This window comes from Amblyomma maculatum, chromosome 3 (genome assembly GCF_055883805.1).
Source record: "Amblyomma maculatum isolate TAMU_Amacu chromosome 3, ASM5588380v1, whole genome shotgun sequence".
Classification (NCBI taxonomy): Eukaryota; Metazoa; Arthropoda; class Arachnida; order Ixodida; family Ixodidae; genus Amblyomma; species Amblyomma maculatum.
In genome coordinates, this window is record NC_139346.1 from 103118440 (window position 1) to 103190528 (window position 72089).

The following is a 72089-nucleotide window of genomic DNA, read 5'->3' on the forward strand; positions in this document are numbered from 1 at the left end:
CTGAGAGCACCCGAGTGCACTCCCGCTGCTCCCTCGACTGCCCCACATTGATCGTCTCAGCCATGCTCCAGATGGTGCCTCACTCCTAGCACGGCTGCACAGCAAATCCCATTCTCGTATGGGTAAGCTGTATACAGCGTACAGAGAAATCATTGGTCCCGTCCCAGGTTTCTCAGTCTTACCCCCTCCACCCAATCGACCCCCAATTCCTGTCTTTTTGGATACGGACGGCCACACAAAACGTCACACCCCTGCAGCTGCCTTCTAGCAGACAACTGCAGCCCTCCTAGAGGAGTGTAGAGGATCTACACTCCTCTTTACGGATGGCTCGGTTCGTCCCGCTACCTTGCAAGAAGCTGCTGCCATGACAGCACCGCAGCTAGACCAGTCTAGGTCCTGCCGCCTGTCATTCCCTGCCAGTTCAACAGCTGCTGAGCTAGCCGGTCTTCATCTAGCCGCACAGTTAATCGCTTCCAGTGTCCCTCCTGGACCTGTGAATGTTCTGTGTGACTCCAGGTCCGCTATGCAGCTGCTGACTATCCACCACGGCACCAACCTGTAGGTGAATATTCTCCGAGCCCGTCTCCTAGCCCTTCAGCACTCTGGGTATCAACTGGCCCTACATTGGGTTCCAGGACATATTGGAGTCCAGGGCAATGAAGAGGCGGATGCCCTGGCCAAAGCGGAGCACGACAACGGTGCCCCAGTCACTGAGGATGTCACACCTTCCGACTTTCCAAGACCCCTTTTGAGAAGGTCGATAACGTCATTCCATCCTGACCGTCGTATCGCCGCTGGTGAACACCTCCAACGGCTCTCTGACAAACTTTCACGGAAGGACAAATCCCTCCTCCTACGACTTCGAATAGGCTGCACGTGGACTCCGTTGTGTCGGCTCCTGTTCCTTTTAGTCCTGTGTTTTCGCGCTGCTTTAAGATGAATCCAACCCAACTCGCCCAGTTTTCTATACTTGCGTCCCATATGTATGCCTGTAGCCGAGCTCCCAGCCCAGGCTGTCCCTCTTGCGGCAACAATGGCACACTGGGACACTTGCTCCTTGTCTGTCCAGCCTCCACTGGCCATCGCCAGAAACTTCTGGCTGGCTACCGGAATCTTGGTCTCCCTGCTGATACGGAAGGGCAATTGCTCTTCCCAGCTCGGAACCAACTCTCTGCTCACCGGCTCCTCTTGATTTATCCGGAGGAGACTGGCCTCAGCTCTATTCTGTAGGCCTGCATGGGCCTATAGTGCTCCGTGCGGAAATGGAGGCGTCATCTGCGGCATCAGCAACCTCCCCCTCCCCTACCTTCCCCTAATTTCAACTTCCCCTTCCCCTGGTCACCAAGAGTGATGCCACAAAGATGGCTAACATAAGACGTGACCAGTCTCCCCACCCCCAAAATAAACCATAGTCACCACCACCATCACCACTAAAGCGAGAATAGAGGAAGTGACATGACATAAAGCGTCATATCCAGGCCATCTTTTGTTCTCTTGAGTCGGCGACGCTCAAAATGGCGGCTTCAAAGCGTCGTCGCCCGGCGAGCGGGAATCATTGCTCAGATGCTGTATGCATGTTTGAGAGTCGCTGCTGGCGTCGAAAGGGTCAAAGGAGGCAGATCGCCACGCTGTGAGAACAATGACATACAAAACAAGCAGTTCTACACGGAGCGTTGACCTCTCCTCGGGTTGCAACTACCGCCACTGCGGGCAGGCGGAGAATGTTGGGGAGAGAAGTGCGGTCAAGTGGTCGTGGCGCTCTGCTTTCGACACGCAGAGAGCGTTCCCGTGGGAGGACAGTTAAACCCTTGCTCGGCGTGCTCCTGTACTTCTCTGTACTGTTCGGTGCCTCTGCTCTCGTCCCTCCAACTGAATGCGCCCACATACTTGAAGTGCTATGGTGGTGAGACTACTAAAGTGGCGATCATCGGGGACGTCCTCAAGTGCGTTGGGAAGTCGTACAAGGCCTATCGCCAGGGTATTGATATTTGAAGATGCTTGAGCATCGCTGAAGCGAAAATCTGAGGAACTACTGGCAGAAAGCAGCGAAGAAAAAAGGCTGAATGAGGAAAAGGCCACCCTTCTGTGCCGTCTATTCTCTATGAAGGCACTACTAACCAGTGCTCTGGAACTGATCAATATAGGTGTTGGGTCAAATGACATGCATAGGGTACAGAGCAACGTTTATATCTATAAACGTTGGTACAGAGCGGTAATGTGCTGTTTGTTGATGTGAACGCCAAACTGCCGACAGTGGTTGAGCGCTTCAAAGGATAGATTAATAATAATAATAATAATAATAATAATAATAATAATAATAATAATAATAATAATAATAATAATAATAATAATAATAATAATAATAATAATAATAATAATAATTATAATAATAATAATAATAATAATAATAATAATAATAATAATAATAATAATAATAATAATAATAATAATAATAATAATAATAATGCAAAATAGGTAGCGCCATCTAGTTATAGCAAAAGTAACCATGTCAGCCATGTTTGTTGGGTCAAGGAACGTAGCCGACGGCAGCCGCCAGCCAGCAGTCGCCGTCGACGCAGTGTATCTTGGTACAGCGTGCTGCTTGTTCGGAGCATATTTGTGTTCTACACGATTTTTAATTCTCTTTGCTCGCTCGACGATGCCGTCGCACTGCTGTGTTCCGCTATGTAAACCGCGAGGAATCACCGATAGCGACGGAAGAAAGGTACGTGCTGCTCGATGTTGCGTTTGTTGCTCCGTGATGAAATGGCCGCGTCTGAAGAGCTACCGCAATTGCTCTTGGCGCATGAGCCAAGTTGTGTAAACTAAGCTAGTTTTATGCTAGCCGGTGTTTGTAGCGAAACTCAATGACTGCGCCGTTTGATAACCTCCTCGGCGCTTAGTTATCGCGCAGGATGCAGAGTGCGTCCATCTCGCGTTTCCCACGGTGCCGCGATAGCTCTCAGGCTTGATGCAACAAGCAACTTAGCAGGGCTTAGCTGTATAAACGGCTGATTTGTGCCGCATGCAGAACCAAACGCTAGCGATTATTTCTGCACCCGGTCGCGTCGAAGATTGTTGGCGGCTCCGATGCGCGATGTGGCCGCGAATGAACTTCATACGTCCAGAAATCTTCCGTGGCGAAAGCTGGTAACACGCATAAATAAAAGCTTACGTTCATTTTGTATGTTCTTATTTGTGTATGGACATTATCGAAAATAATTGTGCAACGAACCTTGCCTAAGCGACGTGAACATGCAGGCTTGTCTAGAGCGTTCCGTTCCGCTGGTTAGCTGTAGAAGAAGCGCCTCTGGTTTTAGAAACAGCTGCAAGAGCCGCACACGGAACCAAACGCTAGGGCTCGATTATTTCTGCACCCGGTCGCGTTGAAGATTGTGGGCTGCTTCGAACTGCTGTGTGCCCGCGATCGCGCTTAAATACGTCCAGCATTACTTCGTGGCGAAAGCTGGTAATACACGCAAATAAGCTTACATTCATTTGTGTACGTTCTGCACAGGTGCAGACATCATTGTAAAATCGTGCCACGAATATTGCCTAAGCGGCGTGAGCAGGCTTGTCTATAGCGTTCGAGCGGTCCACTGAGGAGCAAAGGCTACTAGTTTTGAAGCTCGGGCTCTGCTCTAGCGAGGCTGTACAAGACAGGCAAGAAAGGCGCAAACACAGTGCCTTTAGCACTGCAGCTATGCTATGATTTCACTTTGCTGGTAACTGCAGGGCTTTAGACAAGTCTGCTCATGACTTTATATTAATGACGAGTTGATATCACTCAGGCCGCAGTCACCTGAGACTCTATGCCACTGACCGGGAGTGCGTGTCCGATGTTAGCATCAATACACAGTTGTTCACAGGTGCTCCCTGACTTTTTCAAAGTAAGCAAGTTTCATGTGGTGACTGGAATCAAAGCAGCTGCTAACAAGTTATTTGTTATTCATTGTAGCTAAAGGACCTTTAGGTCATCATGTTACCTCAAGATTTAGGTTAAGTAACAGTTGTTCGTGTTTTTTTTATAGGTGTCTTTTCACCGTTTCCCCAAGGATATCGCGCTTCGCAAGAAATGGATCATCGCGATCAAGAGAGATGAAGGCCCGAATTTTAAAGTGTCTTAGTATACGAAAGTATGCTCGAAACACTTTCGAGTGTGTGACTACATTCCTGGAGTGGCTAGTGGTCACAACATCCTCAGAGACACAGCAGTACCTTCTGTGTTTAACTTTGCCAAACAGCGGAAGCAGCGGAAGCTCCCGAAGCAGCGTGCAGCACTGCCAGCCAGGCAAGCCGCCAAGCAGCAGGATCAACTGCTACCGGTGCAAGATTTAACGCCAAATGCACCACAGCAGACTCCACCTGATTCTAGCGACGGCAACATGGATGTGCAGACTGAAGATATGTCTGAGCATGCTGGTGCAGATCATGCGCACCATGAAAAAGTTGAAGATCTGGTCGCTGTGATTGACAGACAAGACAAGGATATCAGAAAACTTCGTGATGAATGCAGCCATCTGAGAGAGCAGCTGCAATCAGCAAGGGCTGAAATTCAAGAGCTGCGATCAGAAAAAGATAGCATGACTCAGCAGCTCAATGTAGAAAAAGAAAGAACATCTTTTTGTATCGACCGGTTCAAGCAATCAGATGAAACCCTTCAGTTCTATACCGGGCTGCCGAGCTATGAGCACTTCACATCCCTCCTTGTGTTCCTGGAGGCTGGCGATGGTGGCTGCAATGTGTTGCGTGCCGAGGGATCCTCTGCAACAAGGGGCCGCAAGAGAAAGCTCAGCACTGAGAACCAGCTTTTCTTGGTTTTGGTTAGGTTGCGCCTGGGATTGTTTGAGACTGACCTTGCACATAGGTTTGGCGTTACGCAGTCAACAGTGTCTAGGATATGCACATCATGGCTGAATTTCCTTTATGGTAAATTGGGCACTTTGCCATTGTGGGCATCTAGGAAAGTGGTCAATGACTACATGCCAATTGTATTTGTTGGGGATTATGCATCAACAAGCGTAATCTTGGATGCTACTGAGATCCGTTGTGAGGTGCCATCATCTCTCTCACTTCAGTCAAGCACCTACTCCTCATACAAGTCCTCAAACACATTTAAAGGGCTTATAGGCGTTTCTCCTAATGGACTTGTAACATTTGTTTCTGAGCTTTTCACAGGGTCCGCTTCAGACAGGGAGTGTGTCGTAAGGAGTGGGTTTCTAGAGCTGGACTTTGAAGAGAATGAGGGTGTGATGGCAGACAAGGGATTCGTTATTGAGAATCTCTTAGAAAGCAAGGGTGTGAAACTAAACATACCCCCATTTCTAAGAGGTGGAACATTCTCAAAAGGCCAGGTGCAAGAAACGAAAGAGATTGCTTCACTCAGGATACATGTGGAGCGGAGAATACAGCGGATCAAAGGGTACCATATTTTTGACCGACCGATTCCACTTACTCTGGCACCAGTTATTAATCAGATTTGGACAGTAGCAGCTATCCTCACGAATTTCCAAACTGCTCTAATTCAGCGTCAAAGCAATACAGATGTTTCGTGGGCGTTTGATGACTCCACATGAGGTTATATGATGCACCGCTGCATATCCAGCAGTGTCATCTACTTGGTGTTTGTTGTGTTTGCAGCCACATGCCCAGAATGACACCAACTCGTGCAAAGTTCCATTCCTGCACCGTGTCATTCAGAGGATGATGAATTCTTTATATAGTTGATTGGATGACAAAACCATTAAATGTTGCATGAGTGCCATGCTTGATGGAGCATTTATTATGAAACTAGAGGCAGTGCTCCACCCTGTCTTTTGTATTGCTTTATTTCTTTTTTACGAGCTTTTGTACAACCAGAGTTCATTCTATGCAGCTCGTGGTGTTGTATGCTCGACTGTCCTGTTCATTAATCTCGATAACAAAATAGAATATGAAGAACGAAATATCAGGATTAACATGCAACTGCACCCATTATCATGAAAGTTTGTGCACTTCGTCTAGATTAGCTATTGTCTTCCACTGGACTGCATATCAGAAATTGTGATTAACATTGCATTTAACTGCATAGAGGTCATGTATGGAAGGTAATAGGTCACGCTGAAACGCTACTTATATTTTCATGTTTTGTATGTAATGGTGAGAAGATTCATTTCTGTTAATGTGCGTTGCTATAGTTTTTTGCTCTATTGTTGTGTTCATATTTCTGGCGTTGCAAAGACTAGTGATATGGGCTTTTTTTCTCATAATTTTTTCATTGTGATATTGTGGTCTGTACTGTGGATTTTCACTGCACGTTTTGTATTCTCATATTCAGAGCATTTGAATAAGGAGGCAAAACATCTCTAAGTATTATGTATATTTACATTTGAGATCAGGCAGGATTTCGTAAACGCTACTGTACAATGAATTATACCCACACTATCAATCAGGTGATAGAAAATTGCTTGTAATATAATCAATCTTTATACATAGATTACAAAAAAGCACTTGACATCGTTTAAACCTTGGCAGGCATTGTGCAATCGTGGTTTAGAGGAGCCATATGTGAAATTATCGGAAAATATTTATATTTCCACGTCTTACGAGACATTCCTATTGTGCTGTCGCAACCTGCCATTCACACACTTGCCAGTCTGACCCACATAGGCCTTACCGCAAGAGAGTGGAATCTTGTAAACCACTCCTTCAGCACAGGCCACCAACTTGTTTTGGTGCCTGACACAACATGATCATTGTTTTTATCGGATCAGAAAAGGAGGGTTAGGTGTTTTAGCTTTTGGTTGTACTTTCGTTCCCAGTTTCTTGTCTCATCCTCATTCATGTAGGTGAAGATGAAAATGCAGCAAGTTTGCGCTTGTGTTTTGTGCTGTCTTTTTGTATTCTGTTAGCACACCGCTACTTTAAAGTGTAACATTAAGAGACGGCTGTCTCTTAATGTTAGCGTGCAGAATGGTTCAGAAAAAGACAGGAAGCGTGCCGAATGGTTCAGAAAATAAACGCGAAGAAAGAGGCCTTTGCCCTGTGTGGCTACAGTCCGGCTGATAACTTCTGTTTAGCCTGCATGCGAAAATTAAAGGCTCCTCCTACTTACAACATATTGCAGTATATGACTGAAAAAGAAGCTATCCAGCTTTGCCTTCATGCGTGTCCACTCTGCTTCATCAAAGCAAATGCGCTCTATGACAATCCACTTTTCCGAACAGACAACAAAGTCCCCCCACTTGCATTCTGTCAGAGCCATTTGGCCAAGTACTTGGGCGTAGTATTCATGGTCTCTTTTTAGACTTGGTACATCATTTTCAGTAAATGTCATGCAGAACTCTGCCGACCTAGCTTGCTCTGGCTCGCTGTCCTTTAAAAAGTATGGACACTTGACCTCAAGGCCCCGTATGTTTGTTCTTCTGGGTCATACACAAGCCTGTCGGGGCTAGCGCCTAGCCATGGGCATTCTGGGTGTACTACCAAGCCGCAGTGCTGCAGTGTAACATGATGTCCTAGGTTCCACATGGTGACACAATACCGGTCTGAGGCCGCACTTTCATTCCTTTGTCCATACTGAATAGCACGTACACGGGACAAGTCCTTCGGTTCAATAAGATTCCGCAGGCCCTTGTCCGTCCACTCGTCCCTTTTAAGTACTCTCCCAAAGCACGACGCAGTTAACCTGTTCAACCGGCCCTCCTTCCAGCATTCACTTCGTGCTTGTTGCCTTGAATTGAGCTCTAGTCGCCTGGCATCCTCAGGGGATACTTGGATTTCCTGCAATAAACAAATAGAACAAAGCATAAAGCGACAAGTTCCAGCAGCTGGCTGTTGAGAGGCACATTTTGGTGTGAAAACTACACGCGGGCAAACTCAACCAAGAATGTTATGGTTTTCATCTGTCAAGCTCGGGAAAAAAAAAAAAAAAAACTTGTCAAAGCAGAACATTTCGATCCCAGGAATTTCTCATGGGAAGCAATTATTCAACGTCGTAGCTATCACTACGGCTGATCAGCCCGCATGTTAAACTGAAACACACACTCACTCTGTGCATTCTACATTGTCTCCATCAACTTCCATCGATGTGCAAACAGCTTTCGCACGTCCTACTCTAACTATATTTAAATGATTAAAATCATACCATATTTTGTTACCGCATCAAGTTGAAATAAGTTCCATGATATATGTCCTTAGTGTTCTCACTGTGGCTGAGTACACTGTCTTCATGCAGGATTAAACCGTGCTGTTTCTACAGGGTTGCATCTCTACAAGTAAACTATACAGCTATTAAAGAGTGCAGTGCTGTGAATGCTTGCAGTATATATGCCTGCCATATTACAGGGTTACAGTTAACAATACTGCACTAGGGGGAAGTAAGGTGAGATACTTTAAGCTCCACTCACCCTCAATATACTCAATTCATCTGCACTGAATCTGTCGACAAATGTATGCGGCACAGCTTGGTCGAACAGGAATAATTCTAGGACTAATAGGAATACTCCACTTCCATCTGGAATATTTTTCCATGTCTTGAAGCCTGCAGGCAGCTTTTTTTGCTGGTAGGACAATGCTGAGCCAGGAGGTGCCATCCCTAGTTTGGTATCCTTAAAAGGTCCCTTTGCGGTGCACAGGGCAGCTGCAAATTCATCATTTCCAAGTCGACGGAGACTTTCACCCAACTTGTGAAAACTGTCCAGTTGCTGCTGCTCCTCTAACTTCTTAGCTCGTGCATCATACACTTTTGCAGGTGTTGGTAGAAGGGTGCCATCTTCACGAGGGCTCCTCCAATCGACGTCGAGCACACTCATTGGCCTGATGTTATGTTGTCGAGGGCGCCTCCATTGCTGAGGGAACTCCGTGCATGACAGCTCTGGTGGTGCTTCTTTAAATCCTTTTTTTTTTAACAAAATCATGAGCCGCAGGGCAGCAAGAATATGGCTGCACGATTCGCTTGTCCCAGCAGCACATTCACATGTTGTGTCAGTGACTGTAGAACTGTTCAACTGAAACGCCAGATGAACCTTGTAAGGCCGGCCTGTTATTTTCTGGCTTCTAAAGCATGTCGCTCTCGCGTAGACGATGCCAAGTCTGTAAAAAAAATATTTTAAGTACACAGAATGACTTGCCTCTTATGTCCACTGGACAACAACTTAAAATCCCTCTGTAACCTTTGTGTAATGAACATTTTATCAATAAATAAGATATCAGTTAATAAACATGAACTGCATGATAACCCTGCTTCGTGCTATGTCCGCCATACGATTCGTGCAAATTATTGTCCCTCCTACTACAGCTCAGCCACAGTCCTACTCTTGTATGTGTCCGCTATAAGTATGCAGGTGACGTAAAAAAAGTCCGTGCAAGCCACGGCGAAGCAACGCATTGCTTTTACATCTGCGGCACAAGGCATGCGTTAATGAATGGGAAGAATGCCAACGAGAAGCTGGTGTATCGCCATACACATTGCAGAGCAGACACAAAGATAGTACGAACGCTCATCCGAGGAAAGAATAATGGGTGAAGTCTGGCGTACAAAGTATTGTTTCCCGTGCTTTTTACACTCGCGTATAATACTGACTGCAGCATGTCAGCTGAGCCGCGGCCACGACGCGATGTCCCACCAAGTTTGGTGTGTAGCTGCGAGCACGACGCGCAGCTTGCTTAAGGAACTATGGAATACATTGTTTGCCTTTTTTTTTGCCGTTCTTGCCGCTTAAACTCAGACTAAACTGGCGTACGTCTATCTCGAAACGCGGAGCACACGGTCGTACGGGGGTGTCACTAGGGCGTCAGAAGTAGCCCACATTCGCGCAAATGGCTTCTGGCTAGGAGCAATGCTGGCTAAAAATTGTAGCTCATATCATGCATACATACCTTGAGTCGCAAATGTTAGTCGACACCGATGAAGGCAATGTATAGGCTTCGACGGCAAAGATGTACGACTTGTTTTGCTGCCGACTCGACGGACCTGCCGACGCACATAAGCCTGCTAACGTGCCCTCAGACAAATGTGGAAGGGCTTCCAAGTCGTTTTTCCACATCGCATGGTCAGAATTTGGGAAACGCCGTTGTTCTGCCATGTCAACGTCGCACGCTACTCAGGGACTGTCCGGCTGCAAGGTGATACGTGCGGCAATGCAATATGCTCCGTACTAGCCGGCGCTTGACATAACAAAGATGGCGGCCCGACTTTTGCACCCAGTGTTGGCCGACGTCGAAGTAATTTTGCATATCCTACGAGCACCACGACGAGACAGTCGCGATGGATGGATGGACTAAACTTTAATGTCCAACAGATAAGGTGATCTACCCACCCCCCGACACGCAGGTCAAGGGGCGGGTGCCGCCGCCTCAGAGGCAGGCCGGGAGGTCTTGGGTCCCAGCAGCCTCTTCAGCCAGTTGGACGAGTAGGAGCTGGAGCTCAGGGTCCGAGCTGCACAGCAGGGTCTCCCAGGTGTCTCTACAGCCTATATTGTTCGTCCTCCTGGGAGAATACGGGCATTCCCATATTATGTGGTCGAGGGTCCCTCTCGCCCCACAAAGATTGCACTTATCACTCCTAGCCTCAGGGAACATGTGGTTCGCCATAACCGGGTGCGGATATGTATAAGTTTGCAGTCGCCTCCACGCCACTGCTTGTCTGCTGTTTAATTTCGGGTCTGGTGGGGGTACCAGTCTACGATCCAATCTGTAGTGCTGCGTGATCTCCCCATATTTTAGCAAGCGCTCTCCGCTTCCTCGGTCATCAAGTGGCCCTGTAGCGGCTCGGCGGTAGAGATCTCGAGCCAGCTTGTGGGCCGCCTCGTTGCCGGGGACGGCTTCGTGCGCAGGAGTCCAAATTATTTGAATTTTCCTATCCAACTTTTTCTGGCCTAGGATTCTGGCTGCTAAGGGCGAGATCCTGCCCTTGCTAAAATTTTGTATGGCAGTTTTGCTGTCACTTATGACAAACTTCGCTTCCGTTCCGACGCAAGCTAACGCGATCGCAGTTTCCTCGGCTATTTCTATGCTCCGCCCGCGCAAAGTGGCAGCTGTCACGGGATTGCCCCGGCCGCTGACGACCGTTGCTACCGTGAAACTGCCACCACCTCCCGCCGCGTCTACATAGGCCACTTCATGTTCCGAAATTTCGCCGAATCTAATTTCTAATGCTTCGGCTCGTTTTTTCCTCCTGTCTTTGTTATATTCCGGGTGCATGTTTTTTGGCAGCGGGGGAATCACCAAATTTTGTCTGACTTCTCCAGCTACCTCCACCTTGACCGTGGGACCCCTATCCGGATTTATTCCAACTTTCGTCAAAATGACTCTTCCTGTCTTCGTGGTGTTAAGTCTCTCAATTTGAGAGGTTCGCACCGCTTCCACAAGTTCTGCCCATGTGTTGTGTACCCCTAGAGCCATCAGTCTCTCTGTGGATGTGCATATGGGCAGTCCCAGCGCTCTTTTTACGCATTTTCTCATTAGAGACTCAATTTTTTCTTTTTCCACCGCTTTCAAATCTAGATACGGCGTTGCGTAGCTCACTCGGCTGAAGATGTAGGCCTGTATCAGTTTCATCAAATTTTTTTCCTTTAACCCTCGGCCTCTGTTGGCCACCCGCCTAATTAGGCTCAGGGTCTGCATCGCGTGATTCTCCAGCCTCTTGATGGTCTCGCCATTATGTCCGTGTGACTGGAGAATCAAGCCCAAGATTCTGATTTGCTCGACTATTGGTACCTCGTTACCAGCCACTTTAATTTTGATCTCCGACGGTGCCTTGCACCTTAAGTGCTTCGGATTGTATATAAACAATTCTGATTTCTGCGGCGAGCACGCTAGGCCTCTCTCTGCCGCGTAATCGACTATAATGTCGGTGGCGGCTTGGAGCAGGTTTTCGACGTACGAATTACTTCCCCGGTTGACCCAAAGGGTGATATCATCCGCATATATACTAAATTTTAATCCTTCGAGCTTTGCCAATTGCTCGGGGAGTTCCCTCATAGCCACGTTGAAGAGTAGGGGGGACAGCACTGATCCCTGGGGCGTACCCTTACTCCCTAGCTCTATTGCGGGGGATTCCAGCGTCTGGAACTTCATGCAGGCCGTTCTACCCGTCAGAAAGTCCCTGATGTACCGATATGTCCTGGTACCTACATTAATCTTGTTCAGCCCTTCCAGGACCGCCTCATGTTTTACGTTGTCGAAAGCCTTCGTGAGATCGAGCCCCAAAATTGCTTTCGCATCTTTAGACTGAGTCTATTATGTCATGTTTGATTTGGAGCATGACGTCCTGCGTACACAAGTGAGGACGGAACCCGACCATCTCATGTGGCCACAGATCATCCTGCTCCATGAAATTCATCAGTCTGGTCTGGACGACGTGCTCCATCAATTTCCCCACGCATGAGGTTAAGGAAATTGGTCGTAAATTTGCTAGTTGAGGAGGCTTCCCTGGTTTCGGTATTAAAATAATGCTTGCCGTCTTCCACTGTTGTGGGAGCTCGCCTTTTTCCCAACATTCCTGCATATACTCCGTTAGATACCTAATGGAGTCATCATCTAGGTTCCTGAGCATTTTGTTCGTTACTCCGTCAGGGCCTGGAGCCGACTTCGTTTTAAGTCTTACAATCTCCGCCCTCACTTCCGCTTCTGTGATGGGGGCCTCCAGCGCCTCGTTAGGCGCTCCACCATAGTCAGGAAGTGGGGTTCGTGAAGTTTCCCCCACATACGTCTCAATTAAGTTGTTCATGAAATCGTCATCGTTCCCTTCGAAAGCGTGCCTCACTTTTGCCAACCTTATACCAGATTGCGTCTTCGAGTTGTCTGGGTCCAACAAGTGCCGGAGGAAGCTCCAAGTCTTGGAGAGGTTCATGCTCCCCTCCATTTCGTCACACTTGTTGTCCCAATTTTGTTCGCATAATTTGAAAGTATAGTCTTCGATTTCCTTATTATGTCGCGCAATCCTTCTTCTGAGGTTGCGGTTCCATTTCTGCTTTTTGAGACGACGCTCCATGCTCTGCTTAGCTTCCCACATATGCAGAAGACGGCTGTCCGCAACCTCCGGGGCGTTATCACCTTCGAGCAATTTTGTTGCCTCTCTAACGTCCGATTTGAGCGCCGTCGCCCATTCCTCGATGCTTCTGATGGGTTCTAGTTCCTGAGCCCTCCTCATATCTCTAAATTCATCCCACTCAACGACGGCCGGTGCGCGAGCCCGGCGTGTTTTAACGCCTTTCCTCAGTGTGGAGACAATTATGTAGTGGTCGCTGCCAAAATTTTGATCCGAATTATGCCATTCTAGACCTTTTACGTTTTTCGAGAATGTTAGGTCTGGGGATGTATCCTTACTGACGCTATTGCCCACCCTCGTTGGGCTCTCGGGGTCCGTGTGCAAAGTGAGCCATAGGTCATGCGTATCCTCCCACAGCTGTCTACCTTTTGGGCACTGGTGCGGGTACCCCCATTCCTGGTGATGTGCATTAAAGTCCCCCACTATCAACAGTGGCTGGTTGTTTGAAATTTTGAGGGCCTTGCGAAGCAGAGCTCTGAACCTCACCTTCCTTTGCCTGGGTGAGCTGTATAAATTTAGAATGAATAGACTAGGGTCTTTCTGTTTTCCAGTTAAAACTTCTACAAACACGTTCTCGATCTCTCTCGACTCTAGATCGTGTTCAATGGCTGCAATGTTTCTTTTCACGAGTGTTGTGACCGAGGATTTCTCTCCCCTGCCACTATGAAATGACTGATATCCCGACAATTTTGCGGGCCCCCCGGTTTCCTGGAGAGCAATTGCCAATGGAGTCTCATCTAATAACAAAAGGTACTGTTGCAGAATCGGCCGCTTGCGCCGGAAGCCGCGACAGTTCCACTGCCAGATTTGATTTTCATTTGCGCGCCTGGCCATTTTGCAGTTGCGAGACGACCTGTTCTATATTTTGTTGCCACCCGTTTATGGCGGCCATCTCATTCCTTAACCTTTGGCATTCCTCGGCCTGTTTCTGAACTGCCCCGAGGACAGCTTGAATTTGGATGTTGATATGATTCATAAATTCACTCATCTTGGCATCTAACCTTTCCAAATTTTCTATCCTTTTCTCCATAGCCTGAATAGGGTCGGTGTCTTGAATTTTGCGTTTCACCGGTGGTGGGAGGGACGGCTCTGTGACCATTTTATCCTGTCCCTGCGGCTGTTGACGTACCGCTTGGGAGGTCGTTTGTCTAATGGGTTGTTGCGGAGGAGGTGTTGCCTGCCTCTGTGATTTCTTTAAGTTTTGGATCTCGGACCGCTGCGATTCGACTATCCCCGTTAAGTTTTCGATCATTTGCTTTAATTTCTCAATTTCCTCGTCTCGTTTACCCCTGTGATTATTTTCCTGGGAGACCTTGCCCGCAAAACTCACACCCTTACGTTCCATGCTCCTACCTCGTCTCCATACGTTGGCAGTATCCCTTGAGCTTGAGCGTCCCCTGGACTGGCTCCTGGCACAAGAATCGGAGCGGTCTCTGGGCGGCGGCGGTGGTCTGCCTTGTTTCGTTTCCAGAATCGGGAAAGAGTCCTCGCGGAATTCGAAGTCTTCTTTTACTTTCGGTTCGCTTTTCCGACTCTGATGTCCCCCACCAGTCGTCGCTGCATGGTCCATCTTCTCCCAATGTCGCTTCTTCACTTTGTAGGGAGTGCGAAAAAGTTCTCGACACTTGGGGTCTCCTAGTGCATGGCCTTTGCCGCAGAGCTGGCATGTTGGTTCACATTTGTGTTCTCTTGACGGGTTCTCGAGGCCGCAGCCACGGCACTTGACGTTCGTCGGATCCGGGCACACGTCCTCGCGATGACCGAGTCGGCCACAGGCGACGCATACTTCGTATTTTTTGCGGTACAGCTGGCACCTGTGCGGCGTCCCGTTCAGATAAGTCCATCTTGGCACTTCTTTCTCCTTGAAGAGAATGAAGATCGACTTGGAATCTTTGCCCAGTCTGCGGACGCCTCGAATCTCGGGGTTGTCCTTGCGATCTAGGCGGTATAGAATTTCTTCAACAGAATATCCGAGCGGAACCCCGTGGATGACTCCCTTGCCGCAGTGCTCGGGGGTGGCCACGTAGGCAGAAGTGTCCACTTTTTCACCGTCGAACATGAGGTGTTTCACGCTCACGTACTTCAGCTTCCTCTCCGCACTTGTAGTGATGACCAGAACGGAGTGCTGCTTCATATTTGGAATAATTATATCTTCCTTCTCTTCGCGTGGATTGATCCCCGCCGACATTTTGATGATGTCAGTGAGATGTGCCGTTCCATATTTGGTAAGCCTAAGTAGGCCTCCACGAGGTCGGAGAACAATTTTCTCGGCGCCATCTGGAATGCGCGTCTGCTGACGCTCGATCGACTTGGCCGCCATTTTCCTGCGTGCTTGCTTTTCCTTGGCTCGCTGTTTCGCAGTTTTCTGCCCGCTCTTCTCTAGCGGCACGTACCTTCCTCCTTCGCTCGTGAACCATTGTCCTGGTTCCGAAAGTTCCTCCGGTGTAATCGTGGTTCCTTCCACAATATCCATGATTCACAGCTTTCGCACGACCACGAGCGGCAAACGATCCCCCAGTAGGGACGCCGTGGGCCCGGTCGGCCGTTTTAGGCTTAGCGCCGTTAAGCTCAATTCAGCTACGTGCTGCGTCGAACAAACAAAGTCAAAAAATGGCAAAATAAAGTCCCACTTGCCGAAAAAATGGCATCCTCGTGGTCCTCTTCTCTTCTGCCGTCGATTGAGCACAAAAGCCAGGAAAGCAAGATCGACAGGCTGCCGAAAAAGCCAAAATTCGCGGAGCCCATGTGAAGCGCGTCCGCCCGCTTCGGCTCTCCACAACTCTCAGACAGTCGCGAGAAATAAATCGATCCTATCGTCGGTCACGAATCACCAAGACGCACCAACAGGCACCCGCGCACAACAAGCCAACACAACGCGGCCCCCGAACACCGCGGTTCCCGCCTTGTTCGCAGTGAGCGCCTTCAGGTATCTATAACGCTATAGACAAGGATAACTATGGACTGGTTCCCAGAAGTCGGCGTAGTCTTGGTCCCGTTCCAGCTGTACAGAGTGAGACTACGCAGCCTCCACAGATCAGATGTCGGCAGGTGTCATAAGTCATCTGATGGAGCAGACGCCTATAACAAAGCAGCAGCGATGACAGTCATGTCCAGATCGCGCCCCTGCACTGTGCGCGAGTTGGAGGGGAAAGGCGCAGTATTTGGGAAGGGAGGAAGGTGGGAGTTAAAGTGGAAAGTGAGAAAGAGGAGCCGTAGTGGAGGGCTACGGAGTAATTTCGACCACCTGGGGATCTTTAACGTGCGCTGACATCGCACAGCACACGGACGCCACTTCGTTTCACCTTCAGTGATTGAATCTAAGAAGTAAAAAAGGCAAAAACTACTATCTAAACTTGAGGAACATTAGCGTAGTGATCAATCCAGCGTTTCATTTCCTGCTTGTCTTGAACTATTGCTCAAGCAGCTGGGATAAACACTTGTTCATGTTTTTGCCATTGATCTTGTCGTAATAAAAGTGTACGCCTAGTCAGGAAAGCCCTTGTTGTTGATTGATAAAGAGTTTTCAAGGCGGTTTTTCATATGCCACTTATAAGTGTCTTACCCAAAAAGGATGCGTTAAAACTGCTGACAGTGCATCAAAGTGTGACAGATCCAAGAGGCACAATCTAGAAGTTAAACTTGTTGTTCGGTAATGAATTGCACACGCAAGCCTTTAATTTGTTTCAGTATTGCCTAGGAGAGCTGTGATATTTTAAACACTTGTGCATGTTCGTGCCATGAACCTTGTCTTGTTAGAGGTGTGTACCCAGTCGGAAAAAAATTGTTGTGGAATAAAAAATTCTCAGTGTAATTTTTTGCATTTAATACATAGAAAAAAAGGTGTTTTACCTGCAAACTATGCTCAGAAACATTGCCTATTAGCTCCAAACATATAGATTTCTGCTCCAAAGATGCTCCAAAATGGCTTTATTGCTGATCCAAAGCTGCTCTAAAACGGCATATTGGTGCTCCCAGAACTGCTCCAAAGTCCCTGACCCGCCTTAGCTGTTGTGGCAGAGCCCAAACTCCACAAGCATCATGCAAGGGAAAAGGCAGACTATATTTCTGAGCACTGTCGCTGTATTCACGAGCTCCTTCCACCAGATGAGGCTATTTGGTGAGGCACTCTGCTGTTCAAGGCTCCGCTTGAGCTAACAGTGGCGCTTTTAGATAAAGACGATAACGGGCACCCGTAAGAGCACTTAGTACCTTTTTTGACACCTTGGCCTAGTGCCGTGGAAACGAGGTCTTCCCTTTATCTTGTCCTCCGATGCGACAAAGAGTGCCGGAGGAGGCGATTAAAAAATGACTCTGGCATAGTTACCTGAGCGTGATAACTATACGTTCCCTTTTTTCTTAACCCCGCCGGGGTGGCGCAGTGGTTACGACGCTCGACTACTGTTCCCAAGGACGCGGGATCGAATCCCGGCCTCGGCGGCAGCTTTTCGGTGGAGGCGAAAAGCAAGGCGTCCGTGTGCTGTGCGATGTCAGTGCACGTTAAAGAACCCCAGGTGGTCGAAATTTCCGGAGTCCTCCACTACGGCGTCTCTCATAGCCTGAGTTGCTTTGGGACGTTAAACCCCACAAACCAACCAACCAACCTTTTTTCTTACTCTCCGCCACCGACCGTCTTCGGTATAAAGGCTGTTCGGCCTCGCGCTTTACATGTTGTGACAGAAGGCGGGCAAGGATGACGCGTGGATGGTGGTGGTGGTGGTAAGAACATTTATTTACACAAGGGCCAGGAGGTATGTTTGGATCGGCCCATAAGGGACCGATCCTTACAAGCACTAGGTGGATGTCCCTAGTTGGGGACCCCAGTGGCGGTTGCCGCCGCTCGGGCGCGTCCGACTAAGGCTTGTTGGGCCTGTAAGTCGTGGCAGCCGAGCAGGACCGCCTCCCAGTTCTCCCGGGTTGGGTTGGGGATGGGGGGAATAGCCGGGTTGGAGGGGCAGGCCCACACCATGTGATAGATGTCAGAAGACACCGCTCCACAGTGTGTGCAGCTGCCACTAAAGGAGGAGTCAAAATGTTTTAGGGCTGCCGGGCACAGCAATGTAGCAGCAGCGTGAGCGTGCCTTGGGCGGTGGTGCGCAGGAGGAGCCTCACCACGGCGGAGGATTCGACGCCCTTAGCGACGAAATAGCTGCCATATTTTTGTTTGAATTAATGTGTTTTGCTAGCGGCGCCCTGGTTTCGAGGTCGGGCCCAACAGACAGGACAGTGCCCGCTTAGCGGACAATTTCTTTGTTGAACAACTGATGTGTGGGGCTGGGCGCTGAAAATGACCGCCCTTTTGCTTTGTCGACTAAGTGTGTAAATTTGTAAAGAAAAGTGTGTAAAGAAGAGTTGAGTCCAGCCTGAGCTGGGGCTCAATGCGTAGTGAATGAATGCAGTCCTGGTGAGGCTCTAATTAGTTTTGTCGATGAGAAAAGTAGCGCAATGTTGTTTTCTGAAAACTCATTCCTGCTGCCAGCTTTACTCTCTGTGCTCTCTTATGCTCTAAATATATGATCGCTGCCATCATCCTTTAGCACGCCTCCTGGTCTTTTTCCAGGCCTGATCACACGACTGGAAGGGTTTACGAACCTTCGGTCTACAAAAACGAACATCTTAGACTCTACCGGCTCTTTACAGTTCAGGATCCCTCTGGGCTCTGTTTCGCGCCTCTCCCAGGTAAGTGACTAGGCTTTGCTGGTTGATCGGGTAACAGTTCGTAGTTGTGGGAGGAGGGGAGGGGGGGGCATGCTCATTAGTAGTTTTAGGCAAGTCGGCAGCTGGATCCAGGCTGGGGGTACAGTGACGGGTGTAAGGTAGGTTGGGAGCGGTTGGGCGATAAGTAACACCTCCATAAGAGCGACTAGTAAGACTTGTGCTGCGTAAAGAACTTTTAGGGCTCTTCATTTGTTGTTGTCTTTCTTGTTGGTTTTAAACATGGTGCGCAGGAGGAGCCTCACCACGGCGGAGGATTCGACGCCCTTAGCGACGAAATCGCTGCCATATTTTTGTTTGATTTAATATGTTTTGCTAGCGGCGCCCTGGTTTCGAGGTCGGGCCCAACAGACAGGGCCCGACTGTCTACAGATCAGGACTTCTTTCATCTGGAATCATTTCGCATGAAGAACGCAAAAGGAGTTTTTTTGTGCTATTGGAAATGTTCATTTAAATTCACCATAGTTTGAACTACACATCGGACTCAGAACTTTAAATATTCCTTTATTACCGTACTAAGGATAACAACATTCGAAAAGGTTATGATTGCGTTATGCTGATCACAAAATAAGGATATATTATTAGATTCAAAACTTTACTCTAATTCCTTTAAAATGTTTTCACGTACAAATAAGTGCGTTTAGCGCAGCTACCACATTTATTCCTGATTAATCCACTGACTGCGTTGCCGGAGCGTTTAAACTTGTCCCCTGGTCTTAAGGCGAGGCGGCGCCTCCGCCATGCTGGATAGCCGTTCTTGTGAAGCAGTTTATGGTAATCGTGTCTTGTAGATGATTAAAAACTTCAGCGTCGAATGCAACTGAGAAATCGCAAAAAAATGTGCCGGTATCAGCGCCGATATGAAGTGCGCAGAGGTATATAGTTATTCTTTAGGAAAGTTTCAAGGTTGCGATTGAGGCGGCGTGAAACACTACCCGCTGCGTATGTAACATTGCTGGCTTGCTGACCGATTATTTCCCCATTATCTTCGTGATTTTCATACTTATCTATCCGGCAAACGATAAATCAAACAATTACAGCCATAAATAGAAGCTGCCGTCTTTGATAAAAGTAATCTGTATGATCGGTTAATTGCGCCCGCTTCAATGTTAGAGCCCAAATCAATTCATTGCATTAGCAAATTACTGGACAAAAACGAAATTCGTAAAATTTTAAACTAAAGAGAAAGTAATTATAATGCTGTAGTTTAAATATCCCAAAACTGACAAATAATATGTCTGCTTCAGTGCATAATATTAATGTGCTAATGAAATTAGCTAGGCCGAGAGTGGAGCTTAAAAAAGTCGAAGCCTAAAACATTTTCCGTCCGGGTTCCCTTAAAGCCTTTGGGGAAAGCTGGCTCTATAGAGTACAATCAACACTATAAATATGACTGGAAAATTTCATAACTGTGCAAGTTATATCACCATATTTATTAATATCGACGATTTTAGCGATGCACCAAACTATCAACGATACCATATCGAGTATCTGCATCGGAAATTCGGAACGTATTTTCCACGGACGTCGGAAATACCATTTTTGAGAAAATTGGAAGGTAATATCAAATGTTTTGATGTATCGAGCCCCGCTCTGCTTCTGTCACAGATGTAGGCTTATGAGAACGAGATGCCTAGTTAACTACCGATGTTATAACCATGACGCCCAGATGCCGTCGTGGTATTCAGGGTAGCCCCTGGGGTCTATCGTGTCGTCCACGGGTGGCACAGCAGTCTTGTTGTAGGCGGCCAGCTTTTGCAACATCAGGGAAAGGAGCTGCAATATAGAAACGATGAGGAATGTATTTATGTGAAAACATATTTTGTATCGCGTGGGCTTGTTGTAGTTTAAAACTTATGGATCAATCGCTCTGGAGAATATAATAGCACGAGAGGTGCGGAATAAATAAGAAATGTTTCTGAGCATTCCATTCGACTTGGAATTCACTGGCTGAGTCGTTATGGCACATAATGTGGTAATGATATAATTAACATTTGCTCTAGTATGGCAGTAGGTTATAAGTGACTCGTGTCACTGGTGCAGCTGTCTCACATGGCTCATTTTGCTATTTGAACAACTTCCAGAAGAAAAAAATTATGCAGTGCCTATTTTGGATAATAAGGAAGATTGTAATTATGCATCGCAGCATATAAGTATATGCGTGTATTCGCAAAAACGTTACTAAATGTCACACTAATTCAACCATTCATAGCCGACAAGAAATCTATCCTCGACTTGTAACCTACATAAACTTTACAATTGGAGGGAATATGTTGCTATAAAGAATCAATAGTAAGGATGATATTTTTGGGAAGGAGGAAGAAAGCGAATACTCGAAAGGGAAACGTAAGTGAGGAGATTAATAACAAGATGCGCGTTTTTAGGAGCTTTCAAATGCTATTTACGCATTGCGATTGCTCCTTGGCGCAGACCTCCCTGTCATTTCGTAAGCTTGTAAACTTGCCAATTTTTTATTATATGATGGAAGCATTCATATTGTGAAATCACGCTTGCAGACCATTAGTGTTGTGTGCAACTTAGAACTGAAATTAGGAAGGGCCGTACGTTTTTCACATGTGGCACAGGCTTAAAACCAGAACTCCGGCACTTGCTCCGAAAAAAAAAAGCTTTGTAAGCAACCAGGTTATCAAAGCTTAGGTGAGCGAAGTTTGTGACGTGTGTGAGGCAGCGCTGATAGAGACATATGAGGATGAGCACACCCGTGGCCGGTGAACACAAATGTGTTCCAGGTGAAGGAAGTCCTGAATTCGGACATGACGTTACCACTCCGGAGGTTCCGTCATATTTCACGGCAGCATTGTGAAGGAACGCCGGATGATGCCAATATTACCACTGTCTCCAGCTCCACGAATCGAGAGCCCCGAAAATCGTGCGCTAAAACTGCGCATGAGACTGATAGTGTGAGCGCTGTATGGCGATTCATCTTTCACACGGGATGCACGTGCTGCTTCATCTTCATCCTTTCTCTAGAGGAGATCGATCGTCATCGCTCTGAGTGTGATTTGCTTCGGTGTACGACCCGGACTTCTGGTCTCTAATAAACCTACTCTACCAATCCCGTCCTTACACGTGGTTGAAGTGCGTGGTAATCAAGACGCACCTCCACTACGCTTCTCCCTCTACGTTCGCCATTTCACGTTCGTTACCGATCACCACGTTTTGTGTTGGTTATCAACCCTCAAAAATTTGACTGGATGCCTGGGCCGTTGGATTCTGCGTATGCAGGAATACACGTTCGACGTAACGTACAAATCCGGTCGTAAACGTCCAGATGCCGATGCTCTTTTCCGTTGCCCGCCTCCAGAGTTCCCTGGTAGTGCTTCTTTGATAATTCCTGCGTGCACCCTCGACCCGGGTCCCCACTGTAGTCAAGCGCTCCCCACGTCACTGGCCCACCTTATGCCGCTGCTCCGGATCACAGCGTCCTTATTTCCCACCAGCGAGCAGATGCATACTGCTTATCGGTGCTTCTCAGCCTCTAACCGCTAGGATGCGCAGGCAACTTCAGCAGTTCCGACTTGACAACGGAGTGCTCTGCCGTTAAATATACTACACTGAAGGCACCTGTTGGGTTCCCGTGGCCCCGGGAGCACTTCGCTCCCATATTTTAGTGGCCCTCCACGATGATGCTACAACCGGCAACTTAGGCTTTCACAAAACTTACCACCGCATGAAAAGCCATTTCTCCTGGCTTGGCCTCTCCTCAAGCGTGGCAAAATACGTCGCTTATTGTCCTTCATGCCAGCACCGCAAGCGGCCGACTTCATCTCCAGCTGGCCTATTACAGCCTCTACCTTGCCCTGTCACTCCTTTCGCCGTTGTCGGTATCGAATTATAGGGGCGGCTTCCATTGTCCATACGAGGCAATCGCTGGATCGTCACCGCCGTCGACCATCTAACACGCTACGCTGAGACCGCGGCTCTGCCGAATGACTCAGTGTCTGAGGTCGCGATCTTCCTTTTGAAAGCCTTCGTACTGCGCCATGGGCCCCCTCAAATCCTTCTCAGTGAGCGCGGTCGGATATTTCGGTCGGTGATTGTAGCTGACGTTCTTGAAGCCTCTACCATGCACACTTCACAACGTGACCTCCAGCTGTCATCCGCAAACTATTGGGTTGACTGAGCGACTATCGCACGCTTTCTTACATGCTAGGTACGTCGACCAGGTCCACCGAAATTGGGACGTAATTTTCCTTTTGTTACGTTCGCCTACAACACGGCTGTACAGCGGACCATATGTTATACCCCGTTTTTCCTCGCCGTTCACCCACTACACTTCTTGATGCTCCTTTCCTTTCTACACCTGCCTGCTCGTCATTATCTCTTCCTCGCCAGTTCATTTCCTGAGTGGCCAGATGTTGCCGGCTTGCTCGCCTCAACACTGAAGCCAATCAGGAAGACCACAAGTGTCGCTACGATTCGACTCATCGCCAAGTTTCGTTCCGTCCTGGTGACGAGGTATTACTTTGGACATTATTAAGCACTGCTGGCTATTGTGATAAGTTCCAGCGCCGTTTCGTCGGTCCGTACGCAGTTATTGGACAAACCTCCCTTGTCAATTATCGAGTTTCCCCTGTTTGTCATCCTCCGCACAGCCGTTACCATTGAACTGAACTTGTTCACGTTTCACGCATAAAGCCTTTTATTGAGCGCAACACTGCGGAATAAATATGGCCAGGCTGGCCGCTTCAACTATCGTAGGGGAAATGTGTGAGCGCTGTATGGTGATTCATCCTTCACACGGGTGCACGTGCTGCTTCATCTTCATCCTTCGCTCTAAAGGAGATCCATCGTCGTTGCTCAGCGTGATTCGTTTTGGTGTGTGGCCCGAGATTCAGGTCTCTAATAAACCTGGTCTTCCAAGCCCGTCCTTAAAATATGTAAAATAGTTCCCAAAAATATACGGCCCAAAGGCGTTTATTTATAAACCCTGTAACGAGACTGCTGCTAGCAGTACTGGAATATGCAGGCGAGCTAGAGAAGAGTGAGGACGAAATTTGTCATCTACGAGTATTCATAAGCTGCAGATGCGCAACGAGCCCAGTTACGGGGCTTAGAAGCAAAATCCTTGGACCGTATATTTTTGGCAATGAATGTACATGTACTATATGCAATGACGGTCGATTGTTACACAAAGCCAAACGAGTGGGGCTCCCATGTTGAGTCACTGACGCGACCTTATTTAAATCCTAGAAGGTTTCGCGTCACTTCCTTTTGACGAGACGTAAATTGAGTACAGTGGAATACATATTGTTGCAGTTCGTCAAGCGATGCACAGACACTTCAATCGGCTGAAAATGAGATATTTTTAGGCGACCTTATGAGGGCACGCTTTTACGCTCTTTGTGAAAGCGTGAAAGCCGCTTTGGCCGAAGTACTAATGAAAAATAAGACGGCAGATAGAAAGAAGCGCCCTTTTGATCAAATCTGGATTAATTTCAACAATTTGGGCTTCAATGCCATGTACCGAAGTCGCTTAGCACATGGTTGTATTTTGCGTTATGCCCCCAGAGAAAGCCTGCCACCGCGCCCGTCATTCCTTCCCTCCTTGCCAAATGAAAAAAAAATCAACAAAAAAAATCGAGACATGCATTATGGTCTTGGTATTATTTACTTGTACAGTCGATAATTTACCTGAACTCTGTATGTCTACAGTGAGACAAAGAGATAGCTAGATACCAGGAGGAGAAATATAAGAATGCGTGGAGGTAAACCTGAAAAAGTACCGAATTGTTACATTCCATGTAAAAGAGGTAATCACACGGAGGAGAAAAAAAATGTTGAGTAAAAAATCAAGAGTGTCATGTAGGAAAACAGATTAGAAAATTTGTGCCTCGCCAATTATTGCCTACAACGCACACATAGCGCCCCCAGTAAACCAAACAAATCCGGCAAGCTATTCCAGTCGGTAGTAGCTGCAGCCATCGTTTCAGAACCTTAAGAGTCATAGTCGAACGAGAAACCAGAACGACAACCAGAACGAGAAACCAAACCAGTACGAGAAACCAGATATATTCTAGTCCAGAGCATAGCGGCTCTTCTTTTTCAGAACATGCATAGTACATGTAGTTATATGCTGTACTGTCCATGACACTTGCAACAGATAGAGCAGCAAGCTGAATGGTGGCAGAACAATGCCAAAGGAGGTCACTGTCACGTAGTTCCGCCAATGTCGTTGGCATTAGAAGAGCTGATGAATGCAACAATGAAATGAATTCCTTATTATCCAATCACGCTTCCCCCCCCCCCAAGAAAAAAAAATTAAAATTTGAGGATACTTTGGCAACTAAAGTGATGAAAGGCGAAAGCCTGAGTGCTGCATTCTGCTACGTGACTGTTGCGCACGTAGCGATGAATGCTGCTACGAGTAAAGCGAGCGACTACTCTTTCATATTCTGCGAGTGCATTTATTTATTGAATTCTGCTTGACTGCGACGAAATCGCGCTCCGTGTATCTTCGCAGTTGTTCTATGTTTACTGTTGTGTGGTTCATTTTACCAGGTGCGCGTTATTAATCAGTAATTAATTATCACGCAACTGTTCATTATTTGGTCAGTAATAATAATTAGTCCCCCTTCATGGACCACTGCCTTGTCGTCGCGAAGGGGCTTGCGAAACTCCATGAAGTCGTGAGCTCTGCTGTGTAGGTCCATCCAAGATTGACAGGTCACGACAGATAGTTCTGACAAAATTTGATTCACTGGAGAAAGTAATGGCAACCCACTCCAGTATTTCCTGCCAAGAAAACCCTATGGCCAGTCGCAATAGCATTAATGATATGGCGCCTGAAGATGAGCCCCCCAGGTTGGAAGGAGTCCCACATGTTACTGGGGATGAACAAAGGGCGATTCCTAGTAGCTCCAGGACGAATGAAGCGGCTGGGCTAAAGCCAAAAGGACGCTCAGTGTGGATGTGTCGGGAAGCGACCGGAAAGTCCGATGTTGCAAGGAGATATATCACATAGCAACATGGAATGTAAGATCTATGACACAAGGTAAACTGGATGTCGTCAAGCAAGAAATGGACAGATTGAACATTGATATCTTGGGTATCAGCAAGTTCAAGTGGACCGGAATGGGAATATTTAACTCCGGCGACCATTATGTCTTTTACTGTGGGCACGAATCCAAGAGAAGGAATGGGGCCGCTCTCATAGTAAACAGAAGAATGGGCTAACAGTGCTAAGGTACAACCCTAAAAACGATCGAATGATTTCAATTCGGATCCAAGATCACCCTTTCAACATAACAGTTATCCAAGTCTATGCATCAACCACTACTGCTGAAGAAGCTGACGTTGAGAGATTTTATGCGGACCTGCAATGCCTTTTAGACCGCACTCCATAATAAGACGTCGTTTTTCTCATAGGAGACTGGAATGCTAAGGTCGGGAGTGAAGAAATATCCGGAATTACAGGCAAGCTCGGTCTTGGTGAGCCAAATAAAGCTGGGCAGAGGCTGGTAGAGTTTTGTCAAGAAAACAACCTGACCATAGCGAATACTCATTTTCAACAGCACAAGAGGCGCCTGTACTCATGGACTTCACCGGACGGTCTGTACAGGAATCAGATCGATTATATTCTTTGCCGGCAGAGATGGAGAAGCGCTATACAAGCAGTAAAAACAAGGCCTGGGGCCTTTTGCGGCACCGATCATCAGCTTATTGTTGCCAAAATTAAGCTTCGATTGAGGAAAACAGAAAACAAGAAGTCCTTTCAGGTATGATCTGGATCAAATTTCATCAGAATACGCTGTGGAAGTGAAGAATCTATTTCAAGAATTAGATCTAGAAGACAGAGAGCCTGAAGAGATGTGGACTGATGCTCGTGATATAATACAAGAAGTTGCTACTAAGTTAGTTCCACATTAAAAGAAATGCAAGAAAGCAAACTGGTTATCTGAAGAGACTTTGCAAATAGCTGAGGAAAGGAGGATAGCAAAAGTTATGAGGGAAAGAGAAAGATACAAGGTTCTCAATGCGGATTTTCAGAGAATAGCAAGAAGAGATAAGTATGCCTTCCTGAACATACAGTGCCAAGCAGTTGAGGACAACAGCCAATTAAGGAACACAAGAGCTCTGTATAAGACAAAGATATCAAAGGAAGCTTCTGTGCTAAGCTGGGCGTGATAAAGGACAAACGAGGCAAGGACCTCACTGAAGCCAGAGATAAAGAGGTGGCAGGAATACACAGAACTGTACAAGGAGGACCCGGAGGTGCAAACCCAACTTAAGATGGTTGTGATTAGTGATCTCGAGCCGGGCATCCTGAAGAGTGAAGTTGAATGGGCCTTAGCCAGCCTTGCTAAGAACAAAGCTAGTGGAATTGATGGCATTTCAGCTGAGTTGCTTCAAAACCTCAACCATGCCGCTGTTAACATTCTGCATACATTATGTCAGAAGATTTGGACAACCCTGCAGTGGTCACAGGATTGGAGTAGGTCAGTTTACATCCACATTTCAAAGAAAGGCAGTGCCAAAGATTTTTCCAACTACCGCACGATCGCGCTTATTTCGCATGCTAGCAAGGTGATGTTGAAAATCCTCCAAGGTAGGCTGCAGCAGTTTGTGGATCGGGAGCTTCCGGACGTGCAAGCTAGGTTTCGCAAGGGCAGAGGAATTAGAGACCAAATTGCCAACCTTCGCTGGATCATGAAAAAAGCAAGAGAGTTCCAGAAGCCCATCTACTTCTGCTTTATTGATTATGTGAAAGCGTTTGACTGCGCAGATCACAGCAGATTGTGGCAAGCTCTCCAAGAGATGGGAGTTCCAATTCACCTCATCTGTCTCCTCAGGAACATGTATGAAAGGCAAGAGGCCAAATTCAGAACTGGGCATGGTCTTACTGATTGGTTTCCGATTGAGAAAGGAGTGAGGCAAGACTGCATACTGTCGCCCTGCCTATTTAACCTATATGCAGAGTGCATCATGAGGAAGGCCGGTCTGGAGGAGTCTTCAGTTGGAGTGAAGGTTGCTGGAAAACATATCAACAACCTTAGATATGCGTATGATACCACTTTAATGGCAGAAAGTGAAGTGGGACTCAAGAGACTTCTGATGCGCGTACAAGAAGAGAGTGAGAAGTTTGGGCTTAAACTGAACATTAAAAAGACAAAGATCATGGCGTCTTGTTCTATCAAGTCCTGGAGCATCAATGGACAAGAAGTGGAAGCTGTGACAGATTTTCTCTTCTTGGGCTCCAAGATTACCTCGGAAGGAGACTGCAGCCATGAAATTAGGAGACGCCTGCTTCTGGGAAAGAGAGCATTGGTTAGCCTTGACCGCCTAGTAAAGAGCAGAGACATTAGTCTGCCAACCAAGATCCGTATAACTCGTGCTATGGTCTTTCCAGTTGTGATGTATGGATGCGAGAGTTGGACTGTGAAAAAGGCTGAGCACCGAAAAATTGATGCGTTTGAATTGTGGTGCTGGCGAAGACTCTTGAGAGTTCCTTGGACTGCCAGAAGATCAAATCAGTCGATATTGTCGACCATAAACCCTGACTTCTCACTGGAGGGTCAAATTCTAATGTTAAAGCTCAGCTACTTCGGTCATCTGATGAGAAGAGAGGAGTCGCTGGAGAAAGATTTGATGTTGGGAAAGGTTGAGGGTCGCCGGAGAAGGGTTAGGCAGCGAACGCGATGGTTAGATGGCATCCTTGAGGCGCTGCAGATGAAGGTATGTGATGTTAGGAAGATAGTAAGAGACCGGAAAGTGTGGCGTGACATGGTCCATAGGGTCACGAAGGGTCGGACACGACTGAACGACTGAACTGAACTTTATAATTAGTCATCAATTCGTAGCTAATAACTAATTAGTCATTAATTATCAGTATTTATTTATTCATTAATTAGTATTTGGTCATTGATTCGCATATGACCATATAAGGCACGCATTCGCGCATACTATGGTGGCGCTCTGTGATTGGTCGAGACCTTCATGACGTCATCCCATCTCGACCAATCAGAGCCGCCGCAAAACCGTGACACCTTTGCTGACGACAACGATGAGGCAATAAAGGTTTTCGCCTTAAAAAACTAATAGCAGCGCAGTTAGCGAAAGCAACAAGCGTGTTCTCGGGTCGTGAAAGAAGGGACTGCCAGCTGCTCTCTCTGCTGCGCTCTATTTGAAGCTTTCGGAGAAATATCAAGATAACAAGCCTGAAGTAACTACGACAGTCTCGAAGAAAGAATGACACATGAGTCCAACCATGCCAGGTAAACCTTGTCGCAGTGCGCGTCGGCCAGGTCTAAGATGGAAACCTTGATGCTGCGCATGCAAATGATTATGTATGTTAACAAGTACATGCAAAAAAAATCGATGATCAACTTGCGGAATAAAATCTCTTATAGCCCAAAACTTGTGTAGGCACTTTACCACCAGTAATTCTTAATTACCAAAGAAGTGCGAAATTCCGGAATATTTTTCGAAGAATTCTGATTTCCCCCACTGCCATGCCTGAAAGATAGGACTAATTGTTGTTCTCCTATTTATAGTAATGAAATAGTTTATTACGGCTAGTAAATATTGCCAGAAAAACCTGAATTTCAGAATATATCAACTAAGAACCCTATTTCTCTCTTATTATCAAGTTCCAAAATATCATCCAATTCATGCCAGCCGAAATCGAAATATAAAATCCACAAAAGAAAAACCTAACAGATTCTCTGTCCGGACACCTGTCAGCCCTTGCCTTTCCAGATTTCAATTGTGGCGTGAAGTAAGCTGAGTGATATTTTGTGCAACATAACTAGAATGTTTAGGGAAGCCAAGCCCTTTCAGTCGTTTTGCTATTCCTCGATTTTCGGGGGCACTCCACTACGTACATCTCTTCTCAGGTTAAAAGAGTGGTATCTGATACAATGGAAGCAGCATGATTAGTTGCCGCTCCTCCAATTGATATTCGGTTTGGAAGAATGATGTACATCCCGCTTCACAGTTGTTCTTAAATTAATATGGCCTCTCAAAACGAAGGCACACTTACAGCAGGTTTTTTGGCAGCGATGTTGTGGAGCTCGCATGGATCTTGAGCGATGTCAAACAGCTGGTACGTCGCATTTGAGTCAAAGTTGCTGTTCGACTCGTCTCCGCAGGTCAACGTTGCTTCTCGCCTCCAGCGATCAACTTGTTTGAACACAGGTCGATTTCCATAAAGACGACGAAGAACAGATGCAGTACGCGAACGCTGTAGCAGTTCGTCCAGATCGTTCCAGGGGCGGTCGTTTCCCGGTGTCCCGTATTGAAGATATGAGAGCCCCGCATATCCCACGACCAGCTTGAAGTTCTTGTAGCGTAATGCCGCTGTGCCCATGCCAGGGTCAATGTTGATCAGGAGTTCAGTACGCGGCGAAGGCTTGCCGACGTTGAGCGCCTTCCACATGTCTACGCCGTCCACATGCCCCAGCCGTTTCACGTCTCCACCTGCATGCCGATCACGAAACCCGAGGAAACAGTTCAGTCTCGACATACAGCGTGCCAATACGCTGGAATATATAGATGTGGTGACAGTTCAATGGAATTCATGTGAATGGTCGCTTCAACTAGTAACCCTCGTTTTCCATCAGTGAAAAAACTCTTCAAAGCTTTCTTGAAATTGCGGAAATGGGTATTACCGGAAATTAAAGCACTTTCAGTGTGGGTTACAGGTTTTTACTGCAGTATATGTAGGCAGATGTGTGCCGCAGCATAAGGCGAGCGAAAATACGTCTTGAGCGTTGGACCAAGGTATCACTGTAGTATACCTTTCGCGAGAAGTCTGCTCTTGACTGCACTTAGTGCTATCTTCGCTCTACACATAATGAGCACACCTGCCAACAAGCTGATTTAGTTAAAGTGGATGATTGTGTCTTTAATTTTTTTGGGGTCAACGTTATGAAATGTTTTACATATTACCGCAACATTTAAGGAGAAAGAGCGCCAAAATACCCAACTGGTAACTCGCTTTGGAGGATGTGCGTGCGGTAATCGACGATCACCTCCGGATGCAGCACCCCGACCCACGCATCGCAAGAGGTGAGCGCATTCACAGTGTCAGCGGCCGCTCGCTGACTCGGCTGCAACGCGCAATGATCCTCCGTGCACGCATTGGATGTGTGTGGCCTGGGGAACGACGGATGCGCCACGGACTTGCCAATAGTGACGAGTGTGATGGCTGTGGCGAGGTAGAAACTCTCGAACATCTTCTACTGCGCTGCACCGCGCTAGCCGAACCACGACGTGAGTTGCTGGCGGCTTACAGAGCGCAGGGGGTAATCCCGGACAGCGTAGCTGTGCTCCTGTGGCCACCGGGCTGTGCGCGCGCCCGCGAGCGAGCTCACGTGAGCTTGTGTGAGTACATCGAACAGGCGGGCTTGATGACCCGCCTATTTCACCTCGCCAGTAGTGCGCGCTGGGACTGAACGCTCCACGTGTGCTATTTCCCACAATAACGGCTGATCGCCCACGACAGCCGTCAGTGTTTTGTACAGTGTGCAAGTGCGTGCGTAGTGAACAGTTGCCTGCACGTGGAGCTATTGCGGAGGCCCGCCCGATGTGCCGAGTACTCAGGGACCTAAGACATTTGCGGGTGGGCCTCAAGCAAACTACTGTATACTGTACCATAGTGTATATATTTCTTTTATTTTTACCTACTCTTTTCTTTCTCCCTATCACTCACCTCTTTGATTTCCTCTACCTTCTCCTCGCTATCCCTTTATTTCCGCCGCCCCAGTTCAGGTGCTTCAGATATAAGATAGCAGATACCGGGGCTGGCAAACATCTTTTCTTTCCTTTTGTACATACAATAAATAACCACTACAACAACAACAACAACAACAACAACTTCGGCCTAGTGCGACAGATTCCAACAAGTGAAAAATCGTTTTGAACTGACATTCGCGGCCTTACGTGAACTGAGGGTGCCATTATGAATGTTCTTTCTTTAGAAGTACCTCGTCAGTTTAGTCCCAAAATTTGACGCAGCCGCACCAGAGAACGTTTGTTATAGATGAAAAACGCGCGAAGCGCATACGTGCCAGCGGCCGAGTAAAGAGTCGGGAGCCAGTCCGTGATGTGCATGAGCTGTGAGGATACTCTTGCGTGGGGTAGAATTTGAGCAGTCCAGAGGAATGCGGCATTGCGCACGGCACCTTCCCAGACGGTGCCCTTGGTTCCACGCAGAGGCCAGTTGGAGCCTCTGTTGGAAAATGGTCCACTTTGGATCGCCCCGTTGTCACTGCTGAAGACAATGATCGTGTACTCTAGCATGGACGCCGCTTCTAGAGCCTCCAGAACGGCAGCTACAGACTGGTCCAGGGCGTCCACCATTCCTGCGTACATCGCGGCGAGCTGGGACTCAGATGCACTGAAAATTGGCCAAGAGTTTTAGTTTGTGAGGCTGTCATAACATTTTGCTTCGCGCTGAAAACTAAGAATAAACAAGGAAGTGTCACGCGTTCTCTTTATCACATTAGTTTCTTAAAGCCTTTGGAAGGAGTGAGGGCAAGGAAGAACTTTGTGGTCAATATTTGATGTAGGGAGGCAGAGCCGACCACAATAATCACCCCGTTCGCGCAGAAACGCTCAGGAATGCGTAGGTTTCGCAAAATGAGAAGTTTTAAATGTTCTGGCAACACACTCGCGTCAGTTGCTTGTATCACTAGTGCGTAGATATATACCGTCGCCCGGAGTAGAGTTGCCTGAAGGTTCATCACTGTTCTTTGCCGCCAAATTTGAAAGAAGCGCGTTTTTCAGTTTTAGGTTTTTAGGGAAGGAGATAAGTCATGGCATCGCGACTCCGTCCAGCCCTTTCCTAAATGAGAAGAGCACTATATTTTCAGCGCAACAATGTTGTCACGACTCAAGCCACAGGGAGCCGTGAAGGTATACGTAGCCGAGGACCCGAGAATAAGGTCGGCTTCTAGTTCCGATCACAGAGTCCAGCACCAGCGCGCCTCTCGAGCCAACAAACACTTCGTCGTCGTCGGCACCAAGCACGGCAGTCGCGCGGCGCTAGGCACGTGGCGGTATTGCTATGCATACTACGCACAGAAGCGTGACGGTGGATGTCGTAATGCATGATTTGTAAATTATAGTAAACCCCGAATTCTGCCAGGAGCTCTGATTTTATAATTACCTAATATATAATAACGGTGTTACCTTAATTTCAGGTCACTGCAGTCGGCAAAAAAAAAAATACACAAAAACAAATACGTTACGTGCGTGCACACTCAGTGGCAGATATTTCTCATTTCAAGGCAGCCGTTAACCCGACAACAATGCCCGACAGAAATTCCTATGCTCATAACTTGATCTTCACATGTCGCACAGTGAATAATGAACTTCATGCTTGCCTGATAGGTTCACAGCCAGGGTTATGAAATAAAAGACAGGTGTAACAGCACAGGGGAATTTATCTTCACATGACAGCTTAGCCCACCATTCATTTATATTAGAAGGCACAACATTTCTACGAATGATGATTAATCATTCATACGCGGAAAGAAGACAAGCTCGAAACTGGTACGTAACTTCACTCGGAAACGCCCCTGAATCTCCCAGGATGGAGCAAACTGGTTCATTAGTCGCATGCATGCAATTTATGAAACATAGTGACTGGAATGTTCTCATTACCTGCGTAAACTGTTCGTCCTGGGTCGCCGATGTACGGAAATTTTGCCACATTTTTCGCTGGAGCCTGCAGCGGATTCGGATCAACGCCGCCATGTGTTGCTTGATGTGCCAGGTATAGGAACAGCGGCTGCATTTGAGGTTAGACACAAGATACATGCGCAATGAGATGGGTTAAGTGGCAGTATTTTTGCTGTTGTTTTCAGTCTTTTTACAAGCTTTAGAAGTTTTTAATACGCTTTGACAATATTGTCGAGTAAAATAACACGTTTTGCCGCTTCTTCATATGTGCTAGCTCAATAAATGATTGATACTATATAAGAATAGAATATATATAACAAACAAACAAAAAGTCTGTTATGCCACGTTTTCGGGCAGAAGCGTATCTAGTAGAAAGATACATTGTAAATAAAATCATTGCTATTTTCATTGAAATTTCGCTCCACGATTTTTATTGGAGCATTTTTTGTTTAAAACGAGAAAGTAACATCAGCGCCGTGACTCGAGCCATGATTGCTCCGCTCTCTACAATTGCACTGCAGAAAGCCAACGTGGCGCTGTTCACAATTCTATAGAGTTTACACGACCAATCGTGGGCAAGAGAGCGTCAGATGATCCGCGGAGGCCATCTCTGTGGTCCACTTTTGGTAGAAATTTTTGGTTTTTTCCACTAAGGCGTTTCTCATAGCCTGAGTCGCTTTGGGACGGTAAATGCTACAAACCAACCCAAACATTAGTTTATATTTCTTTCTTTTTATTTTTATACACTGATTACTTATAATCGGCAAACATTGTTCTGTCGATTCTGAGCATTTAACACCTCCTTACTCTCCCTTTTCCAACGTTTCACTTTTCAAATAATTCAAGTATTGCATGCAGTTTAGCCCTCACTCTCACCCTATTATTTCAATTATTTGATCAATTACACGTATTAATTCTTTAGTTATCAAAATCAAGCATTCTGTGCATTGGTGATGGCGTCATTAATAAATTTAACAATTAATTACGTTCTTTCATAACTCGTTATCACCTAACACAAACCAATGATTCATCGATCACTAGGACCACAAGTTACCATGATACGAATATTTCTTACGCATCCTCAATCATTTCCGACGCCCGGTGCCGACCACTAAAACTACAACCCCGACCTCTTTCTGGCCAAAAAAGCTCTATACGCTATTGTATAAAATGAAGACATCAGCAGTTCCAGCTTATACGGGCGGTCATTAAAAAAACTGAACGCAGCCGCTTTCGACCGCAAATTATCAATGAATTAACTGCACTCCCGATGCATTATGGAGCAAACAACACACTTGCACCTTTGATTTGTTTCTGTTAGATATGATGAATTTGGATCGTTCGGTGAAAAGCGTGGTGGAATATGTGCCATTTGCTGTCGTCACAGGTTGGGTGTTTTTCCAGAAGTCGAGTCCTTCGTGGCCATCCTGCACAAAGCGGTCATCGCATGGGCTTCAACGTCTGCTAATATTTGGCTCAAGACGTTTATGTTGCGTGCGAAACGGGAACGGAGAGAAAACAGAGAAAAATTATAGGGTACACTTAAGCTCCGCCTTTAAGGGTATGACGCGATAGCGCATAGGCTACCAGTCCACATATAAAGCGCAGCTTGAATCAAGTCGTATGAACGTGCCTGCGTGGCCTAGGCGTAGCATGCCTAACTCGGTACCCTAAAGCGCTAGAAGGTTGCTGCCTACTTGATATTACCATCTCAAATGACCACAACATGTTGGCTGCTGCTCCCAAACCTTCTGACAACATGTGGCCTTGTTAAGTCGCGAAAAGTAATGAAGAGTCAGTGCTCGGAGATAAAGCTGCCTGATACCACCTGGAAGTGCCATGTACGTGATTGTTGTCTCACAACGGCAACGCCAACAACGCCGGTGCGGGACTTTATGGGTAACGATTTATCTCTAACGCGTTATAAAAACGAAAGGTCACATGCTGGCGTCTAGCACAATATTATAAACAAAGATTGCTGGCTCTAGAAAAGAGGCAGACGGGAGAAAAGACAAAATAATACTAAGGGAGAGAAAGAGAAAATAGGATACTGCGCAAAGCTGCATGGGACATAACTCTCAACACAGAAAACACATAACTCACAGCAACGAGAGGCAGTTTAATACAGCAATGATTTTATGGGTTGGTATGGATGACTGCCAAAAATTGTATTGGCAAAAAGAAATTGCGCGTGTCTATTCATTATGTTTTGAAGTAATATGTTTGCGTCACGCTCCTCACCCATTTCAGAATGTGAGTGTAGTAGTCATTTGGTCCCGTGTGCATGCCGAAGAAGGTGTCGAAGCCTCGATTCGTGGGCATGTAATCCTCGGTGAAGTAACCCTGGTGCCACTGAAAAATACAAATTTTTGCTTTTAATAACACGTCAGAACTGATTTTATAACGAAAAGTACACTTTATGCGCGGAGAGCTATTAAATGTGACGCGAATATTCACAAAGACAACATCTATGAATATCCGCATTAGAATATTACCGCACATATTGATTCACTGGTCCCTTAACGTCCGAAAGGAAAAGGAACTCGTGGTCCTTTTTCCAGTCGATTGGCACGAGTAGGCCTCAGGGAGACGAAGGACAGGACATAGAGGATAATGGATGTCGCAGCTGCATCGAAGAGCCTTCGGTTCCAGATGAAGGGGCAGTCGTTGCCCTAGGTCCAAAAGGCATTGGACTGCTCTGCCTACACGGTCAATGGGAGGCAGGAGTGCGTTGTTTGCAGGGATCCAGGTGAGCTAAAAGTCGATTGCGAGACCCGAGTATTTCCCCTGACGATTTTACAGCAGAATGGTTCCTCTAATATATAGGGTTCCAAGTAAGTAGGTGCGGCTTATTTGTTCGTCTGGGATGAAGAGCCAAAACCTCAGACTTAGTTGCTGAGTGGGTCATTCCCTTGGAAGCAAAGAAGTCCTGGGCGCTGTTGAGGGCTCCCTACATTGCCTTCTTGGACGACATGCCTATTTAGAGCCCACATCCAGAGGTGTGCAATGTCAAGTAGAGGTTGCAAGAGACTTTGTGGCGTCTTTCCGGCGGGATGGTGATCGGCAGGCCAGCCAGGACAAGATTGAAGAGCCAAGGGCTGAGGATTGATCGCTGAGGCTTGAAAAATGTGACTGAGCAAGGGGAGCGGAGCGCTTGTCCAAATCAAACTTGCAAGATCCGGCTGGAGAGAAAGGACGAGATGAATTACACTACATTTCCGCCCACACCAAGGTCGCCTAGTGCATGATCAATGATGGTGCGTGGCAGGTTTTCAAATGCTGAATGGACGTCTATGAGAACCAAGGCGGCAATATCACAATATTTGAGGGTTTCTGTGGGGGAGACTACATCCGCGATTGAATCGGCGGCCAATTGGTGCCCCCAAAATTATTTATGCATCCCAGGGAGGAAGCTAGCAGCCTTTGCAATCCAGATGAGTCGTTCCTGGGCTGCGAGGTCGTTGGCTTTGCAGGCTGCCGAGGTTAAATCGACAGGAGGGTATAGGTTGAAATTTAGATTTGTAGGCCTTTAGGATGGGGACGACGGTAGCGTTCCTCAAGGTTTCTGGCGGGATATAGCTACCCCAGATCTCATTGAAGACGGCCACTAGGCGTTCGTTCTCAGGGGCGTCCAGGTTGCGAAGCATCTAGAGTGTGAGCTCATCTGACCCTGGAGCTGTTTTAGAGCAATTAAACATCCGCTACTAGTCGGGGGATGGACCGGGATTACTGCACAGGATTCATACTGTTCCAGCTAAAGGACCTTAAGGGGTACGGGCAGAAAGTTTGGCTTGACAGTGTGGCTCCCAGTAGAAGTTCAGCAGATGGTGCAGGGTTGGTTAACTTAGCTGGGGATTTGGCCAGATGTTGTGCCAGGATTTGAAAGGAAATGCCTGGAGATGGTTGCTCATAGATCTGCAGGATGGATCTCAGGATGCGCTATGTATTAGCGATTGTCTGGTAGGTTGCAGGACTGACATATGCCAGCCCATCTCTCTCGGGAACGACGGTTGCTTGTCGGCAACAGCAGGTGTCAAACTTACGGTAGACGTTCCATTATGCCTGGCGATAAGCGCACCCTGCTGTGCGCTTAGCACGCTGCCTAGGCGGCCGGAGACAAAAGAAGGGCTAAGAGAAGAGCGTATTGCCGGGCTAGTTGGTGATCCATTGGGTAAAAAATTGCGCAAAAAAACACAAAGGACAAAGAAGAACACATAAGACATGTGACAAGCGCTAAAGGGCTAAGGGCTAAGAGGAGGGGCAGTAAACCATCTAGGACGAAAGAAGGCGGGAGCAGTGGGATGAAGGGTGCAGATCGTAGGGCGTTGATTGTATGCAAGAACCTCCTACTACTTGCCGTGGTTGTTTAGTTCATTATTAATATAAACAGTACCAACTCGCCAAACAAAGTATCTTGGTTGTTTAGTTGTCCGGTGCTTTGTGGTGAGAACTGAAATTACCGTATATTCAGACAAACGGTATAATGTGCCTTTCAGAATGAAAAACAACGCCCGTTCTACGCATTTTTTTCTGTGTCCTCGTAATTTATTTAGCGCTTGGTAACTTTTTGAGGCGAAAACATCCTGCCAAAAATTCTTCGTAGCATTTTATTTATTTGTACGAAGACAAACTAGAAAACATTACTTTACTGCGCTTAAGTCAGCTAAAGAGCGGAATGGCGAAAAGGCACTTTACAGCAATGTTTTCAATAACTGCATAGTCATTGCCATCGATACTATGATCATCATTCCTATGACTACTATCATAATTATAAAATAAATGCACTATCACTGTCATGTCAATCATGATTATCATTATCGCTAACTCATTATCATTATCACTCATTGCTAATATCATGCTTTCGCTAGACGGTGGCGTAGTGGTCACGATGCTCGACTACTGTTCCCAAGGACGCACGGAATCGACGGCCGGTTTTTGGTGGAGGCGAAAAGCAAGGCGCCCGAGTGCTATGCGATGTCAGCGCACGTTAAAGAACCCCAGGTGGTCGAAATATCCGGAGTCCTCCAGTATGGCGTCTCTCATAGCCTGAGTCGCTTTGAGACGTTAAACCCCACCAAACCAAACCAAACCGAACCAAACCAAACCAAACCAAACCATAGTGAATGGCGATGGGTTCTTCACGAGCCCGGCGATGAGTAGCGGTTAGCACGCTCGGCTGGGGACCGGAGGGATAGTGGCTGAATTCGCGGTGGGAACCGACTTTTAAGGCGGAAACCTCTCTGACTCCTGGAAGGAAATGGCGTTCGCGAGATTTGTGCACGAAATCTGTCATATTCCGTGAAAGTCTGCGAGAAGTTTTTTTGTATACCATTCCTGCCGCCTGCAATCCCAAACTTGAACGCACGCCAAGGAACGCCACGCGACAGGAGCGATGGTGTACCATCCAAACTCACACTTGCCACTTATAAGTGACACATGCTGCACCTTTCTTTACCTGTAAACCAATTCTAAATATAGGTAGCACTGAAACGAACGCCGATAGAGGCAAACGATGAGAGGCAAATGATAGGAGAGGAAGGGTAGGCTTGTAGACTTTCGCCATTCTCCTCTTAAGAGACACTTAAGATACCCTCTAATTTTTTATTTAATTTCTTATGTGTCAGTCGGTGCGGATATTTGCGGCAGAGACTTTTGTAGTCCTTAAGCTAAGAAAGGCTCTGGCTTTGAACGAGCCTATAAACATACCAAGCGATCCATTGTTGCATTGTAGGCAACTAGTTCATGCGCTGATGCGTTGGTGTTATGAGAGAGTGCTATCATGAAAGATGGGGACTCCGCTTCGAGGAGAAAAGAAGTATGATTTGACTTGTAGGGTTTGACGTCCCAAAGGATCCAGCATCCTTGGGCACAGCAGTGGCGCCCCTAACCCCTTCACAGTGGCTCAGTGGTTAGGGCGCTGGGAGCAAGAAGTAGTAACATGCTGGTCTAAAACGTACTGAGTCAATCACACTTGTCTAGAGCGCGTTTTAGTAGTGCTCTCAAGGAAAAATAGAGTGGCGCTGTAAAACAAATATTGGTTTTTGCCCTTAATACCGGCGGTTTAACGAAGCCGAACATCCATTAGAATCACACAGGCACAAGCGGCTTAAGTAAAAAAAAATGCAGTAGCGATAACACTGTGCTGCATTTGCTCCAAAACACCCCCTGAGCAATCAGTACATCTAATCGACTCTGTACAAGGAAGTAAGTGTGCGATAGAGGCAGACGTGAATAAATATCATTGATGTGTCATGCAAAGGGGAATAAAGGTTACAGAATACAATTCAGCATACTCACAGTGATACTAAAGCATTTACTTTGTGTTAACATGAAATTTGTTGGCCTGGGCGAACTGCCGAAACTTGAGGTGCGTAAACTAGTTTGTTAGGGTTGACCTAGAATAACGTTTTGAACGTTTGGTTGGACGTGTAATTTTTTTTTGTTCAACTCGGTCAACGCAAGGTTGCTATTGTTCTTTCATTGACAGCAACACGGATTGTTGAGGCTTCATTTTGTATGATCTGGGTTTCCGAAAATTTTAAGCACCAAGTAGCACAATGATTAAATAAATAGCAAATTAAAGTTGCCAAACAATTTTCAGTATTAACGCATAAAAGTATAAGACAATATTGCCACACCGCTGTCTAAAGTTACTATAAAGGCTTTGCGCTAAGGTGCCACATAAGCAACCAAATTGTGCAGCGAAGCCAAACGTCGTCTTTGCGGAAGCTGAGCATCCATGCTTGAAAGATGTCAAGAAGGAATTATGTTGGCCGTCCTAATGGAAAGAAGTCAACGTCGCTACAGCTCGCACACCGCGCGGCAGGCCGTACCGATTACGGGTGATGCAATGCATGCTGAGTGGCCGTCGGGTTACTTCACGGTGATACACGGTCGCTTAGCGGCGAAAGAAAAAGGACGTGGAACTCTGGCAAAAATATATAGTAATTCTACCACTGTCCATCTTCTGGCGCCAGCAAGGGGCCGAACCATATCTTGGCACGCAACCGAGCATCGTCTTTACTTTCTCTCTCGAGCTTCGCCTCATTATAAAGGCCAGCTGGGTTGTTCTGCTGTCTGCCACGTTTGTGAGTGACACTGGTGGACCGTGCCGGCTAAATTGCCATGTACATAGCCTGTAATTTTTCTATCATGAGCAGCCAGCTAGCCAGGATATTAAGTATGGTTCTAACGCCTTGGTCTAATGATGCGCACCACCGGTGGCCATGCGATGACGCTGATTGCCGTGTGCACTTGCGACATAGAGATCCACGATTTTATTTTCAGTGGAACCTTTTTCGTATTACAACAGTGGTCAAAAGATTAGATTCTCGGCATGGATTTTCTGCACGAGTATGGTGCCGTTATACACCTTCGAGAGCAGCAAATGGTATTGTTTTCAACGAACCGAGCCGTTTATAGCAACACGGACTTCCGGACAAAAATGTTGTGCGTCTGTGACGACCACATAACGATACTTCCGCGCGAGAGCAAGTTCGTCACTGTCGAAGATGATCACAGCACCTGCACGCGTGGCATTGCTAAAGCGAACATGTCATTGCTTCTCACTCGGCAAGTTTGTGTAGCTCGGAGCCTTGGCAAACTTGTCCATGGGCAAACCGAAGTGCTAGTAACAAACTTTACACGTGAACCCCAATATTTGCCGGAGAACACAATGGTCGCTTATTTTAAAGAGCTTGGAGAGTGTACAAGCCCGTGAGCTTGATCCAACACGTCGAAACTCGATAATACGACCTCTACACCCATTAAGACCGATGAGAACCAGGACCTCTTGGCCAGTCAGAAACACTGCGTAGAGAATCCTGTCAATTCCTTCCGCGACTGTTTTGCATCAACCTCCAATGTTCGACAGTCACTACTAACGAAGCATCGAATTACAGCTGCCGACGACCAACGTCAACTATGTCAGCGCCCGTATCGGGTATCGTCTAACGAACGTGACAACATCCGCCATCTCTGCGCAGTAAACTACGATGTGTTCCCACAAGGAAATGTCCGCTCCTAGTCTGAAATAGTTCACGTTGCCGGAATGAAGCCGCATTTTAACCGTTAAACCGTTTCTAGGGTCGAAACCAGAGTCAGAGACTTGCCTGTACAACTTGCCCTGATTTCATATTGTTCCCCTACATTTGCGGCATCGGGGCGATGTCTTTTGGAAGGGACGGGGCAATGCCACACCGTTGTCCGTCTTCTGGCTCCATCAAGAGGCCGAACCATGTCTTGGCACGCGGACGAGCGTCGTCTTCTTTTATCTCGTTTTTGAGCTTCGCCTCATTAAAAAGGCCAGCTGGGTTGGTCCCTGCTTGCCACGTTTGTCGGTGACAATATATATATATATATATATATATATATATATATATATATATATATATATATATATATATATATATATATATATATATATTCTCCCTGGTTATTGTAGCTCAAACTGTCGAATGTAAAAAAATGCACAAACGAAAGACTGTTGTATTCCCTTTCAGGCACTGCACATTTGGAACATTTAAACAGGCCACTAACCTTTAATGTGGACAGCCTTAAATTTCGCTATTTAATAATTCTCCTTGAATCATATCTGAAAGTTTTTTTTTGCTAATTTTGGATACTTCATTACTCAATCATTTCGCTCAATAATGTGTTCCATGTCTGTATAACTGTGCAACCGACCTTCACAGACTGCACTGAAGTATTTTTCAAGAATAAAAAAGAAATCTATCGAATAATTTGAAAACTCAGTATGTTTTGCGTCAAAAAGCCGAAAGCTAGGAAGCTCCATTCAATCCACCCGTTTATCACTTGCAAGTTTTCATGCAAAGGTACTTCTAGCCAACATGATGGAGTTTGCCGAGTACTGGTTCGGGACGCATACCCGACTATTGCTTTGACAGCAACAGAGGTTTGATTATCACTTACTATGGCGACGATGACTACAACAAACATGGTGATCATAAGCAAGCTGATAATAATTAGACCCGAACGCACTAAATAAACCTATGTCAAAAGCAGGTTGAGAAACGGGTCTTAGCATATCTGAACAAGTATTGGCGCGTTTTTGCCTTTATAAGCCGAACTGCGTGTTTTCGGCTAGTTAAGCACAATCAGCCTTGGTAAGCCTAAATCGATAAGGCCGCACTACATCGATACCTTGCTGCCGGAACATGTAATGGCTGTAATTACAATAACGTAAACCTAATAATTATTGAGTAGACTTTATAATTAACTCAGCCTAATAGGCGAAACTTAGCTTACTTGGCCTATTTATTATTTAAGCACTTCTAAATCTCTCACGTAAGGTTTTACCTTAGCTATGGGCAAAATACTGACTCTTTTACAGAAACGATAAAAGAATATAATACCTTCCCGACAATGTGAGTTTCGTAGCCCAACTCCTTGAAGTATTGGGGCATGATCTTAATGTCCAGTGACAAGCCAGCTCTCTGCGCTGGCAATAGAGCACCACTTTGGAAACCTGCATTCGATGACAAAAATTGCATGGAAAGTAAAAATCGGCAATATAGCACTCAAATTGCATTGCAAACATTCTAAATACACTTAGCTTGTAAGAGGCAAGCCTTGAAAGGTTACACAGATTAATGCACTAAATGAGATAAATTGACGACATTATTAGAATTCCAAAAGAGCACTGTAAAGAGAAATTGTGTCACTCGAATGTAATGCAGTTACTATGTTATGATTTACTCCTACCTGATTATATATATATATATATATATATATATATATATATATATATATATATATATATATATATATATATATATATATATATTGCCGCATAGAAGACGACGCAAAAGATGACGACTATGGCAACACAAGCGCGAGCTGAAAGAAGAAGGAGGAAGCTTGATCGCAAGACTCGTTCTAGGCCAATAATTAAACCGTCTTATATTTCGACCCTCCTTGGCGTTCTGTCGAGACGTGACACAGGTGGAGCGCGCTGGGGTATGCATAAGACTCCTTCCGGCAGTCCACAGCGGATCCCAGACATCGACACTCCTGTCCATCGCACTAGCCGCCGCCTTCTAGGCCTAGCCCCGGAGTACAGCCATCTGCCGAACGACTCTTCTTCAAACGGCCAAGTTCGTCATGTCCCCCAAGCCATGGCACATACCAACCTTACGCCGGTGACTCTTCAGAACACCAAGGTACCAGAGTGCTTTCGCGGGGACGCGTTCGGAGATGTCGAGGACTGGCTTGACCAGTTTGAGCGAGTGGCCAAAATCAATCAATGGAGCGCAGACCAGAAGCTGTCCAATGTTTATTTTGCCCTTCAGGATAATGCTAGAACGTGGTTTGAAAACTACGAGACCAGCTTATCCACATGGAATGACTTCCGCCGCCAGCTGGTAGATGCTTTTGCGAGAACGGATCGACGAGACAATGCGCTGCGCCTGCTTGAAGTGCGCATCCAGAAGCCGAATGAGAGCGTGGCTATGTTTGCGGAAGACATGACTCGCCTTTTTCGCCGTGCTGACCCTGATATGAGTGAACCAAAGAAGCTACGGCATCTCATGCATGGCGTCAAAGAACAGGTGTTTGCCGGCTCGGTCCGCAACCCCCCTAAAACCGTGAGTGAGTTCGTTAAGGACGCTACGGCTATCGAACGAGCCCTCCAAGACTGGTGCCGCCAGTACAACCGACCGGTCAACTGTGCCCTGACGACTGCGGCGGCGCTGACTGCAACAGATACGACCACTCTTCGAGACATCATTAGAGGCATTGTCCTTGAGGAGCTGCAGCGAATTACGACTACGAAGACTCAGTCATTAGGGGCCCTCATGGAAACAGTGAGGAATGAAATTCGATACGCCCTATCACCGTCTACACCATGCAACGAGTCTCATCCAGTTGACAACGCGGCACCCCTTTCCGAACCATACCACGCTCCAAAACCGATCAGCTGCACGGCCAACATTCCTGCAGCTTACCTCGAGCCGCAGCCCGAGAGCTATGCTGCGGTCCTTCGTCGCCCACCTCCAGACCACGCCCCACAGAGCTCACCGAACCGTCAGGAGATTCGGTTCCTCCAGGGGCCTCAGTGGGCGCCTCCCAGGCGCTCTCAACTGCGCCGAACTGACAGGTGGCGCAGTTATGACAGCCGACCACTTTGTTTCTACTGCGGACAACCTGGCCATGTGTATCGGTACTGCCGCCACCGCGAAGAGGGGCAGTCCTTTCCGCTTGCTTCTGCTCGCCGCCGCTTCGACACTGATTCTGCCCAAATCGAAGACGACCCTCCGGTCAGCAGGGAAACCAAATCCCCGGGCTTCCGCCGCCGCTCCTCCCCATCGCCACACCGTTATTCGCCGACGCGTCGCAACACTACTGACATTAGCGGACGGCGGTCTCCTAGCCCTCACCGGGGAAACTAAGAGCTGCAACCTCGCGAGGGGAGGTTGCAACCAGTCTAAAAGTGTCGAAACCGTTACCACCGCCGCAATTGCCGACAACCCGGGCTTCTGACGCCGCCGCTAACATTGACATTTCCGCACTACCGCCGAAAATGCCGTACCAGATGATCAGCCATGACGACGAAGCTGACAGCGCCGACCTTGTCGCGCTTCCGCCGCAAATGCCGAAAGGGACGATCAACCCAGATAATTTTGTTAGCGCTGACCTCGCCGTTTCCATTGATGGGCTGGCGGTACATGCTCTGGTGGATACCGGGGCAGATTTTTCAATTATTAGCCAGAAACTGGCCGACACCCTGCGCAAAGTAAAACCCGAATGGACTGGGCCAGTAATAAGAAGTGCTGGGGGTCAGCTACTGGCACCGACAGGGAAATGCACTGCCCGGATAGGAATAGGAAACGCGGTGTTCGTTGGCAGCTTCGTTATTCTCCCTGACTGCTGCAAAGACCTCATCTTTGGCATGGACCTCCTGGGACCATTTCCGACGTCTACAGCCGGGAATAAATGGATAATTGTCGCCACTGATTACCTGACCCGCTACGCGGAGACCAAGGCTCTGCCAAGGGGTACCGCCGCCGAAGCAGCTAGGTTCTTCGTTGAGAACATTGTCCTGAGGCATGGCGCTCCGGCACTTATTATAACTGATCAAGGAACTACATTTACGGCCGAACTTTTGGAAATCGTTCTTCGCCTCAGTGGTACCAGTCACCGTAAAACTACTGCCTATCACCCTCAAACCAATGGGTTGACGGAACGCCTCAATAAGACCCTCGCAGACATGCTTTGCATGTACTTCGACGTAAACCACAAGAATTGGGACGAAATACTTCCCTACGTCACGTTCGCCTACAATACGGCCCGCCAAGACACCACTCGCATGACACCATTCAGCCTCCTTCACGGGCGACCAGTAACAACTATGCTGGATGCAATGTTGCTCCCGAATGCCGACACCGATGATCTCGATCAGGACGCCGAGGAATTCGCTCAGCGTGCAGAGGAAGCTCGCCAACTAGCTCGTGTGCGGATCAAAAATCAGCAGGAGCATGATGCACAACGCTACAATCAGAGACACCGGCATGTAATGTACGAACCTGGCGACAAAGTGTGGGTCTGGACACCTATTCGCCGCCGTGAAGTCTCCGAAAAACTAATGCGACGATACTTTGGACCCTATGTTGTTCAGCGACGTTTAACCGACGTCACTTATGAGGTGATGCCAGACGGGGTGTCGACATCAAAGCGACGCCAACACCAAGCTGACGTCGTCCACGTCGTGCGTATGAAGCCATACCACTCAGTCTGACCTTAACCTCCTACTTCCTTTTGTTCTCATCGGGACGATGCTTCCTAAGAAGGGGGCAAATGCCGCATAGAAGACGACGCAAAAGATGACGACTATGGCAACACAAGCGCGAGCTGAAAGAAGAAGGAGGAAGCTTGATCGCAAGACTCGTTCTAGGCCAATAATCAAGCCGTCTTATATTTCGACCCTCCTTGGCGTTCTGTCGAGACGTGACAATATATATATATATATATATATATATATATATATATATATATATATATATATATATATATATATATATATATATATATATATATATATAAGCAGATCAATCAAGGGGAAATGAGGGTGCTCGTTATAATACATGAAGGAAAGAAGCCAACAGTCGGCGAGGCCAAGGAAAGTGTTGGGGATGGTAATTTATGTCTTTTTTTTAAATGTTGAGTTGGATAATCACAGAAATTAGTAATGTGATCTATTTAAGGGGAAAGATAATTAGAAACAATGTAGAAGAAAAAACAACGTGCCGATGGTGGGATCCGAACCCACGACCTCCGAATAACGCGTCCGGTGCTCTTCCAACTGAGCTACATCGGCCGCTGTCCCCCCTGCTACTTTCTTGGGTATTTATGTTGTCTGTATACGAACCTTGAGAGTGTTCACCAGCGCCACCCTCAGCCATAGCGGCGGACGTGGGACGTCCTTTGTTACCGCCAGCGTCACGTAGAACGTGATCAAGAGCGAGGGCGACAGCTGTGCTAGAACCCTCTTACGCTACCTATGGCTTCCATACTGCCAGAACCGAGACCCCCGTAAGCTACAAGCAGATCAATTAAGGGGAAATGAGGGTGCTCATTATAATACATGAAGGAAAGAAGCCAACAGTCGGCGAGGCCAAGGAAAGTGTTGGGGATGGTCTTTCCCCTCAAATAGATCACATTACTAATTTCTGTGATTATCCAAGTCAACATTAAAAAAAAAGACATAAATTACCATCCCCAACACTTTCCTTGGCCTCGCCGACTGTTGGCTTCTTTCCTTCATATATATATACATATATATTTCACGAAGAATGTTTTTTACTTAGCAAAAAAAAAAAAACATAAATCAAAAACTGTTGGGTCCATAGCCAAAGCTAGTTCGGGCCCATAGTCATACAAGCTTGGCAGCAGAGAGCAGACTAGTAATGCAAAATTAAGAAAACACTGCTAGTGTCTACAGCATATCAAGAAAACGTTTTTACGGAATAACCAATGTTGTATGCTTTCACCTCAAGTGGAATATCGTTCCATACTTTTGCACCATAAAACTGCAGCACTCGCTGACCATAATATCAATTTGTTAATGGAAGATTAAAGTTAAGGGGACTTGTATTCCTGCTGTTTCTTTTAGGCATAGCAAAAACATGGATTGTCAGTGGGTGGTTATTGGAGACAATGTTATAAACTTACTGACATCTTTACCAGAAATACAAGTATGAATGGAAGTATTTTAGGTCCCTGATACAGTGGACGGCTTGGCTGTTATCTGTTAGAGAAGGTCATATAATACGTAACACCCGTTTTTGATGGCGTATTTTAGGATCCAAATATGTCTTGAAGGTATACAAGCCCATAAGTTGAAACAATAAGTGAGGTCGCAATGCAAAATGGCGTAGTAAATGATTTCCAAAACGGATACATATGAGATGCAGCATAAAGTTTGTGTGCCTTATATGATTTGAAGGAAAAAGCACTAAATCAAGTGAAGAAACTGGTACTCGAATAATCTGAGGATAATTTGAGGCATGAGCGCCTGATCGGCTACCCGGTGCAAGTTTATCTTGTGGACTCTCGTTCGCGTGCAGTCTTCTCTCACTCACATCCACGCGCTTCAAATTTTATAGTTCATAATTCAAGCTGTTGGTTAAACTGTTTGGGCGTTCTGCGGCCTTCTGCCTGCTTGCGAGATGGTGCTTTCACGGTCACCAGTGGAAATTTAAGATGCTGGTTCAAATCTTCCGCGATTTAATAATTTCATGCATGGCTGCGAGATGGCGCCTTCATAAATAGTCGTCAAGATGTCGTGAGCTACCAGATTATATTATAAACCGCACTAGATAAATGTTAAGCCCTGCTTTAACAAGCCGTACGAATGTGCTTGCGAGGCCTTGCGCTGGGATAGCAGCATGCTGGCGTAACTGTGTATGACTTGGCCGCGTGTTGCGGCGTGGTGAAGAAGGCCAGAAGCCCGTGCTTTGCTGTGCTTCGATTAAATGCAATACAGAAGCAATACCGAAGTGACTTATAGGTAGCTTGTCGGTGTCGGGCTCCGAGGGTGCTGAGTTCGATTGCATTCTTATGTTCCCTAAGTTTTAGTTTCCGCCCAAACATGTAATTTTACATTTCTGCGCTCTATGTGTGACGTTCAACAACCTTAGATATGCGGATGATACCACTTTAATGGCAGAAAGTGAAGTGGAACTCAAGAGACTTCTGATGCGCGTACAAGAAGAGAGTGAGAAGTTTGGGCTTAAACTGAACATTAAAAAGACAAAGATCATGGCGTCTTGCCCTATCTATCAAGTCCTGGAACATCATGGGACAAGAAGTGGAAGCTGTGACAGATTTTCTCTTCTTGGGCTCCAAATTACCCCGGAAGGAGACTGCAGCCATGAAATTAGGAGACGCCTGCTTCTGGGAAAGAGAGCCATGGTTAGCCTTGAGCGCCTAGTAAAGAGCAGGGACATTACTCTGCCAACCAAGATCCGTATAACTCGTGCAATGGTCTCTCCAGTTGTGATGTATGGATGCGAGAGTTGGACTGTGAAGAAGGCTGACCGCCGAAGATTTGATGCGTTTGAATTATGGTGCTGGCGGAGACTCTTGAGAGTTCCTTGGACTGCCAGAAGATCAAATCAGTCGATATTGTCGACCATAAACCCTGACTGCTCATTGGAGGGTCAAATTCTAAAGTTAAAGCTCAGCTACTTTGGTCATTTGATGAGAAGAGGGGAATCGCTGGAGAAAGATTTGATGTTGGGAAAGGTTGAGGGTCGCTGGAGAAGGAGTAGGCAGTGAACGCGATGGTTAGATGGCATCCTCGAGGCGCTGCAGATGAAGTAATGTGATGTTAGGAAGATAGTGAGGGACCGAAAAGCATGGCTTGACATGATCCATAAGGTCACGAAGAGTCGGATATGACTGAACGACTGAAATTAATGATGTGTGACGTTAAACGTTATCAACCAATTCCTATTTTCCGGATACGCCGGCGCCGGATTATCCTCAACGATTGGATAAAAAGATCAACATGCAGCTTTTATTAGCAGTAGCGAAGGTAACTAGCATCGCATGGGAGATGAAATTACTCATGCACGCGGCATGAGTAAAGTGGCGATGTGGCATTCGTAACGACTCAGATTCACGCTCGCAGCTTCTTTTACTGGCTGTTTATTGCCTATTTGGTAGTCATGACAAAGAGTATTTGGGAATGTTAGCATTCTAAAACATTATTGATGAGAGGGGGTTCTGCACGTAGCTAGAATATTTTTGTTGTCACATTAATAACAATATTATATTGATCTACATCAAGTCTGGCAGGCATGATACACTTATAAAGTTTACATAGGGCACGAAAGACTTGAATATGTTTGTTATTGACTGACGTCTTGTTATTACTTCTGCATCATTTGTTCTGGCGAGGAAAGTTCCGGCGGAAAACAGGACATGCAAGAAAGACAGAAAAACACGAACAATTTCCGGATATGCTGACGCTTTATTTGTAAGTCACTGAGATACCTAACAAGCGTTTTTGAACCTTGTATGCCGGGGGTAGTGCTTGGGCTTATTTGAAGAAATCTAGATCTTGTTATCCACTTACCGGCGCATTATATAGTACTGAAGTTTTAACTACCTAGTTTTCAGTAGTAAGCTGTTATTTCTTCTTTGCTTGTGACGGTCATGGAAAGGACTGTTGTTGCAACTCTGTGTCTATCATTTTATTGACACGATGCCCTTAGTTTTGAACTCATAGTGGTGGTAATTACAAATGAGAGGCTATAGACGAAGTCGTTAGCAAGATATTCTCTTAAATTTGCGATACACGCCAGTGTTGCAAAAAAATGATCGAGCGAAGTGCGGAAAAATATTAAAATAATATTGCCTTCATACACCATAGGAAAAAATAAAAACAATGGCCTGATATTCGAGTCGCATACAAAATATCCTAGCTTTAACTTAATGCCAAAGAAAACGCCGGTAACAAAAAATTAAAGCCATGAAATACTTTCAGGTGAAAACATTACCATTTTTCCGCCTTGCGAGACACAAAGACAGAACGCTGTCACCGATCATATGAAAAGGTTTCACAGGTCTGAACCCACATCAGAGAAAATCTTGAGTGTGCTAGTAATACGATTGCTATGGCCGCAAACAGTCGAGGCGGATGGTCATGACTTTAACGCGCAACGAAAAAAAAGGGCAAATGCCATTCAAAAAACACATCACGCGTAAGCGAAACATGTTACTACCGTTTATGACTCTGGTCCTGCAGTGCGTACAATGGCGAAGGGTATTGGACCTTAATAGATCACAGCTTTCGATGTGCTTCAGGGATTAAAACGCACCCTGAATTTCTCTTGCAACGTTTTCACTATCCATGGCTGACTCTGAAATAAGTACCTCGTTAAATTTAAAAACCCATCTTTCATCTCTCTTTTTGCACTGGAAGGAAACCGCGAGAGAAACGTGCCCTTCAGTTCAGTTCAGTTCAGGCGTTCAGTCGTGTCCGACTCTTCATGACCCTATGGACCATGTCACGCCACGCTTTCCGGTCTCTCACTACCTTCTTAACATCACATAGCTTCATCTGCAATGCCTCGAGGATGCCATCTAACCCTTAAGTTAACTCATAATCCTGACCAGCGCCTTCTGCTCCGATGACGCCTGTTATAGGCCATTTCTTTAAACCATGTGATATGAGCGACACCATGAAAAAGCAACCACAGAGATAGAAGTCCTTTTAAAGGCAATGACGAGGCAACATGTATAGAATCCTATCGCCATCCTACTCGAACACCTTGAAGTTAATGACAATGGCTTCACTCTCTTGATCTCTGCAAAAACAGAATTTGTTCAAACAAAGCAGTTCAAGCACCAGACGGCAAGGAGAAGAACATTGCCTCCTCAAGACAGTCACAATATGAGAGAGAACAGTGGCTGGACACCTACCGACGTGTATAGAATACAGGCCACTCAAGAGGGCTCCCCTCGAAGGAGAACAGAGTGGCATGGTGTAGTAGTTGTTCAGCACCACTCCCGTGATGGCCAAGGCGTCGATGTTTGGTGTCGGAATCTGATTGGAGCCATGGAAGCTTACGTCGCCCCATCCCTGCAGCGAATGCGGTGGACTGCATGACAGTGTGCGGACGTTGCATGCAGTCCTTACCTACAGACGTAAATATGTGAACTCGAACCAATGAAGAAAACATGAATAGGCTGAAGACGTAGTATCCAAAGGCTAACCAAGCTAAAAGACACTTTATCACAACCAGCATCACCAGCTTGGCATAGCGCATAAGCAGTGGAGAGGAGGAAGAGGAAGAGGAAGCAGTGGAGAGGAAGAAAAGGACTACAAAAGCATCGTTCGTACACGTGTTAGAAGTATCAGAGCCACCAGTGAAATCCTCATTTCCCAGGATAACATGACGTGAATCTCACCTGAACTAAAGTTCCTCCGACGGCGCATTCTTGCAGGGAGCAGCACCCCGTAACGATCTACCCTAAGGTTAATGTCAGCTTACAATAAATGACCACATATACGACATTCATTGTACCTGCACTGCTCGGCTAGAATGACCCTAATGATTAATACTCGTTTGGAAACAATGTCATCGGCTAGGAACTGCACGTGGTAGGTTTGATTAGGAGGTATGCCGAAAGCGTCTGCGCAAGCACCACTTTGATAGAAAAGTTTTTTCTAGAGTTGTACCCTGAACGGCTCTTAACTAAATACAAGGTCTGTATGCACATACATTCCCGATCTGTAGCACACCAGGCTCTACTAGTCAATTGCATTTGTATGTAAACGAAGGGGTTGCAAGACAATTCCAGCAATTTGTGCCCGTTTATGGTGGTTGCAGCTCAATGTACCCAAGCCTCTGTTTGTATTAAAGGCACTTTACTATTCCTTATTGGGAGCTTTCACAACAAGTGAGAAAGATTCAACAGTCACCCTACCGGATGTCATAGTGTGTAAATGCACATCTTTAACTCACCATGTCGTCGGCCATGATGAATACGATATTGGGAGGTGTTTTTATTTTATCGGCTGAAGCGGGCCACGTTGAGCAGGCGAATATCAGCATGGGTAGGAGCATGTTTCCGATCCGAAATGCGGGAGCACGGACGGTGAAGCTGCGAACAGGATTACAAAGCTTTATAAATATAGTTTTTGCTCTGTCGTGTTACTCGGAATGAGGTATTGGGTGCAACATTATGGAAAACCTAGCCATGCATTAACGACCGATTTCGTGACACCATGAGGGCTGAGAGAGACAGCCCCTGAGTACTCCTCATGCAATCGTACATTAAGCTTTCTATACCCACACATGATGATGAAAGGTGCCAGCAACATAGGCACAGAACTTTTATCAAACATTATGCAATCTAAACACTGTTGAAGCTTACGCCGAGGCGTCGTCCAATCCAATAGAGACGAGAAAAAAATTGAGAGGACGATTAAACTTCCCTTTAAGAGTGCACGCGATAGTGCCACTAGCATCGCCTATTCATTTTAAGAATTTAAAATGATTTGCGGTTAGGTTATTCAAAAATTTCGAATAACTCTTACTGTAACATGAGTACACATCCCAAGCATGCTAATAAGCCATATACACAACAATGAGTACTACAGGGGCTCCTACGACACGCTTTGTGCCAATAAGGGGCCTTTGTGTTCTATGGGTCGCATGCCCTCCCTGGGTTCAGATGCTTTGTGCCAAGGGGCCTTTGTGTTCTGTGGGTCGATTGCCCCCCCGCCCCCCCCCCCCCCCCTTTGGGTTCAGACACCAATCATGACAAAATTATTTTATTGAGCTGCTTCTATTTGCTGAAAAAAAAACTATTTGAGGAGCCTCCTAGCCAATTTTGGCTCATCTGATCTCTTCGATTCGATACCGTTATTTGGAAGGGGGCGTTTGAAATTGCTAGGCGAGCTCTCGTGATTGTGACGTCATGATTATGTCGGACAATTACGACATTTTCTGGACTGCGCAGGACGCCGTCACAATTTCAGCTGAACGAGCCCTTGAAGTTATCTTTTAAAAGCCGCTTGAACTCGCCGCTTGAACATACATCGCACCGACCATCCATTCAAAAGCAAACCTACCGTAGTGTAGTACTAACATGTTGAAATTCGCTCGTTTACTCTTGACTATTAAACTTTGGGACGAGCAGCCGAGAGCCGTTGCTTGTTCTTACTATCACGATGCATTGGTTATCCCTGTTTCTTTTGTATAGGTCTGCTGTGTTTTCATATTGTCTCACCTGTGAGCGTGCAATATTGTTCAACCATCCCTACTTTACGTAATATCCCTCGCCGGATATTTAAGGGCACTGTAAATAAAATAAAAGATAAGCATAATGGCTGGAGCAGTGATAACAAAAAGCGTTCAGGGTGGTGCCGTACCATTTCGCCCCCCATTGAGTATTAATCTGCTAGTTAAGTTAGATGCAGGGATTCGGATCAGACACACATGCGCATTCAATTATATGCCTTTAATTTGAAAGGTGGGCACCGAGAAGTAATATAGGAAATGTATCCTTGCTTTCTTTCAAAACAGCCAATTTTAATTTTCCGCGTTTGCCAAAACTTTATTCGCGGAATGCACACTTCGGCAAAGCTAAACAGGCAAACAAAACCATGGCAAACTAGGCTAAACAGTGCTTTCGCACGTGGGAACCGGTTTAAGTGGAATATAACCCAGGCAAAGTTTCTTCTTTTCTTCCCGCGTCCTACTTACATTTCCAGGTGCTTTAATTGAGTGTAGGTAATTAAAACGTGCTTTCAAGAGCCGTGGTATATTACCACGGTGTTAAAGCGCAGTATCTAGTCAAGTGCTGAAGGCAGACTGCATAGTCGTCAGCGCGGCTGTCTAGAGCTCTCGAACAGTGTACTTTTGGCTACGCGGATAGACATTTACCTAACTCTCCTCTCCTTAGATGCCTTATATTTAAGAATTATCCGCTAAACTAATGAAATTGTTTAAACGTTTCTCCTCTTGGAAATATGGCAATGCCGCCGTTACGAAATGGTCGCTTTGATTAGCTATAAGGACAGTTCGGATAAACCAATATACGTATCTGCAACTTATATGAGCTTCTATCTGAACACGACAGCCCACCACACTTCTCAAGGTTATCCCGTTTCTAATTCTTCCCACATTTTTCGACGATGGCTAGAGCCGCTGTAGGTGGTGACAGCATTCTTAACACCCATCCGTTAGGGACAGCAAGAACAATTAGCAGTGGGTAAATGCAGTTGAGCCAAGCTTGACAAGTGATAACTCTACTCTGCATGGTTTTGCCTATACCACGTGTTCAGCTGACGTCTTCAGGCAGCCTGTCATGCAGTTTCTGGCGTTATTGAGAGATATTCACCTTTGAAGGTCAAGATCATTGTCATGATCAAGAGGTCCGTAATTAGGTCATGCTCCACGTAGGCATAGTATAAACCCTGGACGAGACGTGTCGCTGCACATGCAAAGTCCCTGTTTGACCTTGGGTCAGCTTCTACGTCACTCGGACGAACCAACCTATCTTGGATTTATAACAGGAGGAGTCGAACTCTCGCTCATAAATGGGCAGTGCTCCACGCAAAGGTTACCCCTCACCTTTGACTTCTAAATTCAGAAGCACCCCAGATGAGCACACACTGGTTTCGCTACACATAAGGCGGAACCTAAGTGTAAATAAGATGGTTAAACCAGCCTCACGAACACGCCACGGTAGAATGTAAGGGCAGTATCTTGCTTGAGTGTAGAAGATGGGTATTTGATTTTACTTATTTCGACCCAACTCTGTTTTAGGTGCGATTACTTTGTTTTAACATTATAGCCAAACGGAAGAGTTCGTGAAACAAACGGAATGGAAAAATGTGCAACAGACAAATGCTGAAGCTAAGAACTACAAGACGAGCACTGACAACTGAAAGTTTGTTCAGACGGCGTGCGCAACAGATGCACCCATGACACGGCCACTACCCCGCGGTTACTTCTGGCATGCGATTCGCTTTTGCGGTATCACTTATTGATCTACACGTGGCGGAAATTTTCTTTTGACATAAAAAAAGTGTGACGCAGGCAATCTTGCAGAAGCTTCCCAGACAGTGTCATACCACTTCCCATATAGATTCTGTCTGGTTGTCAAGTTGCAGGCTTGTTTGTAATTGGAGTAGAAGACACGACTTATCTGCCTCCGATTGGAAAAATAAAGGAACAAAAATAGTTACAACCGAAATAAATCCTAGACCAAGGGTGTAGGAGTGTAGGAAATAAACCCTCTCACTGCAGCCAGCAGCAATAGCCCATTGTTTCGTAAGGCCATCATTCATTTCATTAAATATGTCGTACGTATTCTGCACCAATATGCCATAACATGAAGGTAATGCTCAGTTTTAAAGAAATGGAGCCAAAATTAAAATCATTCACAGGTTACAGGAAATTCATAGTTTAGAAATACCAATTTACCAATTTAGAAAGAAGCAGAAAGGAGGGTGCTTATTTGCGTGCAGCCGACAACCAGAATCCATTCGTTTTCAGCGTGCATCGCAATATTTAGTGAAGTGTGTTACAAATAGTTATATAAAAAGCAACCTGCACTATTACTTTACTCGGAAACTGATTTGGTTGAGGGGACGAACCATCGCACTCTACAAATGAAAGTGAAATTCTTTGTAGGTTACAGGAAACTTTAGCACGAAAAAAAAATCAGGGTCTTTTATACGTCTCTTCAAAGGAGAACGACGATAGCCTGCACTTCTGTTCTATCACTTTCCTGTTATCGCTAAGGATTCTTACTCCTTTCCAGTCAGCTGCGGTCATTAAAGTCGTCGGTTGACTATTGGTTGTTTCCTATTCCCGATGAGCCATGCCTAGACATTATGGTGAATACCACTCATAGCTAAGCATCTTGCTCATTTCCAATCAGCTGCGGTATTACAAGTGGTAGTTGGACATACTGGTCGTTACAGGTCGTTTTTAGTCATTGTTAATCATCCTTAATAGTCATTAGCATTATCAATTAAACCTGTCAATGTCTATAGCGTTTATTCATGACTTATATAAGAGCGCTAATAAGAGTGACACACGAGCGCGAAGATACGGTGCAGAGATTCGACGCACCGATCATGCTCACAACTGCGCTGAGCTCCAGCGCAGATTTTCGTTCCATGAGCCTATAAAAATTTTCACTATAAAGACATGCATATAATAGCTGGCAGAAGCTTTCAGGGTCAAAGCAGTAAATCAAATGATTATGGAGTGCCAGAGGGGGAAACAGGTGCTGAACAGAATCAATTCTTTCGTCTTGAATGTGCTTCGAACAGTGCAGATCCTTCTTGCTGATTAAACCGCTTTTTGGTAATCATTACGTTCCCATCGTACAGAATAATCCATGTGAAAATTCCTCCCTAAGCCCAAAGATTAAGGATTAGTAGCAAGAAACAATACAATTACACAGAGAGCAGACCTTTCGAAGTTAAATCGTAGAGTTGCTTGGCACCTGGTCGTGAGCTGGTATGTCCAGGGGCAATAGAGTAAGAGACACTGAGCCTGCACTGAGGCTGTCATGCTATCTTGAGGTAGAAGTGTCGAGATACAGTTTCAGAGAACTTCATTTCGAGTGCCATTCATTTGAAAAATCGCAAAACGACGCTCCGAAAGGTCAATTCGGTTGTTGCCGTCGATTGGCTTGTGTGCAGCATCTGTGGCAGCATACTGAGCCAAAATAAAGTTGCTTCCGATAACGCCGGTTGAGGAGAGGACGACCGGAAAATTGCGCCCATAATCATTTCTGTTGCCCCAGAGGGCGACACTGCTAGGTGAAAGTTTGGCCTTGATCTGGTATCCTACACGGCAGGATTTCTACACACATGCTGCCCTAAATGTTTCCTGTTTTTATGTTCCAGTGCGAAATTACCGGGGTCAAAGCATGACGTTGATGTGACAGCTTACTTTGCAGGAGACTCCGCACAGCTGCGCTAGTAATGCTTTCCTGCTTTTTGTTTCAGTGTTGGTGCAGTCGAGGACGGAAGCTTGGAAGCTGAAAACATGAACCCGATTCTTTACTTTTTCAGCGGGGAGCTGATGTCTCTGCAGAAACGGGTCGTTTATGTGGTTCTTGTCTGAAGGCAGGTCGCAGGGCAGATTTTGACAGATGAAAATGCGGAATGGGTTTGTGAAACTATGAGCGCTGCTTTTGACAGCTGGGCAGGAGTAGCGAGAACATCGCACACCCGACAAGTACGACAAAGGCGAGAGTTGAATCTCTGTCCTCGAAATACCTGTGAGTTCTGGGCTTACACGCAAATACATTGAACGCTTGAACAAGCTCAAGTATACGTCTTCTCGCGCGGGCGCCACAGAGCTGAGTCACAGTGGTGCAGACATCTTTCCAACCAAGCAGTTCTATGTCTTTCTTATGCTACCTTGTTCAGGATATCCAGCCGTCGCTGCTGGATATCCTCTGACAAAAACTCCAACTGTTGTGATTACTTAATCAAACACAGACCTGATTACTGTATTTGAGCCGGGCTGATGACTTCAATGCGCCTTGTTTAAGATTGGGGTACGATGTCTTCAAATGGCCGCGACATGCCCATTTGTGTATCCCTCATCGATATGGCTCTGCCATTGAATATGACACTGATTGTTGACAGCGGTGACTGTGATAACAAAATTCTAGACCTTGTTTTTACTATTGAGAAATTGTTAAAATTGGTTGGTTTGACAAACCAAACTGTTAAAAATTGTCACGATTGTCAAACGTTTTGTCATATGTGAGCTCAATAGACCTGATTTCTAGGTCGCCGATTTTGCCCATCCTGATGACAATTCCAATGTTAATGTTTTAGCGCCATCGTTTTGATGCATTTCTGCACTGTAGCAACATCTGCTTGTTTATGATTTTGAGAAATTTTGTAGCATTGTTCACGAATACTTCTCATGATTCTTTACCCAAAAGATATAAATCGCAACCGAAAGCACCCCTGCTATAACAGGGACCTTATTCATGTCATCAGTCGCGACAAAAGACCTCAAAAATGCTGAAACTTGAGTTAGAGCAGACAACCTTCATTGCTACAAGTGTTTAAAACTGAAGTAGGGCTTGACATATTTTAATAAAACTTTATCAACATTCATGAAATAAAAGCCAATAATTTGCGAAAAACGGTTCTTCTCTCTGCTCAGGATTCATCGCCATTCATAATTGACCATAATTTTTCATTAGATGTTGAGGTCATTCCAGGAACATTCAAAAGTTATTTTCACTCTGTGGTTTTTCAGCATGATGGCGTCAATCCCCTTTTTTGGGTCAGGGATACCCTGCCAAGTTTCTTATCATTGTTGTAAGAAGTGCTGGAGCTAATAACCTGTTGCTAAACATCGATACTGCAAAAAGGTCCTGTCTAGACAGAATAATATTAATAATTGGTTCACAGGAAGGGAAAGGTGCAGCATTTGTCACACGTGTTTCTGTGGACACCTGAACTGCCCCATAGGGGAAGGGAGGAAGGTGGGAGTTAGAGTGAAAAGAGAGGAAGAGGAGCCGTAGTGGAGGGCTACGGAATAATTTCGACCCCCTGGAGATTTTTAACGTATGACATCGCACAGCACATGGACGCCTCTTCGTTTCGCCTCCATCGAAACACAGCCGCCGCGGTCGGGTTCGAACCCGGGTGCTCCGGCACAGTAGTCGGGCGTCTTGTCACTGCACCACCTCGGCGGGGTCTAGGCAGAATACCAAACACATTTTTAAAGAGGCACTCTTAATAGAGCGCCTGTTACGTGATATAATATTGTTACGCTTGAAGCCCTTCCCGAAGATCGGGGTGTTAGAGGCGCCTTGTCAGCTACTAGTCTCTTAGGCTCTGCGCGCGCTTTACCAATAAACGTTTTGGTCCACAGCACCTAGCGCCTCATCTTTTTTGCGGCCGTTACAATTTACCCCTGCGCAGTCGAAGCCCACAGGCGAGTTACGCGGTCTCACGAAAGTTCCAGGGCTTCAAGCGCGCAACATGAGCAAGTTGTGTTATCGACGAACCGCGACCTGTCGCAGTTAGACGCGCAATCACGTAGGTGACGTCACCGATGGGGATAATGACAACGTAAGATTCATCGTAGTGAGCCAATAGTTTTTGGTCAAGGCCATGCCGGCAAAGCGGTCGCCAAAACTAGACCAGGTCATCCGAAGCGTAGGTAACATGTCGACGGTGCTCATCGCAGCGTGCCTTGAAGCGTTCTTGAGAAGCTGCAGTCCGCAAGCGGGCAATTTGCAGAGATTCCTCAGCGAGGCACAGAGACTCTGTAATGCAGGGACCGTCGCTCACTGAGAATGGTAAGATTGCATCCAGGGTATAGCGTGGTGGACGGGTGTACAAAGAAACAAAGGGCTGTAACCAGTCGCTTCATGGGTCGCAGTGTTAAAAGCGTAGGTTACAAAAGGCAGGATGGTGTCCCAGTTTTTGTGATCCAGGGCCACGTACATTGACAGCATATTGGTCAACGTTCAGTTTATGCGCTTAGTAAAGCCGTTTTTTTGCAGGTGATAGGGCGTCGAGTGGCGAAAAGTTGTTGCGCAGAGACGCAGGAGTTCTTCGACGATATCCGCAGAGAACTGACGGCCGCGGTCACTCATAATAATCCGTGGTGGCCCGTGGCGTAAGATGAACCAGCGCAGCAGGAACATAGACACCTGATATGCTACAGCCGATGGATTAGTTGCAGTTTCGCAGTACCGAGCCTGATAATCGGTGGAAACGAAAATTCAGCGATTGCCAAAGAAAGAGTTTGGAAATGGACAGAGTAGGTCGATGCCGACTTGCTCAAAGGGTGTGCTCGGAGGCGGTACAGGGTGCAGCCGCCCAGCAGGAGCAACGGTAGGACTTTTGTGGCGCGGGCACTGCGTGCAACTGGTCACGTAGCGTTCAATAGTCGATCGCATCTTTGGCCAATAAAACCGTTTTTGAGCACGGCGGAGCGTTCGAGTCGACTCGAGATGACGAGACGTGGGGTCTTTGTGTAATACGCAAAAAACAGATGAATAGAGGTTTTTAGGAACTACGAGTAGTCGTGGGCTCACTGGAGCATAGTTCTTCTTCCACAAATCTCCGTCGAGTAAACAAACACGTCCAGTAACCCGACCGGTATGCGGCGAGTTAAGAGAGGTTAGAGACTAGGATCGTTTTCCTGTTCGATTTTAAAAACTTGAAGGTCTGGAGAATCTGCAACCAGGACAAAAATGTAATTGTCGAAGTTGTCGGCGTTGCACTCAGTGGTAGCTAGGGGAAGCCGCGAAAGGCAGTCTGCGTCGGCGTGCCTCCGGCCGGCGACGGGCCTAGCGCGCAAGACGACCACAAGGATATCGAAGGTTTGTCAGCCAGCAGGGAGAGTGGTGGTCAGGGACAATGGTGAATGGCCATCCGTGTAGATATGAACGGAATCGCTGTAAACCGAATACCACTGTAAGGCACTCCTGCTCCGTGACCATGTAGTTCCGCTCAGGCTTGCTGAGAGAATGGCTTGCATATGCGATAACATGTTCTTGTACCCTGCAGCACGGAACAAAATATCCCAATGCCAACACCACTTGCGTCCTTGTGGGCTTCTATGGGTGCAGCATGGTCGAAGTTGCCTAGAATAGGATTTGACGTCAACAGGGACTCAGCTGACGAAAAGAGGTTTCACACTCGGTGGTCCATTCGAAAGAGGCGCCCTTGTGTAGCAGACCTCTCAGATGGGCGGCGGTGTTTGCAAACTGGTGTATAAAACGACGGAAATGAGAACATAACCCAAGAAAATAGCGGAGCTCTTTGACAGTCTTGGGTGGTTTCAACGATTCGTCCGCCGCTGTTTTCTGAGGATCAGGTTGTCCCCCATGCTCATCAACGAGGTGTCCCAGCACCAATGCCTGGCGCTCGCCAAACCGGCACTTCTTGGAATTGAGGACGAGGCCAGCGTTACGCAAAGAGTCCAAGACAATAGCTAAGCGTTCGTTATGCTCAGTGAAAGTGCTTCCAAATATGGCAACATCGTCCAGGTAACACATGCAAATGCTCCACTTCAAACCGCGCAACAGCGGGTCACTAAATCTTTCGAAGGTTGCGGGCGCGATGCAAGGAATGAACGGTATAACATTAAATTCAAAAACTCTGTCCGGCGTTACAAATGCGGTTTTTCCTTGTCATTAGGGTGTACATGGATCTGCCAGCAATGATCTGAGATCTACACAGGAGAAGTAAGAGGCGGCAGAAAGGCAGTCAATAGCATCATCTATACGAGGTAGTGGATATATCTCCTTTTACCTGATGGCTTTCAGACGGCGATGATAGACACAGAACCTGCCCGTACAATGCTTCTTGTACACCAGGATTACAAGGGCCGCCCAAGGACTCGAAGACTCCTGCATTGCCCCTTTCTGAAGCATTTCTTGGACTTGCTCATTGATCACCTTGCGCTCGGATGCTGACACTCGATAGGGGTTCTGGCGGATCGAGAGGTAAGAACCTGTGTTTATGGCGTAACATGTGCGAGACGCAGATATATAAGGCGGTCCAGTGGGCTGGGTGAAGAAAACAGGTGAGTATTTAGCAGGAGGTCCACCAGGGCCTGGCGCTGAGTGGTACGGAGGCTGGTGTTGATCATACGAGTAATTGTGGATGTTGCTGACGGAACGCGGAGGGCATATTGTGGCCACAGGAGGCAAGTTTCAAGCCAACTGGCAGATCGGCGGGTTCGGGGGAGGATTTCGTTGTCCACAACCACGCGTGGCCGTTCACCAAAGAGACCAAACAATGAGGTACAATAACATTCTTCTTCACAAATGCTGAATAAATAGGTTGTACTACAGCCTCAAACGTGTCTCTGCTGCGAGGGGGTGAGGAAACTGGGACGCACACTGCAGTCCACGATGGCATGACTGTGTCTTGGGACACGCTAAACACACTTCCGCATCACGCGAATTGTCCGCGAGACCAGGCACAAAGGTGTGCTCGAAATTAAACACCCCACTGCGAAAGTCAACTGTAGCGCCACACATTTTCCGAAATTCCAACCCTAAAATTATGTCATGAGTGGAGCAGGCAGTAACGATAAATTAAGCTTGAAAAACTTACTCACCCAGTTTGACTCCCACACTGCACACCCCAAAGGCCGGGATGATAACCCACTCACTCCACAGAACGGCGATTTAGGGGCACACTGAAATGTCACTTTGTGCCCTAGCAACCGTTTAAATCATAAATGAAAGAGTTTCCCCGGTATCGACAAGAGACGATGTAGAGACACCATCGTCAGATACGTTAACTTTGTTCTTAAGCATTAAAACAGGGGAAGGTAGATTGGTGCTCAGCAGACGTCCAGCCACCTCACCTCCATAGGTCGCGTCGGCTAGTTTTCCGGATGAGGTGATAACGAGCGGCGGCTTGGTGACGGCGATCGACGTGTCCGGGATAGCGGAGGAGGGGTCGTCCTGCGCTGTGATGCAGGAGAAGAGTTCCTCAAGTTGGCGTGCCAGTGGTCAGGTGCAGTGATTAATTTCGAAGGCTGCCCCTTGGAAAGAGGCTGGTGGACGGGCCGTTTAGTGAAGATCGTGGAGCCAAAGCGAGACGAACGGCGGTGATGGCAAACGCGCGAGATGTGGCCGGGATTACAACACTAGTAGCACACCAAAGGCTGACGAACAGAAGGCGGCCCCAGTAAGACATTGGAGGTGTTGGGACCTGTAGGGAAGGCATCACGTCGTACTTCTTCCTCGTAGATAACCGGTGGCGGCTCACTAGAGTGCACAGGTGCTTCGCGCCGCAATCGATTGGTGTGGCGCGGTCGGGACTGTCGAGACAGCTAGGGCACCGGGTAGCCCTCGTAGTCTGCTGTGTTGACAGACAAGGCTTCAAGTGGAGCCATCAGATACGCGCATGGCTGCTCGCTGGGACGAAAAGTCAGCTGGTTAACTCGTCACATACGATCTAACAAATAGAAGCGGCAAGATCGCTGGAAGAAGTGGAGTCAATGGCTTCCACTGTTGGTACAGTAGGCAAGCGATCAAATTTAGGTGTGATTCGCCACATTTTAAGGTTCTCAAACGTACGGCAATGCTCAATCACGTTCGAGACCGATGCCAGGTTTTCATTACGGGTAAGGTAGGTATAGACACCGTCGGCAAAACCTTTCAGAGGGTGGCCAACCTTGTCATCGCCGGACATGCGAAGAGAGACAACTTTGCAGAGCTGTAAGACCGCCTCGATATACTGAGTGCAGGTCTTTCCATGAAGCTGTGCATGTTGAGCCAGTGTCTGCTCGACTCGCTTCTTTTTTGCTGTGGAGTCACCACATCACTTGGACAGCTCTTCTACAAAGCGTGCCCAGGATGTGAAAGTCTTCTTGGTTCTCACACCAAGTAAGAGTCGTGTCTGTGAGCTCGAGCACCACGTTGGCAAGCTGTGCGCTCGTGTCTCACTTGTTATACCGGCTGACGCGTTGGTAGTGCGTCAACCTTTCGTCGAACGTCCTCTCCGGTGGTACCCGCAAATATACAGGACACGGTAATGCGGCCAAAAGAAGCTCGAAGCAGACCTGGCCGCGGAGTCTCCGTCCAAGTACATCTCTGCGATGGAATGTGGTAAACCGGCAAGGCGTCGACTGCGGTGAGGTCCGAGTGGTAGATCCGTGGCTGATGAGGTCGATACTCAGTAAGCATCCACCAAGTTGTTACGCTCGAAGGCCTTCACGAAGATTGAGGTGTCAGAGACTCCTTGTCAGCTACTAGTCTCTCAGGCTCTGCGCGCGCCCTAATAACAAACATCTTTCTCCTCCACAGCACCTAGTGCCGCGGCTGTTACATTATTCAATAAATCCCTTCAAACGCCAACTATTGGCAATATTTTGCTGAGTTTTGGGACTGCTGTGAAAAATCGGAATATTTTCTTGCTCCTCAGATTAATAAACTGAAATCACAAATCTGTTCATTAATGAAATTTTGACTTCTCATGGCTCATTCATCCATATTCCCAAATTATTTCTGCCAATTATTTTTGTAAGCAACAAATTATCTCAAATCATATATGGTTGGGCAAAAAACCTGACAGGTTAAATAGAATCGCCTGAAATTTATTTAATGCCGTTCTAGAAATTGTAGAGGTGAAACTGGTTATCAATACGACGCAGTGATATATCTTGCATTTTTTATATTTACCAAATTACTTTAGTTGAGGGAGGAGCTTGCCGAAAGGAGGTCAGCCTATTATTTAAATGAAAAAGAAATAACACAATACAAGAGCAATTTGCCTAACAGAGAAACTAAGAAATTAGTTCGAAATACCATCAGAACCATTACATTCAATCCTGCGCCGTCTGCGAAGACAAACGCAAACTGAAATAATCATAAAGCGAGCTGCGCCTAGCTAAACAGTTGTATAGGCGATTTAGTAACTTATGATGACATCAACACTAAGAATAGAGTAATGCCCTGAGGAGTTGTATCTATAAGCGATGAATACAACACTATAACTAGGTACACTGTAGTGTTAAAAAATGTCGGAAGCTGGAGTGTGATCAACTACATTCTCTTTGTAACGCTGTTTTGCAAATTGTAAATTAAATTGCAACACTATCTCTACAATCGAGGTCAACGCAGACAACAAACATCACCCATTTCGAGCTTAAAACTGCATACTCTCAGCGAATAAGAGCGCAATGCGAGCATAAATATGCATCGTGAAATTACGTACATAAATTTGTGCTAATTTGAAAACCAGTTTACAGCTGTGTGATGCTTGCTATTTAAGTTTTAACGCTTAATAAAGCCCTGTATCCAACTACCGCATCGATTGAGGAAAATGCAGAAAACTAGAAGGCCTTTCAGGTATGATCTGGATCAAATTCCATTAGAATATGCTGTGGAAGTGAGGAATCGATTTCAAGAATTAGATCTAGAAGACAGAGAGCCCGAAGAGATGTGGACTGATGTTTGTGATATAATACAAGAAGTTGCTACTAAGGTAGTTCCAAAGCAAACGAAATGCAAGAAAGCAAACTGGTTATCTGAAGAGGCTTTGCAAATACCTGAGGAAAGGAGGATGGCAAAAGTTATGGGGGAACAAGAAAGATACAAGGTTCTCAATGCGGATTTTCAGAAAATATCAAGAGAGATGAGAATGCCTTCCTGAACATACAGTGCCAAGCAGTTGAGGACAACAGCCAATTAAGGAACACAAGAGCTCTGTATAAGACAATCAAAGATATCAAAGGAAGCTTCTGTGCTAAGCTGGGCGTGATAAAGGAAAAATGAGGCGAGGACCTCACTGAAGCCTCAGAGATAAAGAAGAGGTGGCAGGAATACACAGAAGAACTGTACAAGAAGGACCCGAATGTGCAAACCCAACATAAGACGGTTGTAATTACTGACCTCGAGCCGGGCATCCTGAAGAGTGAAGTTGAATGGGCCTTAACCAGCCTTGCTAAGAACAAAGCCAGCGGAATTGATGGCATTCCAGCTGAGTTGCTTCAAAACCTCAACCATGACGCTGTTAACATTCTGCATACATTATGTCAGAAGATTTGGACAACCCTGCAGTGGCCACAGGATTGGAGGAGGTCAGTTTACATCCCCATTCCAAAGAAAGGCAGTGCCAAATATTGTTCCAACTACCGCAAGATCGCGCTTATTTCGCACGCTAGCAAGGTGATGTTGAAAATCCTCCAAGGTAGGCTGCAGCAGTATGTGGATCGGGAGATTCCGGTTGTGCAAGCTGGGTTTCGCAAGGGCAGAGGAACTAGAGACCAAATTGCCAACCTTCGCTGGATCATGGAAAAAGCAAGAGAGTTCCAGAAACCCATCTACTTCTCCTTTATTGATTATGCGAAAGCGTTTGACTGCGTAGATCACAGCAGATTGTGGCAAGCTCTCCAAGAGATGGGAGTTCCAATTCTGTCTCCTCAGGAACCTGTATGAAGGGCAAGAGGCCACAGTCAGAACTGGGCATGGTCTTAGTGATTGGTTTCCGATTGAGAAAGGAGTGACGCAAGGCTGCATACTGTCGCCCTGCCTATTTAACCTATATGCAGAGTGTATCATGAGGAAGGCCGGTCTGGACGAGTCTTCAGCTAGAGTGAAAATTGCTGCAAAACGTATCAACAACCTTAGATATGCGGATGATACCACTTTAATGGCAGAAAGTGAAGTGGAACTCAAGAGACTTCTGATGAGCGTACAAGAAGAGAGTGAGTTTGGGCTTAAACTGAACATTAAAAAACAAAGATCATGGCGTCTTGCCCTATCAAGTCCTGGAGCGTCAATGGACAAGAAGTGGAAGCTGTGACAGATTGTCTCTTCTTGGGCTCCAAGATTACCTCGGAAGGAGACTGCAGCCATGAAATTAGGGGACGCCTGCTTCTGGGAAAGAGAGCAATGGTTAGCCTTGACCGCCTAGTAAAGAGCAGAGACATTAGTCTGCCAACCAAGGTCTGTATAACTCGTGCCATGGTCTTTTCAGTTGTGATGTATAGATGCGAGAGTTGGACTGTGAAAAAGGCTGACCGCCGAAGAATTGACGCGTTTGAATTGTGGTGCTGGCGAAGACTCTTGAGAGTTCCTTGGACTGCCAGAAGATCACATCAGTCGATATTGTCGACAATAAACCCTGACTGCTCATTGGAGGGTCAAATTCTAAAGTTAAAGCTCAGCTTCTTTTTTCTTCTGATGAGAAGAGAGGAGTCGCTGGAGAAAGATTTTATGTTGGGAAAGGTTGAGGGTCGCCGGAGAAGGGGTAGGCAGCGAACGCGATTGTTAGATGGCACCCTCGAGGCACTGCAGATGAAATTATGTGATGTTAGGAAGATAGTGAGAGACCGGAAAGCGTGACGTGACATGGTCCATAGGGTCACGAAGAGTCGGACACGACTGAACGACTGAACTGAACTGAACTGTATCAGTGTAATGGTCGGGTGTATTATTTACAGCTTTGTTATGGGTTTCTTTTTTTCTTTTAGGTTACGGTTTCGCTCGATGTGATATACTACGCAGGCAGTTCTTTGCAGTGCAGGCGATCGTGCTTACACTATGAGAGCTACGTGAACATGCTGCTTTCAGCCCTTGGACAACGACCATTCGGACTGCTGCCCTTATGCTCCCGCTACGTGTCAAATGCCGAAGCCTTTACAGCGTAAATGTAAGATAATCTGATTAGGAGAAGCCATATTACAGACGGAATAAGATACAACTTCAGAGATATGATTACTGAGTGTATGTTAGAATTGGGTTGCAGGATAGGTAGACAGGGATCGGTAAACTACATAAGTAAACAAAAGATCCGGTTAAGGATCGCCGAGAAATGAAAGCATGCGACCCAACAGAGATGATAGAAAAGTCTGCGCTATCAAAGCTAAGGAATAAGTGTAGTGTCAGACGTAAACACGCATACTGTAGAGAGAATTGAATTGAGTATTCTATAAGGAACGGCGGTAAGATGACAGCGGTCAAGAAGAAATTCGACATCAGCAAAAAAAAGACAGATGTGGGAGTTAAGAAAGATGGTGGGCATTGCCATAAATAATAGATATCGGATAGTCAAAGTAGGCGAGAAGTTCTACAGGGATTTATACAGCAGTTAAGATAATCGAGGGGAGAATGAGATTATAGTAGTGCAGGGGAATCAAACGTTCCCCGACTCCCCGACTAAGAACGAAATAAAAAATATTTTTAGCAATGAAATGGGTGAAATCAGATGGAAAGGACAAGGTAAGTGCATATGTGTTGGAAAACGGTGCAGGGATTGAATGATCTGAAGACTTGCCGCCCTAATACTCAGAGCCTCGTGACGTGCAGAGTACCAGAATCTTGGAAGAACGATAAAGTTATCTCAATCCAGAAGAAGGGGAGCGTCAAGGGCTGGTAATATTGCAAGCCTATTACAGGAAAACTACGGCTTACTATCCGTTACGTACAGTATCTTTACTAATAACTTTACAGTCAAAATCGAGAAGAGATGGGCATAGGCGGGACATGTGATAGAAACAAAGATAAACGATAACGGCTGAGCGTAAGAGGGTGGATTCCAAGCGAACGGAAACGTTGCAGCGGGGGCATAAATTTAGATGGATGCAGGTGGCAGAGGACCGTTTCAACTGAAAGGATATGGTAGAGGCCTTTGCCCTGCTGGGGACGGATGTTGATATTTCATCTATCGTCAGTGACAGCTAAACGCATTGCACACCGCCATTATTCTTCAGATTTTTTTACTGTCGTTGTTCGGGTTTGCGGCTAATCTTTGTCGAATTTCAGATAGTTCCTCACGCGTTCAGTTACGTTGCGGTGGATCGCAAACTGCTTTTCTATTTGAAAACGTTTCAACATTACCTTAAATTTCTTCAGGTATATCTAAGTTCATTGGTCTGCGCAGGCCATCTAGGCACTCGATCATACTTCGTTATTCGGCCTCTGAGCTATGTAATAACGGAATATTATCATAAAGTGGAAGCGCCCCAAGGTTTTTTTTTTTCGCATTCTTTCGTATGCAGTTGGCTAATGCAGTTTTATGACAGCCTGACTGCAAACAGTTTGAATATAGTATTCACACGTAAAGAAGCAAACTGCGCGATGGCAAGAAATTTAAGCTCAAGACATGGACGGCAGCCAAAAACAAACTTGAGGATCACTAGAACGGCATCGTGCATTGCAGAGTCATAACAGGTTACATTGAAAGAAATCTTCAGTGTATATTCCACTGCTATATATAGTAGGCATAATATGAAACTAACATTCATTCGGCGCAGTTCACATATTTGATATCTGAAATGGGGCACGAATCTTGACTTCCGAATACCTCGGCTACTCATATATTTCTGAAATATATCTGAGTTGCAAGTGAAGTATATACGAACTACATATACGATAAAACTGCTTTAGATATTAGCAAAGAAAATAAATTAAGAACACACACACACACGCTCGCTCGCTCGCTTTGCAGTTGAAAACCGCGGTATGCTCCCAGATGTGGGTAGTTTACGCATACTTACTCACCTTTTAAGACGACCCTTCAGTCGCTGATGAGGAAGTACTGTGTCCGAAACGCTGTACTAAGGTGCTATTAGATTGACGACACCTCCAATGCTTCCACAATTGCAATATATAGTAGCGCGGAAAGCGTACTTACTGTCTGCCTGGCCTAATGCATGACATCCCCTGCGTCCCACGTGCCACGCGTGCTGCACACTGTGCGGTGGCGCGTTTAAATAGCCCTACAGAAGTGGTGTTAATGCTCTCGAGACAGAGCAGCGGCTGCACATAACTCGGCAGCTGCTGTGAAGCCTCTCGTGTCAGAGACGAGCAAAGCATACTTCCGGAGGCGTAATTGTGAGTGTCTGTAGGAAACATGCCAGTTCTACGATCTTTGATTCTAGAAATGTTTATTGCAGCGTAAGCTAGCAGCACGTCACTACTGCATCTGCTTGAGCAGTACGCAACAGTAGTGCTTGGCTGTCGAGTGCTCCCCGAAAAAATATGCAGAAAAAGTGGAGATGAAAAATTCGAAGTAAAACAGACTGAGAGGTCCAATACTATTGTCTAATAACATTGTTTGAGCGTTAGATGAATAGTGGCAGCAAATAAAATTTCCCTGACATGCGCTGTTATTTTTAGCCCTAGACCAGATAACTGAATGTGAATCTGGGCTTGCCCTGTACTGCAGTGATACTCAGATGCCATCATAGACTGGCTGAGTTGATCTTCTGACTTACGCTGACAAATCAGAGAAAAACTAATAATATTCGGCAAGCAGAATAGACGAGCTGGTTTTAGCATTGTCACCTGGAGAAAACATGAAAATGAAACGGGCTACCATAAGTAGCGGCACCCGTCAGTAGTAGAAATCGGCATATTTGAAAATTGAGATAGCATTGAAGACCATATTTCGGGGAAAATTCGATGACGTCCTGCGTCTGTCACGAACATATTTAAGTCACAGAAAGAGAGACCTGTGTCTATCAGTAAAATGTTTGATTGCTTAAAATGACATGCTGGGTCTGTACCCGAAATCTAGGTAACATGCCCCGCACAATTCGACATTCGATCGGTGCTCGGTCAGGTAATGTGGCCCCTTGATATCATCAACCTCGACAACCAGGTGATTCATAGCCTAAATGGTGTGTCTTCCAGCAGGTAGCGGTTGACATTATTGAGAACTCGTTGGTCATCGGTTGTGGGACGTCACAAAAGCAAGTGACACGAAAGAGTAAGCTGGTACTCAAGTAGGGGGTCACGGAGGGTTGTCATACACAATGTCGCAACCATAGCCAAAAAGAAAAATCGGGATATAACCACTCCCTTCAGCCGCAAGCTGGGTGCGCTATCTTTACACCACTCAGGGACATTACCCCAGTTCGGTTAGTTTACAGGGCTTTTACTATTATCCCATACCACAAAGCTTATAGCAGCCACATACAGCTACTATTTGTTAAAACTAAAACTCCCAATTAGCACTACTAAACAGGCCTGCTAAGTTGCACCTATAATTAGCTCTACTACTACTCTACTAGCTAGCTAGACTAGCCACGTGTCCCTAATATTTACAACTTAATGAACTGCTATTAAGTACCTAATTTAACTATAAACAGATTTTTACCATCAATTTGTTGGGTATTAAGTGTATCTATTCGTACATATGAATCACACCAGAGGTTCAAAGGTAAGAATCCCCAATGGGACCTCATATTTGTGAGTGCATGGATCTGAATGTAATAAGACATCAAAATAAATGAAGTTCCTTAACAGTACAAACTAAACCAAGGAACATAGGACGAAATACATTGCTACAACACATCGAAAATTATACAGTGCATTGTAAACAGTTAATCACAAGCACAACAATAAGTAATGCGAGGTAAACAATTATTTAGGTATGTTGCCTAGTGCCTATACAGCAATGTTGTCGCATAAATTCTTATCGATATTTAAGTATCACCAAAGCGCTTTTTATGACTCGTTACCTTATAGTGACAGCCTATCTGTATTATCGTTCTTGAGCAGCCGTTGCAAAAACAGTAACTGTAAAGCATTCAACCTTGACTTTAGAGAACTGTGATATGTCACCTATGAGCAACTTTTCTGGAAGACACTCCTACTATGAGCTATGAAACGCTTCAGTTTTCCTCTACATAATGGCCTTGCACACATTCTGTGCTAAGCACTAGGTCGTTGCTATTGCGTGGCACAAAAGCTAAGCTTAGAACGTGTCACACAAAAATTGCATCATCAGTGTCTGTAGAACACTACCGTTTGTTATGCGGGTAATCCTTTTCCATGCTTAGGCATTCTGTCAGGGAAGATACCAATGTTACCTCTGGGATCGTAGCTGCTACGCACCACATAGAACGTTCCTTAGACGCGGGCGCTTACAGCAGACCTTTGTTGGCTTGGGGCTGCTGGAGAATTAGTCTACACAGATATCAAAACAATATCAGGTCTGCCTTCTGGCAAACGTTCCGCCGTCACGTAACCACATGACGTAGAGAGCTGGAAAGCTCTGGCATCCTCCAAGCTGAGAGACAAAACGATTTCAGAGGAAGAGGGCGCTTGAAAACGACCGGACGAGCATGGCATAAGGTGGAATGGGGTCGAAAGATTGTTTAAAACATCGCTAGTAGATCTGTGTATCGATTTGGATACGCTCGTTGACCCCACCCCTCCCCCCTCCCATCAATATGAACAATAGTTG

At 46.3% G+C, this 72089-nt stretch overlaps 2 protein-coding genes and 1 pseudogene across 3 annotated transcripts; 1 reads left to right on the plus strand and 2 right to left on the minus strand.

Annotated features, from left to right (window-relative positions):
* Positions 1 to 2506: 2506 nt before the first annotated feature.
* Positions 2507 to 5586, plus strand: LOC146195448 (uncharacterized). Its single transcript, XM_084596801.1, has 3 exons — positions 2507 to 2578; positions 4128 to 4422; positions 4456 to 5586. Exons 1-3 carry the CDS (start codon positions 2507 to 2509, stop codon positions 5574 to 5576), a joined length of 1488 nt encoding a protein of 495 aa, XP_084452927.1. The 3' UTR covers positions 5577 to 5586.
* A 1429-nt stretch (positions 5587 to 7015) lies between these two features.
* Positions 7016 to 10150, minus strand: LOC146195449 (uncharacterized; annotated as a pseudogene).
* Positions 10151 to 20274: 10124 nt separating this feature from the next.
* Positions 20275 to 52497, minus strand: LOC146195450 (arylsulfatase B-like). Of its 2 annotated transcripts, none has more exons than XM_084596237.1 (9): positions 52381 to 52497; positions 51335 to 51494; positions 42763 to 42875; positions 35630 to 35740; positions 34690 to 34815; positions 33371 to 33497; positions 31774 to 32067; positions 29745 to 30181; positions 20275 to 20518 (listed from the first exon to the last, which is right to left on the minus strand). In XM_084596237.1, exons 1-9 carry the CDS (start codon positions 52480 to 52482, stop codon positions 20393 to 20395), a joined length of 1596 nt encoding a protein of 531 aa, XP_084452363.1. In that variant the 5' UTR covers positions 52483 to 52497; the 3' UTR covers positions 20275 to 20392. The 2 variants fall into 2 exon arrangements, with proteins under 2 accessions (XP_084452363.1, XP_084452362.1); XM_084596236.1 differs by having other exon boundaries at positions 29745 to 30219; positions 31770 to 32067.
* Positions 52498 to 72089: the final 19592 nt, after the last annotated feature.

Bases quoted from the DNA above. Each gene is read 5' to 3' on its own strand.
- LOC146195448 (XM_084596801.1), top strand. From the start codon at position 2,507: ATGTCAGCCATGTTTGTTGGGTCAAGGAACGTAGCCGACGGCAGCCGC. The intron at 2,579-4,127 runs GTGTATCTTGGT...AAAGTGTCTTAG, and splicing joins CAGCAGTCGCCGTCGACGCA to TATACGAAAGTATGCTCGAA. The intron at 4,423-4,455 runs GTGCAGATCATG...AAAAAGTTGAAG, and splicing joins AGATATGTCTGAGCATGCTG to ATCTGGTCGCTGTGATTGAC.
- LOC146195450 (XM_084596236.1), bottom strand. From the start codon at position 52,482: ATGCTCCTACCCATGCTGATATTCGCCTGCTCAACGTGGCCCGCTTCA. The intron at 42,876-51,334 runs GTAGGTGTCCAG...CATCGAATGCAG, and splicing joins CCTGTATTCTATACACGTCG to GTTTCCAAAGTGGTGCTCTA. The intron at 20,519-29,744 runs GTAAGTGTGCCT...TCTATATTGCAG, and splicing joins TCGCTGCCAAAAAACCTGCT to CTCCTTTCCCTGATGTTGCA.